The sequence below is a fragment of the Terrapene carolina genome, unplaced genomic scaffold (assembly GCF_002925995.2).
Source record: "Terrapene carolina triunguis isolate 2854851 unplaced genomic scaffold, T_m_triunguis-2.0 Scaffold238, whole genome shotgun sequence".
NCBI lineage: Eukaryota > Metazoa > Chordata > Testudines > Emydidae > Terrapene > Terrapene triunguis.
Window position 1 is genome coordinate 5,693,234 of NW_020664589.1, and position 71,034 is coordinate 5,764,267.

The 71,034-nt window shown below is 46.8% G+C and overlaps 2 protein-coding genes across 3 annotated transcripts in view; both read left to right on the plus strand.

Moving 5' to 3' along the window:
* NAIF1 (nuclear apoptosis inducing factor 1) overlaps nt 1–4,139 on the plus strand; it is a 5,982-nt gene extending 1,843 nt beyond the window's left edge. Inside the window, exons 2-3 of one of the 2 annotated variants that reach the window (XR_002907706.2) lie at nt 1,742–2,283; nt 3,507–4,139. Coding sequence is in view for 1 of the 2 variants with exons in the window: in XM_024192898.2 (XP_024048666.1) it covers nt 1,742–2,214 (473 nt within the window). In the remaining variant the exon portion in view is untranslated. Of the gene's footprint in view, nt 1–1,741 lie in introns of both variants that reach the window. The other variant, XM_024192898.2, reaches the window with a different exon arrangement.
* Nucleotides 4,140–14,569: 10,430 nt separating this feature from the next.
* Nucleotides 14,570–59,006, plus strand: FAM102A (family with sequence similarity 102 member A). Its single transcript, XM_029912731.1, has 11 exons — nt 14,570–15,543; nt 39,829–39,949; nt 40,312–40,341; nt 46,022–46,138; nt 46,719–46,765; nt 49,016–49,170; nt 50,710–50,814; nt 51,138–51,327; nt 51,534–51,655; nt 52,913–52,982; nt 53,911–59,006. Exons 1-11 carry the CDS (start codon nt 15,398–15,400, stop codon nt 53,954–53,956), a joined length of 1,149 nt encoding a protein of 382 aa, XP_029768591.1. The 5' UTR covers nt 14,570–15,397; the 3' UTR covers nt 53,957–59,006.
* Nucleotides 59,007–71,034: the final 12,028 nt, after the last annotated feature.

Sequence of the window (71,034 nt, forward strand, 5' to 3'; positions counted from 1 at the left end):
AAGCTAGTTTATACAAAGCTTCCTTGAGATGTTTAGATGTTCAGAGAGATGCTAGTTGAAACAGCAGCACCTAGCTGTTTTGACACTGTGATGAATAAGTGAAACCTATTTTGTCCTGCAAAGGCTGAGATTAATAGATTTGTCTACTGTGGCTACTCCCAGCTCTTCCTCCATCCCCCACCCTCTTGTGAGTTACGAAAGATGGAAGCACATTTCTCTTCCTTCTGTCTTTAGAAACCTTTTTCTGGGTCTGTGGAGATGTTCTAGTGGATGCTTCAGCAGCCAAAGGCATTCTGACCAATGCCATTTCATCTCTTACTTGTCCTTTGTGTTTATTTATTAATGTTGCTTGGAAAGCTCCTCTTGAATTGGGGATTGAGAAGTGGTGTATCTAGGTATATACTGTAGTATTCCCTACGCTCTTTGACCCTGCACTGTACAGGCCTGGGGACAGATCCAGATCAGGAAAGATCAGTCTTCTGTAGGACTAGCTTTCTTCTTTAGTGTTCTACATGCACAGTCTTTTCAGTTTTCTCCTTACGCAGGCACTAAAGCAGAGGTGGGCAAACTTTTTGGCCTGAGGGCCACATCTGGGTATGGAAATTGTATGGCGGGCCATGAATGCTCACAAAATTGGGGTTGGGGTGTGGGAGGGGGTGAGGGCTGTGGCTGGGGATGCAGGCTCTGGGGTGAGGCCAAAAATGAGGAGTCCACGGTGCGGGAGGGGCCTCCAGGCTGGGGCAGGGGGTTGGGGGTGAGGGGAAGTGAGGGCTCTGGCTGGGGGGGGGGGGGGGGCCTGGGGGGGGGGGGGGGAGGGGGGGGTGGGGGGGGGGGGGGGGGCCCCAGGCGGGGCCGGGGGGGTTCGGGGGGGGGGGGGGGGGTGGGGGGTGGGGCAGAGGGTTAGGGTGCTTAAGGAGGTCCAGGGTGCAGGCTCCAGGCAGTGCTTACCTCAAGCAGCTCCTGGAAGCAGCGGCATGTCCTCCCCCCCTCCCCCCCGGCTCCTACACAGAGGCGCGGCCAGGTGGCTCTGCGTGCTGCCCCGTCCTCAGGCACCACCCCTGCAGCTCCCATTGGCCGTGGTTCCCGGCCAATGGGAGCTGCGGGGGCAGCACTTGGGGCGGGAGCAGTGCGCGGAGCCCCCTGGCTGCCCCTACATGTAGGAGCCAGAGGGGGGACATGCTACTGCTTCCTGGAGCTGCACAGATCAGGGCAAGCCCCAGACCTCACTCCTCAGCAGGAGCTCGAAGGCCGGATTAAAATGTCTGATGGGCTGGACGCGGCCCATGAGCCGTAGTTTGCCCACCCCTGCACTAAACCCCTGGCATGTTCATTTGTTAGTGGTGTCCTATAGACCAGTGGTTCTCAACCAGGGGTCGAAGGCGCCCTGGGGGGCCGCAAACAGGTTTCAGGGGGGCCACCAAGCAGGGCCAGCATTAGAGTCACTGGGGCCCAGGGCAGAAAGCCAAAGCCCTGCTGCGTGGGGTTGAAGCTCGGGCCCTGAGCCCTGCCACCCAAGGCTGAAGCCGAAGCCTGAGCAATGTAGCTTTGTGGGGGCTCGTGTGGCATGAGGCCCCAGGCAGTTGCCCTGTTGCTACCCTGTTATTGTGACACAGGTGGGGCTATGGAGTTTTTATAGCATGTTGGGGGGAGGGGGCTCACAAAGAAAAAGGTTGAGAACCCCTGCTATAGACATTCACCCAAAGAGCTGCAGCCTCTGACTTCTCTTTTTATTTGTGCCTAGTTCCTGCAGAGACAACTTACCATAGTCTGGAGGATGGAGTGGTGGAATACTGCACGACAGAGGCTCCCACAACTGTTACTGCTGAAGCACCCTTGGAGATGATGGCACATCAAGCTGAGGCATCCGTGAAACCCCAGGAGCTGAAAAGCCGAATTGCCCTAAATTCAGCCAAGCTCCTGCAGGAGCAGCGAGTGACCAACCTACATGTGAAGGAGATCGCCCAGCACTTGGAACAGCAAAATGACCTGCTACAGATGATCCGTCGCTCTCAGGAGGTTCAGGCATGTGCACAAGAGCGTCAGGCACAGGCTATGGAAGGGACCCAGGCTGCTCTGAGTGCCCTCATCCAGATCTTACGCCCCATGATCAAGGACTTCCGTCGATTCCTGCAAAGTAATACACCCAATCCTTCGGTAACTGCTGACCCCAGCCATGTGGCCCAGAATGGGCAACAAGATGGCATCATCCAATGAAATAAGGACCGACTGGACTCTTCTCTCAAAAGAGCTACATTTGCTACTGTTGGACGCACTGGGTCAGAGGTAGGAGAGACGAGATCTGCTCTCGTCATTGTGGATTGGTTGAGTTCCCGTCCTCTGGGGTCAAAAGCTGTTCCTGGACAGCATCCTTTTCTGTGATGATCCTGCACTATCTGCTTCTTTTTGACTCAACATTCAGGATGGCAGCCAGGATGTGTGATTAAACTTGGAAGTTAGTGTTGTTGGATTTGGTTTCTTTTTTTAAAAAGAAAAAATATTTTTTCCATATAGATTTCTAAAAAGACAATTCATTATTTTTATTTCTATCTTAAAAAATGACACCTCTTCCCAAGACATACAGCCTTGAACTGGCTTCTAACACGTGGAGGGTCTTGCAGTCAGGGCTCATCTTTGAAGGTGCCCAGATACTCTGTTATACTATAGAGGAGCTAATGCTGTCCAGTCTCTTGCTGGACATTTGTAGAGTAATAATATGGTACCTGAGGTGGTGCAGCCACATCTCTGTGCTGGAGGTTTGTGGATGCTGCTCTTTAAGGGTGAAAGTCACCCCTGTATAGAGGACCAGCACAAGGCCTGTCCACAACCTAAATCCCATAGAAGTCCCACGTTAGCTCTCAAAATAGTGGTGCATAGACCTCATGCTGGCCTTCAGCACAGTGGTAAATTTCATCCGAAGCTAGCAGAGGTGTTTTTACATGTGTATTAAATGTCTCAAAGTAGTACTTAAGGGAATGAATAAATATGAATTTCATTCGGGTAGGTTTACATACAGATGAAACCAGTGGACTAGGTACTGCAGTATAGTTTGAAACCTGTACAGTCTGTTGGCACAACAAGGTGGGGAAAATATGGAGTTTTCAGCAGACCCATAACTCTAAAAGTCTTTGCTTGTGTGAGTTTGTCAACTACTTGCTATTTCAACAGTGTGGGGAGGTTCGTTTTTGTTTACAGTTTGTCATTTGTTTTGTATTTTTAAGGCATTAGAAACAAATTCTGTTGTCTTTAGTCAATATACCATTGACTTCAGCAGGCATTTTGACTGCCTAAGGACTGTGGGATTTGACCCCAAATCTTTTTCTTAAGATTATATTGGGGGAAAAAATGATCCTTTACACCTCCTACCCTTCCTCCTTTTTGAGCTGTTCTGGCTTTTGGGGCCAGGAACTAAGTAAGAGCACTTAGTTTCATGGGAAGTTGACTTGATAGTGTGAATGTGGTTATTATAAATATGCACCAACTTCATAAATGAATTTTTTTTATTTCAGATGAAAAGCTTCACCTGTACATGTGTAGAAGATGATTGATTTCTTTGCAAAAAATAATTTCATTGTTAATGTCTTCCTCTTGCCCCTCCACACTCCACTTGCAGAACCAATGAGTCAAAATTACGGATTAATACTTGCAAATATTACTGTCAAAATGGAACTTTTTTATGCTGAGTTAAATTTGCTGTTGAACTCTCTGTAGGGCTGAGAAGCAGTGAGCTGAAATTCATGATGGAATGAATTTGCACAATGACTATATCTTTCTATAATTGGAAATATTGATGGGGCTCTTAACCAGACCAGTCCATGGGATATTGTTATATTTAATAACCTTTATTGTATTGGTAGTTCAACTGTCTTTTGGAAGGAGGAGAAAGGGATAATGAACAGTGTTGTTTGAAAGCTTTGGCCCATGGAAGATCCTTGACCCATCCATTCAGTCTTCCACTCCGAGTCAGGACAGCACCATCAATGGCTTTCCCACCTTGTTCACCATCTAACCACATCACTACAATTTTCTTGACTTGTTTCTCTCAAACCCTGTGGAACCAAATCAATGACTCAGTTGCAGTTTATTTTTAAAACAGACACTGCATCATATCTGTCTGGTTTTACCTCACTTGTGAATATGAATACCAATATGAATTTTTAATAAAAATGATTTTTTGATAAATCGCTCTCGGTATATCAGTATTTTTCATGGAAAAAAATATGACACAAGGCAGAAAAGGACTCAAAAGACAGGAAATACCAAAGTTAAGGCTGCACATTCCTTTCAGCAACCTTAACTCTGTCCCCTTGGACACATGCTTCATGATATGATATTTAGCTGCACGAATACATTCTGTTTCTCAAATAATATCAATACTTTCTGCAATCTTACCTTGCAATGGTGATTACTACTCTGTTTATGACAGACAACCATGACTCATGAAAATCACATTGTATTCATCTGCCATGAGCTGGATGCAGTATAACATCCTAGAATAATAAAGGACAAAGTGCTGGCATTTATAAGGCTTTAGACTTGATTTACATTAACTTTTTCAATGACTGCAGCCCAAGAAGTGTTTGTAATACATCTTACTGCAAATAGTTACTACATGTAGTTGAATGCCTGGCACTTGGAAACACCAATTTGTATGTCCGGGAGAAATATTGTGCTGACACAAATGAATAGCCTTCAAATGTAAATTGTGTACATAAATTCTCCCTCATGAAAAAACTGTAGCAATATTTTAAATATAATACAAGCTGCCTGCCTGGAGCTCAACCATTGGTCATTAATTGGTTCAGTGGAGCCCTATGAGGAATAAAGAAAAAATAGTGCACTCAAGCTGAAAACTAGATAGTAAAGGGAAGCAGCCCAAGAAGGTATCCCAAACTGTGCTTTGGGGGAGAAGGGGGTGTTATACTGATTGAACACAAAAGTAGTGCCTAATAGGGACAGAAAATAAGCAAAGTATCCAGGATGCTGATCTGTGCCCCAAGTCTGCTGCTCTTTTTTGGAACTGGAGAGTTCGGTAGCCAGCTGCCTGGACTGAGGACAGCCATTCAGGAATGTACCAAGCAAGGATGTTCTTCTCCAACAGGACACAGCAGCTGTGAAAGAGTATAATACAAATGTGATTTGAGGGCCTGTATCAAAAATCACCGAAGCTAAGAAACAATGCTATAGAGTACATGCTACTGGGAATTCTAGTTTCAGTGGTATATAGCACAAATTTCTAGTGTTGGAGGTTCAGGAGATAAACCTTGAAGTGGTCTCTGGTCCATCAGAGGCCATTCCAGAGTGGCCAGGTTGCTTTACGTGTGCCAGTCCACCCCTGGAGCAAATATATAGTTTTAAAGGTGTTCAGCTGGCTGGTGATGTACACTCAGAATTCATTTCAATTCTCTCCTGCAGATGGCACCATATAACAGAATGGAGAAATTGCTGCAGCTGGATCACATGGACAGGCATTCCACTGAGATCTTAGTTCAGCCAGGAGCAATCAGTTATTAATGTATATATTTAAAACCCTGCAGCTGGAAAGTCCTACAGTTGCACTGGCAGGGAGACATACCAAACTGATCTAAAAAGTCTCCCCAATCTCTACCTCCTATGATTCTATTTGCTCCTCTCACAATTCTCTCTCCTTTTTGAGGCTGGCTGACAAGCTGAAAAGAAACTCAGCATAGCACAGGGGAAAAAGAGCCCTGTGTCCAAACAAAAGACAGGTTGGCTGAGAATGCAAAACAACATACCCTTCCAGCAAAAACAGACAAAGAGCTTGAACATTTGGAACTCCCTTTTTTGATGAGCTCAGTAATGAACAGTATTTCTAGTAAACAAGTTTACTACAGAATAAAAGGGACACACAAGATATAAAGACAGATGAGTTATGCATTTACAAGCAAAGGGATGGATAAGCATAGCACATGATATGTGTGTATCTCCTGTATATCTGCTGTGCATTTAAGTTACTTTATAGTTTTGGTAGCTAGTAACTGGCGAAGTGATAAGAAAGGTGCAAAATGATCATGATTTGAATTTTTGTCTAATTTTTTTTCCCCTGCGGTATTTTTTTTAAAGCTTAATTGTCCAGCCTATTTTGGCCAAATTCATCAGTGATGTAACTCCACAGGAAGTGAGATCAAGTCTGAATTTGGCCGGTTGTGTTTAGCTAGGTATGAAAGCCTAAGTATTTCAGGCCCTTCCATTTTTGCATGACACTCTTAAAAGTAACTGGCAGGAGCCTGGTAAATAAATGAGCAATTGCACTTTATGGCTGGCAATAAAAGGAGTTCAGTAAAGGTTTCCCTCGCCTATAACCTCTGAGATCTGGTAGTGGCTGGAGGAAAGGTAGAGAAGAAGAGGGGATCTGGTGACTGCTATGATAGCATCAGCAGGTGAGTGTGATGGATATAGCTCCTACCCCTTGCAGCACATGCACAGCTCCTTGTGCAAGACAGAACCATTTGCAGCACCCACTGGAACAAATAAAAATGTGAATAGATGTTATGTACCATGGTTGTTGTCATGCACCTGCTTGTGTGAGACTCCCAGGAGCAGTGCCAGGAATTGTAGGATGGCTGCAAAACTCCACACCTAGTGTGAATGCACCACACCATTGCAGTGTGCTATAAACATAAGACTGTATTCTATAAACAAGACAAAGGCTTCAGGCACTACAGATGCAAGTTGGAATATGTCAGAAGGAGAAAACTAACTCCATTCTTTTCTGTGGATGTGCATCCCAGAAACAAAGGGAGATTCCTATGAGCTACTTAACATACCAAAGACACTAAGGGAAGATATTGAGACCAGTAAATAAGAAAGGTCAGGCAGCTGGAGATTTGGGTTTGTCCATGGGCTCAGAGAGAGGAATCCACTGATTCCAGATTCTTATGCTCCCTTTTCTCCATGACTAGTCCCAAGTCCCTTCAAACCAGGAGCATACCACTTGGGCTTATCTGTGTTCCCAGTGTGCAACTTTTATGAACTTGGCTGGTATGGTAAGCGTGAAATCAATTCATGGCCCTTTATTATCATAAATACTATTAACATACAGAGCTAATCAAAAATACAAGCAGATCAAAGAGGAGCTCACAGTCTGCTATTAAGTTAAGCTCAGAAGATACAAGCTTAGAGTAACTCAGTAACACAGGATAATCCTACCTAATGAGGATTGGCATACATTTTCCTTTGCACCACTCCCAGTAGCTCTCCAACTCCTGAGCTCTATAAATGGGGTGCATCTCTTTGGAGTAACTTGACACTGAGGCCTCCTCTGCACTAGAGACATTACTCAGTTGCAGCTTGCGCTGGTGATGCAAGGTGCAACAAATGCAGTGTATTCCCACTAGCCATCCTGGTGTGGGGTCACACTCACTACTATCCCACACAGAGCTGGCTGCAGGCATCCTATCCCACAGTATCTGGTATGGGTACCTAAAGCAGGTGCATTGTAGGCATATACAGTATTTGGCAGCAGTATGAAGAATACATTTATACAGCATAATTAATTTTGTGGTAACAGTCATATTCTTTGTACGATAACATTGAAAACTCATTAAAGCTATTATAACTGTATTTATAAGCTGTACTGGAACAGGTCCATTACTATGCTTATATTGTAACAATGACTGTATATAATTTGGTTTCCAAGTCTTCGGTGTTTGGCTGCAAATCCAGTGATGTTTTCCAGAGGAGGAAACTATCTATTTTACAAGGCTTTGTGATATACTGATCGGAGACCTCCAGTCTAAGTAATAGGACTAAATGGATCCCCAAATGCTTTGCACACTTTACTGACCATATCTATCTATCCATCTATCTATCTAATCTCATTTCTTCCAGCCCAGCCCCCTTCAAATTTATCTCACCTCACATTTTCCTTGATTTCTCACTATCTCCCTCAATCCTTTTCCCTCTTCTCCCCCTCCCCCAAAATATATTTCTGTCTCTTAAAATTATTTCCTACTTGTAATCATTGGTAGCCGTTACTTGGCAACTTCACAGCTACTTGTTCTGCTTGAATTCACTCTCCATTTCCTCACTTTTATATCCTGCTACCCAATGCACTCTATCATACACCTCCATAATTATGAACACGTCCATTAGGTCACCTCCAAGCCTCCTGACTAACCGGAACAAGCTGATGTAGCATATTCTTCAGAGCAATAATATTGTCCAAAAGGGATCAGAGCTAGATTCTGTTCACTGGATTAGGTGTAACCAGGGTTCTGTACAAAACCAATCTAATTCCTCTGATATATAATCGTTTTTGAGGAAGAAAGAGGAGCTCAGGTTTTTAAAAAGGATGGAGCAAGGCAATCAGGGACTTAAAAACTATGGGCCAGAGCCTGAGCAGCTGGGGATTCCTTCAGTGTGATGAAATCAAGGAGTGATGTGTAGAAACACCACAGCCAGCTGTACAAACCCCTCTCCTTTGAATAAGGGGCATCTCAGGAAGAGGAACGTGTCCTAAATGTAGTGTGCTCTATGGGGTGGTTAAAAACAAACACAATTTAGGGCATCCTGGAGACTGCTCTAACTTGTGTGCTGGACCAAATCAAACCCTGGCTTTCCTCAGGCCTGGGAGGAGGGAAAGGTCACCTTTACCCCTGGCCTACCCTTTCTTGGGTCCTTAGCTGAACAAAGCATAGACAGACCTGAAGATCTGGCCCTATGGGTCAGTTTAATCTCTGAGAAAACTCCCTTAACCTATATGGATTTACCTTACATATAAATTTGATCCAAAGTGAGCAATTTTGACCTGAATTCTGAAAGTAATGTGCTGTCAGTGAAGCTGAGGATGGGGTGATGTAGCCATGCTGCTCCTGACTTGTGGGAAGGTGTGGAGCAGCATTTTGCACCTGCTTGAGTCTAAAGAGCTAAGGACTTGGAGATGACATATGCTTTCATTATATTCCCTATGATATCTTGATGGAACTAATTAGTCAATTACATCTTCGCTCATCAGTACACCCCAAATCATGCTTTCCTAATTACTGGCCCTTTAAAGATTCTAATTTATCAAGACACAAATGTGCAGTAAAAATACAGAAATACCAACATGGAGAGTTTCAGAATAATAAAGAATCTGTGTCCCAAGAGTTTAATCCCAGTTTCATGACACTTCCTTTGTTAGAGAGACATATATATATATATATATATATATATATATATCCCTGAGAATCCAACTACAGTTGTTATATTGCAGACTGTTCAGCAATTCTCTGGGCTTTTTTCCAAGTTAATTTATTTTTAACGTCAGGCACATTATTCAATTAATTATAAAGCAAACATTGAGGTTTTCAAGAGCTGTTTCTGACAAAGCTGTAGAGTAAATATGCGTGAGAACAGCAGAGCTTAAAATCTCTGTAAATTTTAACATCCAGCCCTGTTGCTATAAACAAAGGGGATAAGTCCTTAGGGGAGTTATTTATTAGAGTGAATCACAATAGATATCCCTAGTGGCCTACTAAAGGGACGATTAATCCTTTCTCTAGCGATGGAAGTGGATACACCATACTTCTGACAGTGGATCTTATAGAAAGCATTCAAAAGGAGAGGTGACCTTGAAACGCTTCCAAAATTCTACAAGGACCTCCATACCTTTCACAGCTTGGCAGATTTAAAATGTCCAGCAGATCTGACTCTTCACCACGGCATTTCTATTAAATCGAGGAATAGGAGGTGGAAAGAGTCAATATCCACCAATGCCTGATTGCTCTTGTAAGCATAAGACATCAATTTACGAAGTGTGGGATACAACCCCTTAATCTTAAAAAGGGTACCCCCCTCCCCCGCTCAGGGCTGTGCTGGCAAGTTAACCCCCTCCATCACACTCACCTCATAGACTCCTGCTAAGAGGCTGGGAGGAAAAAAATAATTCCTGACCCTGAATTTGGAAATCAGTTTAACCCTGTGTGTGTGAGCAAGAATCAGCATGGCAAAGTGTTCATCCTAATCAGACCTGAAGATCTCACTGGGTCCAAGTAAGTTTCCATGTGCTTTTTCTGTCACTGTAAAAAGATTTCATACTGGAGGGAAATAATTTAATAGTTCTTGGTATTGTCAGCATTAGTGATTAGAGGCAGTGATTCCAGACGTTTAATGGGAGCAATGGGAGATTGGCAATAGGAGCCAGGACTCCTGGGTTTTCATCCTGTCTCTGCCAGACATGCTGTATGACACTGGGCAAGTCACCTCCCTTCTCTGGGCCTCAGTTTCTCTATCTCTGCAATGTGGGTAATTGATTCTAGAAGGCCCTTAAGCACATCCCTAACATCAAGCCCATAAGTTCCAATGATGATTGTAAGCCCTTTGGGACCAGGACCATCTTTTTGTTCTGTGTTTGTACTGGTCCTAGCACAATGGGGACCTGGGCCATGACTGGACCGCCTAGGCACTACCACAATACAAATAGATAAAGAAATAGTAATATAACTTATTTACATGCTTAAAGTTAGGAATGTGCTTAAGGACCTTCCTGAATCCAGGCCAATAGTTAATGGGATCAGAGAGCTGTGTGAATTAAGAGCTTGGGGCAGATGTAAAGTGTTACGGAAGGGCTAAGTATAAGTGTTATTGTTATCACCAATAAGTTATCACAAGCCTCATGATATTTGATGGTTTTCTTTAAAGACCTAGGCCCACATCCTCTCAGGTATTTAGGTGAGATCAGTGGGAGTTAGGCACCATCTCCTGAAGTCATGTGATTAGGTGACAGATTTCAGAGTGACTACAAGCTATCAGGAACAGTATCCCCGATAATGTCACAGCTAACCTGGTGGCTGAACTCTGTGACTTTGTCCTCACCCACAACTATTTCACGTTTGGGGACAATATATACCTTCAAGTCAGCGGCACTGCTATGGGTACCCGCATGGCCCCACAGTATGCCAACATTTTTATGGCTGACTTAGAACAACGCTTCCTTAGCTCTCGTCCCCTAACGCCCCTACTCTACTTGCGCTACATTGATGACATCTTCATCATCTGGACCCATGGAAAAGAAGCCCTTGAGGAATTCCACCATGATTTCAATAATTTCCATCCCACCATCAACCTCAGCCTAGATCAATCCACACAAGCGGTCCATTTCCTGGACACTACTGTGTTAATAAGCGATGGTCACATAAATACCACCCTGTACCGGAAACCTACTGACCGCTACACTTACCTACATGCCTCCAGCTTCCATCCAGGACACACCACACGATCCATTGTCTACAGCCAAGCTCTAAGATATAACCGCATTTGCTCCAATCCCTCAGATAGAGACAAGCACCTACAAGATCTCTATCAAGCATTCTTAAAACTACAATACCCACCTGCTGAAGTGAAAAAACAGATTGACAGAGCCAGACGAGTACCCAGAAGTCACCTCCTACAAGACAGGGCCAACAAAGAAAATAACAGAACACCATTAGCTGTCACCTTCAGCCCCGAACTAAAACCTCTCCAGCGCATCATCAGAGATCTACAACCTATCCTGAAAGATGATCCTTTACTCTCACAGATCTTGGGAGACAGAGCTGTCCTCGCTTACAGACAACCCCACAACCTAAAGCAAATACTCACCAGCAACCACACATCACTGAACAAAAACACTGACCCTGGAACCTATCCTTGTAACAAAGCCCGATGCCAACTCTGTCCACATATCTATTCAAGTGACACCATCATAGGGCCTAATCACATCAGCCATACCATCAGGGGCTCGTTCACCTGCACATCTACCAATGTGATATATGCCATCATGTGCCAGCAATGCCCCTCTGCCATGTACATTGGCCAAACCGGACAGTCTCTACGCAAAAGAATTAATGGACACAAATCTGACATCAGGAATCATAATACTCAAAAACCAGTGGGAGAACACTTTAACCTGTCTGGCCATTCTATGACAGACCTGCGGGTGGCTATCTTAAAACAGAAAAACTTCAAAAACAGGCTCCAACGAGAGACTGCTGAGCTGGAATTGATATGCAAACTAGACACAATCAACTCAGGGTTAAACAGGGATTGGGAATGGCTGAGCCATTACAAACATTGAATCTATCTCCTCTTGTAAGTACTCTCACACTTGCTTCTTATCAAACTGTCTGTACTGGGCTATCTTGATTATCACTTCAAAAGTTTTTTTTCTCTTACTTAATTGGCCTCTCAGAGTTGGTAAGAGAACTCCCACCTGTTCATGCTCTCTGTATGTGTGTATATATATCTCCTCAATGTTTCACTCTATATGCATCCGAAGAAGTGGGTTGTAGCCCACGAAAGCTTATGCTCTAATAAATTTGTTAGTCTCTAAGGTGCCACAAGTACTCCTGTTCTTTTTGTGATTAGGTGAGACTCTCAGCTTTCATTTAGAAATAAAAGTAACTTTCTAGCTTTCATGGCTGCACAGAAAAGCTAGAAAACATGACATGAGTGCACCCCCAGAGTATCCAACCCCAACATGCAAACAAAGCCCCTCAAATGTATTATTGCTTTAAAAATCTTGTGCTTTCTAAGCCCATCTCGCGATTTTGGGGGCAGCCTGCCTGGTGATTACTGAAGGCATGGCGACGTTGCCGTGTCCATTTCCTGCATGGTCCTGTCCCCCTCATTTTCCCTGACTTGCTCTCCATTTTAGATCTTTTTATCCCCACCAAACTTTTCTCCCCCTCTTCTTCCGATTCCAGCCCCCTCTCTTCTACCCTTTATCTGCCAGTCAGATTTTCCTCTACCTTTCTTCATCTCTTCCTCTTTTTCTCTCCCCCCTTCCCTTCCATAAGAACATAAGAATGGCCCTACTGGATCACACCAAAGGTCCATCTAGCCCAGTATCCTGTCTTCCGACCGTGGCCAATGCTAGGTGCCCCAGAGGGAACGAACAGGGAATCATCAAGTGATACATCCCCTGTCGCTCATTCCCAGCTTTTTGCAAAGAGAGGCTAGGGACACCATTCCTGCCCAGTCTGGCTAATAGTCATTGATGGACCTATCCTCCATGAATGTATCTAGTTCTTTTTTGAACCCTGTTACGGTCTTGGCCTTCACAACATCCTCTGGCAAGGAGTTCCACAGGTTAACTGTGCGTTGTGTGAAGAAATACTTCCTTTTATTTGTTTTAAACCTGCTGCCTATTAATTTAATTTGGTGACCCCTAGTTCTTGTGTTATGAGAAGTAGTAAACAACACTTCCTTATCTACTTTCTCTAAACCAGTCATGATTTTATAGACCTCTATCCTATCTCTCCTTAGCCATCTCTTTTCCAAGCTGAACAGCCCCAGTCTTATTAATCTCTCCTCATACAGAAGCCGTTCCAGATCCCTAATCATTTTTATTGCCCTTTTCTGAATCTTTTCCAATTCCAATCTATCTGGCGACGACCACATCTGCACGCAGTATTCAAGATGTGGGTGTACCATACTTCCCTTCCCCCCATCCTCTCCCCCTCCCTTGTCTATCTCCTCTTTCCCCCTCCCCCGTCTCTTCCACCTGAATCATGAAGAAAGGGGATGGTTTTTAAGAAGACTGATAGTTACCTCCTCCAATCACTAATCCCATAGCTCGCTCCCTCCTCCCCTAGCCGTGCTGTAGCAGCCAATCCGAATCCAGGGCTAGGAGTCCCGCCCTTTGCCTCTGCCCAATCCGATGGCGCCGCTCTCACCCCTCCCCCCCGCCCGCCGTGGGAAGGAAGAGAGGTGGGGGGGATGTTGTCTGCGCTTTCGTATTCTCGAAGCCTGGTGGGCCCGCTGGGGCCTGCCGCTCTCTACGCCATTAGCGTGGCTGGCGCACTTGGCGTAGGCGCGTTAGCAGGGCTTGCGGTGCAGGCGGGCGGCGGCGGCGGCTCTGCGGGGCGCGGGCAGACGGTGAGAGCGGGGCCGGGGCTGGGTCCCGTCGCCGTTCACCTGCCTGGCGGCGCTTCGCTCCCGGTGCAGGGGCGCGGCCGGCCGAGCGGAACCGGGCCCGGAGCCCGGACCGGGCCGGGGGAGCAGCGCCCGGGCCAGGCGGTTCCGCGGCCGGCGGGCGGGCGGGGGCTGCGGCAGGATCCGGGCTGCTCCCGCCGCTGTGGCCCGTGGCGAGGCCGCCGCCGGCAGCAGAGCCCGGGCTGGGCGGGTTGCACGGGGAGGCGGGCAGAGACCGGACTCGGCTCATCGCATGGATCAGCGAATAACTATCGGGCTTTAGCTGCGCTAGGGAATGGGACCGAGCAAGCCCAGCTCGGGTCTGCTCCGGTGTCAGACCCCTCGTGTAGACAGGCACGTGCAGCCAGCTCCCCTGGTAGCATGCGGTGTTGGTTACATTGGCTTTCAGCGGGTTTACATTGGCGCTGGTGAAAAGGGGTCCGGCCGCATGAACTTTGCTTACGTGAGGACTCGCTCGGGTGCGCCTGACCCAGGGGAAACGCTTTATTGTTACTTCGAGTTGGAAAACACGAAGAAGGAAAAAATGCAAGTTTCGGGGGGGTGAGGGGGAGGGTGGAGAGGGTCAAAATTTTGAAACTTCCCCAAGAGCTCTGACTTCTCTTCCCCCCCCCTCCCCATTTCACCAATATTTCTTCCCACTTTTTCACCAGATCAACTGTTCGACTTGCCTTCCTTTGTACATTGCCTTGAGATCTATGGATAAAAATCGTTCTAGAACAGATTAGGATTAAACACATCTTGCAAAATAGAGAGCAACCCAGGGGCAGTAAAAATGACAGGCATTAAAAAGGGGGAAAGGGATCTCTGAAGCAGGCTAACTGGATTCCTCCTCCTTAGATTGCAATGAGGTTGAACAGAATCTTATCCACCTGAACAGGTTTCAGAGGAGGAGCCCAGGGCTGGCTGGGACTAACTTACTCGTTTCCCTCCCTGCTTGACGTTAGGGACCTGTTGGAGCAGTAGCAACAGACCGCAGAGACCTGTGTAAAGTAGTCGCACAAGGGGAGGAGACTGAAACCGGGAAGCCTTGAATGTGCGGTCTGCAGACCTAAGATTTCTTCTTCAGACAGACTAGTTCAGGATGGCTTCCTCCTATCAGAGATGGTTTCTGAAGGGGGCCTGATGGACACAGAGCATCACCGCCTCTAAACACGAGAACTGCAGCCTGGAGAGCTCCTGCTGGTTCGGAGCTTGGATTTTTCTCTCTCCTTTTCCTCCTTGGAGATGTTCCAGAGGTTTACTCTGTCCTCTTCCTCCTCACCTGAAGCCTGCCAGGGCAATGATTCCACAGCCAGATCCGACCACCAAAGAGAGAAGAGGATTGTGCATTTAAAGCTGGGCCGTCATTGCAATTGAACTGAAACTTATCTTTCACTCCTGAAACAGCTGCCTGTTCCTCTGTTTATCAGTGTGCATTTTGAGAAGCTCCTCTCTGACTCTGATTTTGTTCTGAGTTCCTGGACTTTTCTCGCTGAGCCTGCCCATGGCTTTCCTGATGAAGAAAAAGAAGTTTAAATTTCAGACCAGTTTCACCCTGGAGGAGCTGACTGCTGTTCCCTTTGTGAATGGTGTTCTGTTCTGCAAAATCAGGCTGCTGGATGGAGGGGACTTCGTTAGTTTGTCTTCCAGGTAAGTGGCTCTGTGTTAATTCTCTCTTCTCACCACCCTCATACTCCTCCTTTCCTGGTTAAATTGTGTTGGGCTGAGTTGTTAAGTATGTTGCTAACACTTGCCTGCCTCTTCTATGTGATTTTAATAATCCTGGTGCATGCCATTTCTCTTCTCCCATCTGATCATAGCCCTGAGTCTGGTCATTGTTGGCCAGCTGTATGTGTGTGGCCTCTGATCAGAATTGAACTGAATTCAGCTATGGGGAGGTGATATTTCTGAAAGATATTGGGGTCTGTTGATGAGCACTTTGGATCACAAGTCTCTCTTCCCCCCCACCCCCAAAAAAACCTCATACATACTACATATGAAAGAAATAACCAAACTGTACTTTTGCCTAATGAGAAACTTAACTCAGTAGAAAATTGCACCTAAACTGATCAAATGAACCCTGCTCAACTTTTCTCTCCCTGTTTGCTTCTGAATTACTGTCCTTGGTAAGGGTTGAAATAGCTTGCTTTGCATTGCAAATTGCCATGCAAAGGAAAACGGCTGACTGGAAGTTAATGTTGTTAGTTTCAAAACCATGGTTTATCTTCTGGAATGAGTGCCATTGAACCTCCTGTTTGCTGTAACTTTTTTAAGGAGCAAAACACTGCAGCAATAATGTAATTTGTAACATTTGGACCACTTCTGTAGAATTCTTTTATAAGGCCCCTTTCCCATTGTGGGTTGGCTTGGATTCTCTCTGCCTGCTTGGGGGGTCTTTGTCCCCACTCTCACTACAAACTGCTAATCAGAATCTGTTTTGTTGCCATCTATGCACATTGATTATCACCTCCTGCTATGCAAACACAAATTCCAAAACAGCCCTGGACTTGCTGTCTTACTGCCTCAGTATGGTTAGGACAGCCTTCAGTGGTTTTCAAAATCTGTTTTTATGTTAACCCAAGAGTAATTAATCTTATTTAAAGGTAGCTGTTAGTGTCGCTTGGTCTCCAAAGGCTCTTATGGCACTGTATACTGAGAATGGTGGGAGCTGTTCCATTCTAGGAGGGAGGGTTTTTACTGGCCATCTGTAAACCTTTTCTACCTTGCGAACATGTATATGTGTGTCTGAGCAACCCTGCACCAGAGCACCAAGGCCAGATTTTTGCAGAAGTGCTGAGCACCTCAACTCCAGTTTAAGGTCGTGGGAGCTGCTGCACCTCTGGAAAAGCAGACCCTAAGTGAGTTCCTCCCAGGAAAAATAACTCTTCCTTGCAATTTTCTCCCCTGTTAGATCTGTGGGTTTGGTAGAAGTAGCTTATCTCAGGAATTTTAGCTGTATGTGAGCTCGGGAAAGAATTAACCCCTTTACTTCCTAGATCAGCTCATTCATTTGGAAACTATTCCAGGTGAACTTGGTCTCCCAGACTGGGTTTCAAGATTCTTCCTGTTGTCCTGGAAAGCAGGTTGCAGGAGTGCAAGTTTGGCGCTACCGCCAGCCTTGTGGGTTGGCATTTTGTGTGGATTTTTTTTTTTTAGCTGTTTGAGGTTCAGGAGTTTTCTCAGCATATTCAGGTGCCTGCAGAGATCTGTAATTTAAACCAAATGCATACGTTACTCTGACTCCGCTTGATTGCTCATAAACCAGCAAAAGGGGAAGCTGGATGTTGGGTTTGCTGCCTTTCCCCTAGCCTGTCTTTGGTCTAACTGAAAGCATGTGGGAAACCTGTTCCTATTAGAAAAGTTACTAGGCTCAGTGGTATTAATTCATTTGAGCTCTTCCAAACCTTGGTCTCTTGCAGTCTCTCTAATTATAAGAAATGAGGATCTTCTAGGAATTGCCAGAAGTAGGCTTACCATGTACTGAGGATCCCCAGACTTGCCTTAGTTTACTGCCTTTTCCATTTTACTGTGACCCTTTTGAAACTCTAAAGATTTGGGGAAAGGTTAGGGGGAATTAAGAGAGATTATATCCATGTTGAATTGGAAGTTTGTATATGACTAAGAATTTAGCTAGAGGCTGTGATTGGTTTTTTTGGCACCAGAATGTTTCCAAAAGAGACTGGATTCCAATGTGCTTGCTGGGGCAAACCATTTGGTGTAACGGAGATTCTTGCTGTGTTGATTATGGTGTGGTACACACCCATGTACAACTTCTAAATGCTGACTGTCATTGGCAATAGAAAGTCAGGTATTCCCTTCTACAGAAATTTTTCATGACTGGGCAAGCAGAAGAGCTGCCACTGCTCTCCAACCATGACCTCTCCGAAAGAAGAGAGGTGGAAACAACATCTGGTTAAGGAAGCCTGTGTACCATAGGGAAGACTTATAATGGATTTTAAAATTGGTTTAGCTGAACTGGTTTTAAAACCCGTAAGGGAATTTCCCAGATGAGGCCAGTTTTTGATGTAGAAGGAGCTCTTTTGGGGTTTCTGTGGAAGAATTCCTTCTTTTGGAATCTGACCCACAAGAGAGAGAGACCTCTACCCCGATATAACGCGGTCCTCTGGAGCCAAAAAATCTCACCGCGTTATAGGTGAAACCATGTTATATCCAGAGGTTAAAGTAAGCCGGTACGGTCAGGCTTCCCCGGTGGCGATTTAAAGGGCCCCGGGCTCCCCGCTGCTTTACCGTGTTATATCCAGAGGTTAAAGTAAGCCGGTACGGTCAGGCTTCCCCGGTGGCGATTTAAAGGGCCCGGGGCTCCCCGCTGCTTTACCGTGTTATATCCGAATTCATGTTGTATCCGGTCGCATTAAATCGGGATAGAGGTGTACTTGCCATGGACTTTTAGTTAAGAAACCCATGGACACAAGTGTGAAAGTTTTGGTGAGAGTTCAGGGAGGAGGCATATATGATCTATCACTCAGTAGCATTAACGGGGTCGGATTGACATGAGCAAGCAGTTTAATGACCCAAACTGTGAGTAAAGAGGAAGTTTTATTCCCATATCCCAGCAGCATATCTTTGTTCCAAGACTGTTCCAACCTGAACTGCATATACATGATCCTGTTCCATACTGTAGAGTTGGATGGAGGCCCCTCTGGGTTGTGGGGCATGCCGATTCCAGCCAGAAAATGTTAACGCCCTGAGTCTGGAACCCCCTCCTTTAACTGAAACTGTAGCCAGTAGCTCCTCTGGCTGAGACAGAAACAAAACAGCCTAGCTAAGAGAGGAACCTGTCCAAAATGCATTATGACTTAACGCGTTTAGGAATTCAGAATATCCTGGAAAAGCTCCAAGTCCCGTGAGTGTTTCCAGCTGGTTTGGAGTTCTCATTTTCAGAAGTGTGCCCTCTTATGCACACAAGCTGGCTTGGCGGTCCACATTAGGCCTTGGCGATCTTACAGTATGAACTTGCAAGCTGTAAATTCCTTTTCATTTTCCCCCTTAATCAAGTCCTCTCCTAATACAGCCTGGAAGAGTCCGGTGGGGATAAGATTTATCTTATCAATGTCCATTTACAATGCTCTGGCAGACTTGCAGGCTATTGTTCTGTGTTGGTTTACTGCTGTCTAGTTGGAGTACAGAACCTGGTGTTCATGAAAGCACCGTTTTTTAGAGCCAGGCGTAGGGCAAGCAGGTGCTGTGCAAGTTTTCCTACACAGCTCTACCAATATGCCTCTGTTATATACTAATCAAGGTATTTAAAAATCCCCAATCACCGTTGTATCAGAGTGCCTCCCAAGTGTTCAAAATAGAAGTGAAGAGCGTGGCACCAACATGATGTATTCATGGCCACTGGTCTTTCTAAGCAGATCAACTGCTGCATTTTTCCCCCCCCCCCGCTAAAGCTTTTCCGGGGTGTGTACCTTCCATCTTCAGTGTTGCAGTAACCTAATCTAGGGATCTCAAATGCATACATCACCACAGCCCACTCTCTCTAGATAGGATCAGGCTCAGTCCTCTAGCCACTTTCAGGTGGAAGTGGACCTCCCCTGGGGCTACATGATCAGCCAGTAGCACCAAGAAACCCCAAAGGGACACACAGGCTGGAGACTGACATTAGAAGTTGAGGGCTAATGAGTTATTCAAAATAGAGACCACGTCACCACAGTGTTGTCTTGAGTTGTGTGATAGCCAAATGCCCCTTTTCCAGGTGCTGATGTTGGCTGTCCGTTCAGAAAGCTGGGGGACCGTGCTGTCTACCTCTGATGTAAAAGAGCTGAAGTGCCAGGCGTCCTCCACCTATGGCTGACACTCTAGCCTGTCAAGTATCAGAGGGGTAGCCGTGTTAGTCTGGATCTGTAAAAAGCAACAGAGAGTCCTGTGGCACCTTTAAGACTAACAGATGTATTGGAGCATAAGCTTTCGTGGGTGAATGCCCACTTCTAGCCTGTGTGGTTTCACTGGCTCTCCAGTAGCTTCATATTGGTGTTGAATATTCTAAGGGAGAAGATTGAGATTTGTGGGAGTCTGCAACCGATGAGACTCGAGATGGAATGCTTGTCCATAATCTGGGTTCTGCAGGAACTGAGCCATTTCAGTACACTTCCGTTCCACCCTGGAGGTGGAGAATCTCTTGCACGTAACCATATATCTGTTCCATTCAATTCAGTTGATAATCCTAGTTTCTTAAAGACCATACTCCTTTTGGCTGGCGTAGCATCTTAGTTTGGTTTCCTCTGTGCCTCTAGCACAGTGGTCCCCAAACTGTGGGGCATGCCACCCTAGCGGGGAATGAAGGGACATTCACGGGGCATAGTGGGACCCAGGCCAACCCCCACGGGGGGTGGGGAGGGAGTGCCCCCTAGTTCTGCTCTGCCCCAAGTTTGCTCCAGCCTCAGCCCCCGGCTCCGGACACAGCTCCAGCCACAGCTCTGGCTGCATCTGCAGCTCTGGCTCCTGGACCCAGCCCCATCTGTAGCTCTGGCTCCAGCCTCTGCTCCTGGCCCCAGCGCCTGACCATGGCTCTGGGGGGTGGGGAGTGGACAGAGTCCATTACAGGTTTGGGGGTGTGACCTAAAAGGTTTGGGGACCACTGCTCTAGCACTTGAACTCTGGCTTAGGCCAGGGAACTAATTTTTTCCTCTTTCTTTTTTCCACAAATTAACAGCTGCTCATTGGCAAACTGAAGTGGAGGAGTTGTGATCCAGGAAGAGCTGACCCTGGTAGGGTGGTCTGGCTCATTAGGAGGCTTTTCAGTGCTGTAGGTTGGGCTGAGGAAGTTGCTGATGTGGAGTCTTATGACTTTCAGCTAAGTGCTATAAGAGTGTAAGGCCACTTCCTCTGCTGACTGCAGTGTTCACAAACTTACCCCAGAGAAACTGAAGGCAAAGTAGCCGGCATTTGGAGATGCACTTGGTGCAGCTGATGGTCCCATGTGAGTTAGGGTCTGGCTCTCAGTGTAGCAGTGACTTTGTTTGCTCTTCCGGATGAAGAATCTGTTTGCTTTAGATAACTCCTTCTCCCAGAGGATGCTGAAGCACTTGACAGCTGTACTTGTACGGCACCACTGAAATGCAGCTCCCTCGGGGGTCAAAGGGAGTACAGTGCACAGCAGAGGGAGATGGTGAAGTCTGGGCAAGAACATCAGGGCAAACCTCTGCTTTTATAAAATGTGCCATGAGATTGTTCATGTCCCCACAGAGTAGCCAAGACACCTTTTTATCAAGGTCTTGTCTGAAAGAGCAAAATGTGGTACATTGCTTCCGGTTCTTCAGTGGATGAAGGGCTGACTCAATCCTGCTGGGATTTAAACCTGTTTCCACATAGTCTAGGTATGTCACACTTTAAATTTAGGGAATTACACAATCACCCTCCATCGTTAGTCCCTGCCAGCATGAGCAAAATAATTGTCTATAAGGATGGGACAGGATTGGGGGGGGGGGGGGGGAATTCTGCCATAGGTTATTCTCTTGAGATCCCACTGATTTGAGGTGCAGGTGTCTAACTGAGGGCAGAATTTGGTTCTAGCTGCAGGGGTAGCTGCTTGTGTAGTAGAGCCAGGCTGGCTTCATCCCAGCATCTGCAGGAGCATGCAGCAGGGTGATTTCTGAAGTGCTCTTGCTGCAAGCATAGCTGGAAGTAAAGGCCTTCCCTGTGTAGAGACGAAAAGCTCTTTATACCAGCGAACAACATCACCAGGTACAGGCGTTTAGGACACAGTTGTCAGCTACCAGCTGAGGAATGCCATTGGGAGCCTTAATGAAGGAGGCATTTGAATGTAGCCTGATGGAAACAGCTCTCCTATAAGATACAGCACAACCTAATTCAGGATACTGTCTGCTTAAGAGAGAATACCAATACACACACACACTTTGACAGAGGGTTGTGCTCTCTTCCCCCCGCCACTTCTGTCCATCTCTCACACACACACACACACACACACACACACCAGGCCGGGAGTGGGGCCAAGGCTCGAGGGAAGGGGACGCAGACAGGGCTAAGGGACCGAGGCTGGGGGTGGAGTGGGGACGGAGCTGTGGCCAGGGTTCAAGGCTGGGTATGGGAGCAGAGCTGCAGCCAGACTGCAATGGGGGCCGGCAGCCGAGCCCATGGCCAGGTGAGGCCCAGCCTCAGCCCTGGGCTGGGGATGGGGCCAGGCATGGGGCAGGAAGCTGGGGGCACATCTGTGGGCGGGACTGGAGCAGAGATGGGGGCAGGGAGGGGCTGGGTGGTGCTCCCTTGCCACCCCCTGTGGCTGCTGGCCCGGGTCCCGCCGCACCCTCCTCCCCAAAGGCCCCACAGTTTGGGGGCCTCTGCTTTAAGAGTTAGAAAACAAGATAGAGAGAAACTAGGATGTGTAGACAATGTAGAGAACAACTGTCTTCATCTGAGGTTTTAAACCCAGTGGAGTCAATGAGGTAGGGAAAATCCAGAGAGCAAGACCTACAGAGAAGTCTTTTCCACTGACAGGGGTGATATGGTAGTGACAGAGGAAGCCAGCGCTGGAGAAACCAGGAGGGAGAAATAGAGTAAGACACAATGACAAACCGTTGTGAGCTAACTGCAAACAGTCAGTTGTGGTGCCGTCTCCAAGCTACCTTGGAGCTGCTGTGTGTTTACATCACATTTTCTTCATACTTTCCCAGCCTGTGGTTTTGTATGCCTGTGGCTCGTACACCTGCGGCATCTGACATAGAGAAACTTCATTCTGAGCTGTTGCCTAATGCTGAGCCAGTCTGTTCCTGTTGTAGGTCACGGTTGAAGAATTCTGTTAACCTTTTGCAAAACGATGTTAAAACTTTCCTGCTATGGGGGCTGTATCGTGTTGTGTAAGGATAGTCCTGTAGACTCCATAGCTCTGACTTCCTGTCCTGCCTAGTGCCTCTGAGATAGGGGTTCTATGGCAGAAGATGGCGTGTGACTTTATTCTCTGTAACTGACATGCCGTGGAAAGCTCCAGTAGACCACCTGGGACAGGGATCACATTTTTCTCCCCTCCTTTCTGATCACTGCTCCAGCACCAATGGTTGCTCTGCCAACTAACACTTATAGTCTTTCCCATATGACTTTGAGCAGCCCATATTTAAAAAAAAATTGCCCACTAGAAATAAATGCTCTACACTGGGGGTAGGGAACCTGTGGCTCTGTTTAAAAAGTTGCAGTATCCTTCTGTCCACTCCGTTGTGGATTTAGGTCCAGTGCAGGAGGTGAGAGGGGGGCACAGAAGCCTGAGAGAGAAATCCTCCTTCCCTTGTAACTACCCTCCGAAATAGAGGGGAAGGAATAACCCGCTTTTGGTTCATCTCGCTTTGTGAGTTGTAATCTGTTTGAGCAATACATGTGTGCCTTTGGGACCTTGTGGTTTTGGGGCACATCTGTTGGTATTTTAATAGGCTATAAGTTGCCCATGGCAAACTGTTCTAGTACCAGTTACTAGATAAATACCAGGGAGGCTTATATTTTATTGCAGAAAATTGCATCTGCTGTTTCAGAGTATTCTGGGAAAGAACACCCACTTCTGCTCTTGGCATGTGTGTTTGGAGCACCTCAGGCATCCAGGCTCCCTGCCTGCTTGACTGGAGAGGGTCATGTCTGTGGGAGGATGAAGATGGCATGTCTGGATATGCAATCTCCTGTATCTAACGGGATTTGTTGCTGTATGCCATTAGAAAATTGGGATTTTAAGCTCCTTTCGGGTGGATAAAAATTGTTTTGTAGCTTTGATGGCTCGTCAAATTCTGGCCCATGATCTTATTGGGTCCATGCTGGACTCTTAGTCTGGTAATACTGTTTTCCTTTGGTACGGGCTTAGGACCTCAGACCAGTAATTTAACTCTTCCTGTGAGAGGTGTCAGTGCCTTGTCCCACCCTAGCACACGTGTTTTAGAGAAACTCCCTTTCTTTTCCTGCTGACTTTTGCTCTTTGCCCACGTCTTACTCTGTGCACCTGCTGGAAGGCATAGTATATAATCACTGTTATCACTGTGTCAGGAGTTAATGTCTTCGATACCATACAGCTGGGCTTTGAATTTCGTTTTAGTGCCTTGGTTTGAAAGGCACTTCCCACTAGACAAACAGTTGTACTTGTGTTCCGAGGAGGAACAACGTTGTTGTTGGTTATCTGTAGCCTTTTGATGAGCGAGGAAGGAATTGTTCTGCTGGAGCTGAATTTGCTGATTTCTGTGAAAGTCTTTGTTTTCCTATGCTTCTTGTGGAATCACCCCTTCTAGATGCGTTGATGTGGCTGAGCTGAGAAAAGATGAGGGAAGTGAGATGAGATATGGAAGTGAGGAGGGGGAATGAAAAGGAAGCACAAGGAGACATGAGGTCTGGAAGGAGGCTGCGGTGTTGGGGAGACGGCATGTTCTTGATATGCCATAGCAAAGGCATTCGGTGGCTGGCCTGGATGCTTTCCCTTTCACACAGCAATAGCTGAGCTGGGAAAACATGAGGATCATGCCTTCAGTGTGGCTGAGTTTATCAGTACTCTGAGTGAAGGGAGACCTTGGCAGGGTCCTGTATTTACAGTCTGCAGTGGGAAGGAGTTAGGCCATAAGGAAGAGCCTTTTGCTGGGTTGGGCAGAAGGTGGGACTCTGAACAAAGGAACATCAATTGTAGATTGGTTCTGCAGGGCTGCTGCCCTCAGAGAAGGTTGTGGGATAAAGTATTCTAGCAGAGCTGAAATAAGAGCTGGAGCTTTAAGTGGGATCTCTGAAGCTGAGCTTCTTAAGAGGCAGCCTCACCTTGTATCTCTTGCCCTGAAACTCACTTGAAACCAACATCGGAGGCTAGAAGGCTTCCTTTGAAGAGTCCCTTTTGGTAAAGATGCACGTTAAGAAACATTTTGCCTCTCTTACCCTTCCGTCCTTTACCTCTGAGTAGCACAAATGCAGGCAGCTGAGTTTCTAAAGTGTCTTAAGTGAATGAATGATTCCTTGCCTTCAGTGTCTGTGGGGCCGTAGCAGCTCCGGGACGGACTATCTCAGCCCTGTGTCTGTCTTGCCAGTCCATGGGGGGGAGAGGGGATGACATAGGGATAGCTGTCTCAGGGTCCTGCCACCTTAGCACTTCCCTCTATATCACACCCCGACTGCCCTAGTGGGCTGAGAGGCAAGGGGCTGAAGTCAGATCCTCCATGTGCCAGGAAGCAGAGACTGCCTTGGGCCTTGTCTCCTGGTGCTGAAGCTAATTGGAAGGGTGGTAGCTGTGCTGAGGGTAGGTGTACATTGGCCCTGCTCTAAAATAATCTGGCTCATCTGCAGCCTAAGAGAGAGGCTAGGATTGGCGGTAGCTTTTCTGTAGCTGTTGATTAACAGGAAGTGCCCTCTCTAAATAGAGTGGAAGTGGGTTTGGGGTTTGTGTTGTAGGAAGATTAAACACACTTCTGCCGAAGAAACAAAACACAAATATTTCCGTAGCAGCTCTCTAATGGGAATCTGATCAGTGAATATCTCTGCTTTAGTAGAGACCCCCTAGCCCACATGCTGGGATGAAAGATTCTGTCTAGCATATGCCTAGGTGTGTACTTGTAGGAAGAGGCTTGATGTCTGACACACCCCTCATTTCAGTTCTGTTGCTGGAATGTACTTTGTGGGTAAGACTGCTGCAGGGTTCAGAGGCTACAATGAAGCTTGACAAGCCGCCTAGAATTGCTTTTCAACTAGTTTGTTTTCCCCTTAGCTTTTTAGCACTTGGGTAATGGCTACAGCCACATTACAACAAGAAAGGGTGTTTGTGTCTTTGGGCTTGGAGGGTGGGCAGAAGAATGGAAGAGACTCGTGTCCAGGATTTTCAGAGGGTTCGCTTCAGGATGGATTGATTTAAATCAACTTTAGTCTTGTTTTGCATTTGTACTCTTCGGTTATTTTCTTAGAGATGTTGATTCTCATTGCTTGGTAACTGTTAAAATGTTGATTTGCAACTAAATATAGAGCCTTTGCACTAAATTTGGTGCTGCTTTTTGCTAACCTGAATGCACTATTTACACACTTAAGCGTTTATATAGCTCAGAGGTGGGCAAGCTATGGCCCGCGGGGCCGTCCTGCCTGGCCCCTGAGCTCCCGGCCCCTTCCCTGCTGTCCCCCCTCCCCTGCAGCCTCAGCTCGCTGTGCCGGCAGCGCGGTGGCATGGCTGGCTCCGGCTGGGCGGCGCGGCTCAGGGGCAGATTTGCCAATGAACACAGGGTGCCCTGGCACGGGCCCCCCAACAACAGGGGGACCCAAGGCCAGGCACTCGGGCAGCTCAGCACTGGTGCACCCCCCGCGAGGGGGAAGGGGCTGCACTGCAGGGGCAGGGGAGCAGGCAGGTGGCGGGAGCATGGGGAACGCGGCCAGAGGACTCAGGAAGAGCACCGGGCAGCCGCGCAGCCAGCCGGATAGAAGTGGCACTTCGAAGGGGAAACTGCCGCTTCTCTCTGGCTGCACGGCTGCCCCTGCTCCTCCTGAGTCCTCCGCCCATGTTCGCAGGGCCACATTCCGAAAGGGGCTCCCACAGGGCGGTCAGGGGCGGGGATCCCGGGAGGGGGTGGTCAGGGAACAAGGAGCGGGGGGGGGGGGGGTGGGGCAGGGGGTCTGAGAGGGGGGGTTGGGGGGGGAAGTGGGGGGGGGACGGGGGGCAGGCTGTTTGGGGGGGCACAGCCTCCCCTACCCGGCCCTCCATACCATTTTGCAACCCCGATGTGGCCCTCGGGCCAAAAAGTTTGCCCACACCTGATATAGCTTAACATACATGTATTCAGATTCTTTATATTATGGTAGAAAATGGTGAATGATGGATTTCTTATTTACTGGATAATCTTTTTTTTTATTATTATTTACTTGTGACTTGTGTCAAGGTGCATTTGGATGGAAACTGGAATTCAATTAAATTCACACACACCATGTTTTTTTAGTTAAATAAATCTACCTAAAATGTGCTGGATAATAAGGAAAAAAATATGTTTATCAAAATGTCTGTGTTTAAAACTGATTTATTAAACAAAGGAAGTATCTGTAGTTAATGAATTGAACTGATTTGTTCTGGTGACCATGTTCTTTGAGATTTTAGAACTAGTAGATCTGATTGTCTCAGATTTCATTTTTATTCATAAGATTGGAAGAGGAAAATAAGACTTCCTGCTCTTTAAGCTCCCAGTCCATTTCTGAACTTTGAATGAACTAGTCATTGAACTAAACTAGCTGAATAAACTGAAATGAAGAAAAATAGCCTCTTCTGCAGCTGCAGAAAAGTCTACTGCCGTCAAAAACTGGTTTAGCACTTCAGCAAACTGTGGTAGCTGATGCTTAGCCAGTGACTTCCACCAGTTAATGGTTTGACTCTTTACAAGTTTGCTGCTCAAGTTTTATTGTCTGAATATTTTTTATTTAACTTAAAATGATTTTGATAGATTAAGATTTTAATTTAGTAATTTAAGAATTTTAATAGATTAAGGCCTTAATATAAATTGTCATAATTTCAAATAGAATTTTAACTAAATTTATTTTTAAAAATAAAGGGTTTAAATTAAATTAAAAAAATCTGACAAATCAAGACATTTATTTTTATCCACTCTGCTTCTCCTTGGTGTCTTTTCTTCATCCCTCCAGCCATTCTTCTCCTTATTCTGGCTGTCTTCTTGCTCTCATACTCCTCCTCTGTGTTTTCTTTGTACTTCTCCTGAGTCTTGATCCATCTTTGTGTCATGCTAAATTCAAGGGCAGAATTGAAGGTGCTCGTAGTGCACTGATCTTTCCAGGGTCATTCCTAGTGTTCCTCAGTACTAGAAACAGGCAATAGCTAGGCTTAGGAATGTAGAAATTGCATGTACCAGATCAGACTTGGGTCGGTCTGGTCAGGTATCCTGACTCCAGCAGTGGCTGCTACCAAATGCTTCAAAGGAAGATGCAAGAAATAGAACTCTACTGTAGGCAGTTACGGAATCACCTGTCCATAGGCAAAGATTCTTCCTAATTCCCATGGGTCAGATTGGTTTATGCCCTGAAGCATGTGGGCTTTTATGTTTTTTTTTTCATTTCTACTTCAGTAACATTGGATGGCTTCATGTGTATAAATGTCCAGTCGAACACTACTTAGTCACAGCCTCAGTGCTACCCTGGGTGGTGATGGGTTCCACAGGCTAATGATACATTTGTGTGGACAACATATTTCTGCTTTTTTGGTTTTAGATTTGCAGCCTTCCAACTTGATTCAATGTCCCCTTGCTCTTGTATTCGAGGAGTGAGTGACTAGCTGTGCCCGATACACCTTGTCTATGCTGTTCTCTCCAAAGATCCGCCTCTGAGACAGCAACGTTGAGAGTGACCGTTTTGCCTTATGTGTTTAGGGAGTTGTCAAGTTTACATGGACAGCAGGGGAAAAAATCTGGATGCTGCCTTCCCTCGGGGCAGGGGCTGTCTGTGTACTGTTTGTACACCGCTTAGCACGATGGGGTTTTTGACCTATTATTAAGTCTCCTAGGCACTACAGTAATACAAATAATGCCCAAGTCCATTGTAAACAAGAGACATCCTGGCCCTGATTCTCTACTACATCCTAACATAGTTCAGACACAGAGCAGGGTGGTGGCTCCCTGATCCTCAGTCACTTGGTCCCGGTGGAAGTTACAGCACTAGGAGGCCTATTCTAACATCCGCCACTGGCGTAAGCTCTGTAACAAAGTAGGCATCTTAGCAAACCTGAGAATCCAGCCTTCTGTTTCTGCCTAAGCTGTGGCTCATGTGAGGCTACCCTGATTATTGTTCCAGATACAGCCTGAAAACCATACCTGTGAACCTACAGCATGCTGCCTCCTGGATTGTGTAGAATAAGGCTGTTATCGGAGTAAGCTGCAGGGGACGCTGGATGTGCTTGTTGTGTGTAGCTTCTGTTTGAGTATGCTGAAGTGGCAAGGACACCGTGCAAGCTTGCTGCCCTACAGCCCTTTACATCTTGCAAATGACTTCCACTATGAATCAACAGGAGTAGCCTTTGTGAGGGTAAACTCCCACAGCTAGAGGCAGTAATAAGGATGCCTGAAGATAACATGGTACTAGGAAACCTTCAGTCTAGAAATAGATTTCTGCAGCTTGAGATCTGATACCAGCCAGGAACACAGGTGACTGTTACAGTGCTGTAAATGGGTGTTGGCATGCAATGTGAACAAGCGTCCTGCGGATGGGGTAAAAAGGTGCTGCAAATGGGAGAAGGTTCTCTGTTGTACTGTGGTGTGGACTCTGACGGTGCACTTGAGCACCACCTGAGAGTGACTCAGGATGGAACATGCCCAGGCAGGTCAGGGTGTTCCCTCCGGACTGCTTTTAATAACCCTGGGTTTGATTTTCAGGCTCATTTTGCTGATAGGTCCTGCCTTAAAGACTTGAGCCAAATCAGTGGCTGTTGAAACCCGTTGTGTTGGTGGAATTACAACAGAGGTGAACTTGGCCTTTTTTATGTGTGATTCTTGTTTTTTTCTTAATTTCTGAGGTCTGTTTCTGCACAGAGAGCTTTTTCTTGTATATCTGGTGACGTAATAGCAACATCTTGTACACTGTGTAATAGGAATATGATCAGATTTTTCACACTTCAATGGTAAAAGAGCCGCATGTGGCTCGCAAGCCACTGTTTGGTCACCCCTGTTATAGAGCCTCAGATGAACGGTTTCAAACCCTTTCCCCGGTCTTATCCTACTTAGATCATGATTTTCCCAAAGATAAGTCAGTGACAGAGCTGAGATTAGAACCCAGGAGTTCTGACCCCTAGGGTGTGTCTTCACTGCACAATTAATTTGAGCTTTTACTCAGGTGTTGCCCCAACCCTTCTGTCCATGCCCCAAACTCTTTCACCCAAGTTTGGTGCTTTAAACTCTGGTTAGCTGGCCTGGGTGAGTGTATAGGCTAGAGCTTGTGTGCCCCTTTCACTGAGGCTGGTAACCCCCCAACTTTGCAGTGAGGACCCAGGCTAAGTCACTCAAGTGCTGATAGTCCTCCAGCGCCTTCCCACAATTCCCCCCATGTGTCCAGAAAGACAGACAAATTTAACCATCGTTCAATGGGAAGGTAGCATAGAGCAGCTCAGCTTACCGCAGCACACAAGAACATGGAATGTGCTCCCCAGAAGTCCTAGCAACACACAAGTGTGTGCAGCACCAGTGAGGACACAGTAACACAAGTGTGGCTTTGCAGTGTGGCTGTGACCACCTACGCTAGACTAATCTGAATGATCAGACCTGTGTGCCAGTCACTGGAGTTAACTCTGCAGCAAAGACCCTAATTCCTTGCTCTCACCAACATAGTCCATCTGAATTTGCTTATAGGAGAGCAGTAACTTGGTTTGGGAGCACAGTAGGCAAATTCTTCTTAGGCTGGTTGGAGCTGCTGTGATAGCTATCAGAACAGTGGGAGTGGGAGAAGGGGGTAGTGTTTCAGTAGATGGTGATCAGAATTCAAAAAGGCATATTTACCAGTGTTTAATATACACATCTTTCATAGACTTGTATCTCAGTAACTGAGTGTCACCCACCCAGCATCTCTCATTAGTCATATCTTCTCTGGAACTGCAGTGTGAGCTCGGTTTGACTGACTCTTCTATTCTTGTGATATTTCTCTATTCCTGGCCTCTGACCAAAAGCAGTTCTCGTTGTTTCTGTAGATGTGGCAATAAGACCTTGGGTTTGCATTTTTATTTCATGTCAGTCTTTGGTTCTTCTTTTATATCTAGATCGGTCTTCTGTTACAGCCTTCATCCTCCCCCCCGCCCCATAACCTTTGTCTTTCCCTGCTGTGTTATGTGATATTTTCATTAATGATTTGGATAATGGAGTGGAGACTATGCTTATAAAACGTGTGCATGACACCAGCCTGAGAGGAATTGCAAGCACTATGGAAGACAGGATTAGCATTAAAAATGACCTTGACAAATTAGAGAATTTGTCTGAATCCTTAAGATCTCTCTCTACTGTCTATCTCCCCTTAAATCCTAATCGACGTGTTGTGCCTATAGGGAGGCCTATAAACACCTTTTTCTATAGAGTTTAACTATCAGCTGTAAGGTTTTTTGACTTATAGCAAACGTATCGAAAGTGCTGGCATCTTAACATATTTCACTTCTAAGCCAGGGGTTCTCAAACTTCATTGCACTGCGACTCCCTTCTGACAACAAAAATTACTACATGACCACAGGGGGGGGCTGAAACTTGTCATCCCAGGTGGGGGTCCAAAGCCGGAAGGTGGGAGAGCCAAAGCCCCAAGGGCTTCAGCCCCAAGCAGGGGGCCTGTAACCTGAGCCCTATTGCCCAGGGTTGAAATCCTCTGGCTTCGGCCCCGGGCAGTGGGGCTCGGGCTTTGGCCCCAGACCCCAGCAAGTCCAAGCCAGCCCTGGCGACGCCTTTAACACAGTGTCACAACCCACTTCCGGGGTCCTGACCCACAGTCTGAGAACCGCTGTTCTAAGCTGATGTTCTTTCAGCAGTTTTAGTTCCTAGATGCTATGAGCAGTTGAGGTTATTTTCTTAGTTTGTACCTCTGATTTCAGAGACCTAGAATGTGCTGCAGTGCGTGTTAAGGGTGTTTGGAGCTTGTAGAATGACCATGTGATATCCTATGGAGTGTACTGGAGGCCATTTACTTAAGAAAGGGGAGTTTTGTGTGTGTTGCAGGATTGTGTTAATGTGCCTTTCAGTTAGGCTTCTTGACAGTAGGATTTTTTTTCTCAGTCTGGACAAACAAAATTTAAATTATTTCCCACCAAATAAGCTGCTATCGTACAGTTAGAAACTCTGTATGTATACATGTGTAACTAGGAGTGGTTGCCCTGGAGTTCCCTTTACTATTAATTGTAGCTGCAATCCCAAATCCCATATTAGAAATATCACTCCCCTGACTTGAAACGATCTGCCCCTCCTCAGAACTAATGACCGTTTTAGAGAGTAGTAATTTGCAGTAAAAAGCCATAGTTAAGATTGACTTTTCACACTTAAAATTGAGACAGCAAAGCAACCCCCTTCCTATACAGTAGAATGGCAGAAGTAGGTGCTTCCTTACCTTTCCATGCTCTGTCACCTTCTCTCTGGTTCTGTTGGTTTCTGCTCTAGTCCTTTTCCTTCTCCTCCCTTTCCCAGCCCTGGCACTACTCGCTCCGTCTGGTTCCATAGAAGAGTTTGATCCTGACTGTTCTCCATCTCACTTTCTCAGCTGTCACTTCAGTTCTCTTAGGCCTGGTCTACACTGAGGGAGAGGGGGTGGGGATTGATCTAAGGGCTGGTCTACACTGGGGGGGGGATCGATCCAAGATATGCAACTGAAGTCGAAGTATCTTGGATCGAATTACCTGGGGTCCAGACGGCGCGGGATCGACAGCCGCGGCTCCCCCATCGACTGCGCTACTGCCGCTCGCTCTGGTGGACTTTCGGAGTCGACGGTGAGCGCGTTCGGGGATTGATATATCGCGTCTTAACGAGACGCAATATATCGATCCCGGATAAATCGATTGCTACCCGCCGATACGGCGGGTAGTGAAGACGTACCCTAAGTTACGCAACTTCAGCTACGTGAATAACGTAACTGAAGTCGCTGTACTTAGACCTACTCACCGCGGTGTCTTCACTGCGGTGAGTTGACTGCTACTGCTCCCCCGTCAACTCTGCCTGCGCCTCTTGTGGCGGTGGAGTACAGGAGTCGACGGGAGAGCGCTCAGGGGTCGATTTATCGCATCAATTAGAAGCGATAAATCGACCCCCGCTGGATCGATTGCTCCCCACCGATTCGGCTGGTAGTATAGACATACCCTTAGGTAACTCCTTTCCTATTCAGCTTCCACTAAACCTCATTCCTGCATTCATCCGTTCTCCAGCTAAATGAGCATCACCCAGACCGTTCTGCTTATTTAAACAGCGGTAAATCAAAGCTGGCTTTCTGCTTCAATTTCCTTTTAAATCCCACTGAACAGCAGAAGAAATAAACCATCCCAGGGAATGGGGAGAATTAAGTAACATTCGTAAAACACTTTTGAAAATGTATTTGTCATACTATATAGTTTGCTTTGATCCCAAAAGGGCTGTCGTAGCTTATTGAGCAATCAGGTTTAGCATTTGTGTTGTCTGTGGGTAAGTTGCCTTAAAAGACATTTGTAGCTTGGTATTAATGTGAGTGACTGAATGAACAGGGGTGGGTTTTTAGGGGATGTGAGTAGGCATGTTGTTGTATGGATGTGACTGCAGTTCGTGTACGTATGCAGCAGGAGTAGATGGGTTTGGGAATTCAGGAGAGAGTAAGTTTTGTGAGTAGGTGGATGTGGTGACCCATACGAATGAACTATTTACTTGAAACACTTATTATGGAACGCCCAAATATTACTTGTCTCAAACAATAAACATTTGCTTACTGAGTCTTCTCTGAGTAACAAGGGTTTATTTACCTCATCTGTCTCTGAGCCATTCTTTTTCCACCATATCTGTTAACATCTAGCCCATAACAGCCAGCTCTTGTTAGTCTGAGAATACTGGGGTTTCAGGGAAAGAAGCATGTAGATGTGAACAGCTGACATTCAGCTATTTAGTTTGGCTATTGTTTTAATGAGTGACATAAGCTCAGTCATAACTGAATGACTTCAGTGTGAGTCATGAGTAGCTAGTATCCTTTCTGTCCAAGAAAGACAAGCTCTGGATTTAAATGGCTTTTACCATTTAGACACTTACACATTGCTGTATTCTGGGCTTCATCACCTGAGATTTCTTACCACATCATGTATCCATTGTTTTCCACTAGTCAGTGGCATCTCTCAGACTCCGGGAAAGTTCAATGAAAGTTTGTCCCAAAGCCTTAAAAATTGTTGGCCACACTTTGCTTGCTTCTACTCATCACCTCTTCCCAGACACCGACATTCTCTTGGAGGAAGGCTGCCCCACCAAGTAGTCCTCTTCAAACCATGATCCCCAGAAGTTTCCTTCCCAATTGAGAAACATGTGCAATTGAAAGGAGGGAATTCTTGCCATCCTATACTGCTCAAGGTGTACATGTTAGTTTTCACTCGTAGTTTTCACTTTTCCTTTATTTGGCTCTCCCGTGGGTTGCTGCACAGATATCAATCTGTTTAATGAGTGTCTGTCTCTACAAACTTAATTGATTCAATTTTTATCCAGAAGTTGGAGGCATAATAAATGCTCAGCAAACAGGCAGATGGCAAAGTGATCTGGAGGTAGAGCAGTGAGAATTCAATACATGCACTTGGAAGGTTCTGCACTGAAAAGCATAAATCCTACGTGCAGGGAGAGGAAGCAAACTGCAGAGAGACAGAACAGCAGAATTGGGGTCCGGCATGAGAAACCAATGGGATGGGTGCAGCTACTCAGTTAAAATTCATCTTGTCCTGGTGTTACCATCCTCTTCATACGGTATCAGGTTTGGGGAGGTGGCCATGTGAGGTTGCCGCCACTAGTCCAGTGATTTGAAAAGGTTTGAGAACCCTTGGTCTACAGCTTGGGCTGTTTCTTTTTAATCAACATAAAAAAAAAAAATCTTGGTGCTGTACAGCCTGTGTCTAGGAATCTATTCACTCGCTGTGGCTGCCGTCTGTTGTGCGGCTACCTCTGGGGTTTAATGCAGCAGCCGTTTTACACCGAAAAACTACAGTGTAAGATGTGAACTGTGTGAGTAACAACTTTAGCTGAAACTACGGGGAAATATTACATTCTGCCTACTTATCACCCAGTCTTTGTCAGATCACTAGGGTTAACTGCCAGAATGCATCTAAATGCTGTGTCCTCATTAATGACCACAGGTGGTGGGGACCTCTTTGTATCTCCTCCTAACACTGTGCTCAAATACTGTTGCATACTGAGTCATCAGCATCACTTCTTGTAGTACATGGCTGCTCTTCGAAAGTGTGTAATCCAGCTACTAGCCCTGCTTACTGAGAGCTGAACACCTACGCAGGTATTCCCAGTTTTGGAACACATGTTTATTGGCTTGTTTCTACCTTTTTCCTAAAATCTTAGGATGGATGGGGCAAGAGAAAGACAGGCTAATCCGTGTTAATTGGTGTTCCCTAAGAAATACCTCTGTGCCTACCTCCCTCTTAATCCTTTGGCAAGTTTAGGGACACACCTGAGAGGTTAAACGCTGGGACATGAGTGCTTCTGGGATGGAGAGAGTGTCTGATTACTCTGGAATGTTAATGGCCACTTTCTCCATTTGGTACAGTAGCAGGTCTAGCCATTTAGCTTCTGACAAACAGGGTGGTTGGGATTTTTTGTACATTTTACATAGTTATAACGCACCTTGATCTGAGTACATTGCAGCTGATTCAGGTGTGTGCAGACTGCTCCGCAGTGGGAAAAGGGGCACCAACATCAGCTTGCTGCTGATAGGCTGCCTCCTATCAGTGCACCAGCTACTGATGGTATAGCTTGTTTGCTGCTGACTTTTTTCCATTTCCTTGCACAGAAACCAGAGAGCTGAGCATACAGGGTTTCCTCTCGTAATGGGGATGTCTTTACTACAGTGCAGCCCTGTTGGCACTGTCTGGACACCCTTTGGACCGTAACTCTCAACCTGCCAAGGGCCAGATGTAGGACACCGGCCTTCTTTTACATATTCAGAGACACTTTTTAAAGAACACAATAGTCAAGATAAGTGTGAAATCATCTGGGGCGCATCTATTTTACAAAACTTTCACTACGTTTGTAATGAGGCCTAGGGTTTGATAGCTGTGGGACAGGTGTAAATTCGGATGTCTAGTAAATAGCCTGCCTGTGCATTAAACTACTGCAGACACCATAGTACCATGAGCTCGTTAGCTCCTAAAAATTGTTTCCAGAGCTGCTCATGGGTTACACTACAGCTACAACTGAGTTAGGGAGCAAAAGTTATCACCTGACCAAGTTACGGTGTCATATGCTAGAGCATAAATGGGACCTAACAGTGTCCCTGAAACAGATTAAAACCCTGGACTGTCTGAGGCTTTAGCCTGGTTACTGGGATGCAATTGGATCCCATCTACAGTACAGCTTTTGACAGTGTCTGTAACAGGGTCTTCTGGCTCCGCTTTTAGCCTTAGTGAAATTGTGAAGGATTTAAATGTAGGCATCCGCCTCCAGGAATAGCTCCTGAAACTCATCAAATTTTTCCTTTCACCTCTGGGGAATGCCTTTGTCCAGCTTTCTTGGTCTTGCTGTACCAACTATCTCCACTCCAGAGAAAGAGAAATGGGAGGAGAAACCTGGAAAATGGTACAATGGCTGCTCCAACCAATCAGTCACATTTATTATAGGAATCCAAGATGGGAATTGGCTGGCTGACCTCTTTAAAACAGTGTCACTAGCTTGATCTGACTTGGCACTGGAAGGGTAATGTTTGCAGTGCTATCACTGAATGAAGTGGTGAACCAATAAACAGGGCACAGAGTACCATCTGCTGTGGGCATGCAGGCGGATTAGTGCTGCTCAGAGGAGCTGACACAGATCCACATCTTAGAAAGGGTTTCAAACTGGGAGCCATTGCAAGAGGACACTAATGACTATGAGCATCACGAATAATAAAGCTCTGCTCCTAAATTTGAAAGGTGAGAGAGCTAAATAAGGAACCCTGCTCATAGGGGAAAGATTGGCACACAGTATCTAACTTAACAGTGTGCTAGTTGGTTTTCTGCCATTTCTGCTTTTGAGTGTAAAGTGTCTAGCAATTTAGTGCAAAACGTGTTGCACTATTGAAATGTCTGTCATAAGAAAGCTATCTTTTTCTTAAGTGTTTGTGCAAGGAAAAGAACAGCATTATACTTCCCCAAAAGATCGCAGAATAATAATTGTGGAAAATCAAAGGAGACAACTATTTTCACTAGCAATGTACTTTCTCCTTCAGGATTCAAGTCAATGTGAAACTCAGTTTTTCTTTAATAATCAAAGGTCTGACGGTGAAAATTCTTCTCCTCTGGGTGTGCATGTTGGGATGTGTGGCTGGGCACACTTTGAAGAGACCAGAGTCTGTCTATGGTCTGTTTGGGAGTTTAGGTATTTTTCTGGTTAGCTGTTACTCATATGCAGGACAAGAGACTTCATTGATTCAAAGACAGCATTTATTCCACGCACGGCCTTTTCTGACAGTATTTTCTGAATGTCCTTTTTAGCCATCTTACAGTCATGGTTGGTTTTGTGGCTTGCTAGAATAGTGCTGTTCTGTGCTTGGCAGATGTGCAAGTAAATCGTGCTTGGTAACGATGTGTACTGCTGAATCTGAAACGCTTTCCACCTTCCAACTCTAAGCCCCTAGTTAGGCAAAATCTGTACAAGGCCTGGCCCAAAGAGAACCTTTGAGGTCTCATGATCACCTTGCCCACTTGTATATTCTGACTTGCTGGTGGGATGTCGCTATATATCCTTCCAACCACGGAGCGCTCTAGTGCATTATGGCACCCCCTTTGTCACATTGCGCTATGGCTCTAGATGGGGTAGACCACTGGCTGAAAGGATGCAGAGGTCCATCCTATTGACTATCCAGGGAGTCAGGGGTATGTTAAATGGACAAGTTGGGAATTTGAAGTCCCTAAAGAAGCCCTTTCTTTAGACTCAGGCCTTCCACACATTCTGCAAAGAACTGGCACTTACTCTATGGGCTTGGTTTGGTTTCCATTGTGAGAATGGTATAATTACTCTTCCCAGGCTAAGTATATACATTTTTTTAATAAAACTTACTCTGTTTGGGGTCAGAGCTTAGCTGGCAAGGGCTCAGGTTTCTGGGGATGCAGAACAAAGCAGACTGCAATAGACAGTTACTAATATAAAACCTCTGAAGACCCAGTGGTGAGTCTGCACCTATGTCCAGGCGTTGGTCTGATCTATTTCTGGCTCCTCAAGTATAGAGTAAGGTTTAAAATTGGACGCATCTGTTTTAGGCTCTTAATTTTGCATGACTGTGTGATTAGGGTTGAGAGAGACATCTCCCGCCTCATCTCCTGGCCACACTTCTACCATCTCATTGGTTTTTGTGTGATATTTTCTAATTGTACAGCTGGGAGTGTCCCAGAGCTAAATATGAAACTCTGGGCTTCATTCAAGGCCACCTTTAAAACATGCTCCCTGTAATTATCTGCCCAATGATAACTTGATGCCAGCAGATGGCCAGACAAGGTCTGCCACTTCATCAAACACCAGCCTATCTGAGCTGTTTAAAACTATTTTTTTCCTAGAAGAAGTCGGCTTTAACCATTCACTGTTCCCTTTACTGTCTCCTGTCTAATGATTTTTAAGGACTTTCTAACCTGCCAGCATTGGAAGTGAAGTGATTGCTCTGCATGCAATCCATAAAGCACTTAGATTTGAATGCAAGGATGCTTAATTTGCCCATCTGTAAAATGGAAAAATGCCCACCTACTTAACAGCGGGGCACAAGGATTAATATTTAAAGCACTTTGACTTCCTTGGATGGAGTGTGAGGTGATTATGTACAACATTTTTCTCAGATTCTCTTCTGTGCCAGTTCGGTATGTGACTCTCCTGAGGCAGACAGGATTCCCTTCTTTTGCTCTGTATCTTAATCCCCCAAGTTGTGTCATAGCCTTTCATTCACTGCTTTGAATATGGACATCTCCTTGGCTTGATGTTTGCAGGGCTTCTGCCAATCCCAAATGCCTGCCTTGGATCTGTGAAGCACATATGACATTTTTATATGTATTTTTGGCCTGCCTGGACTCCTTTCTGATCCCATGTCCAGAGAATTTTCCTTTGCTGCCATGCCCCCCGGAGCGGCAGGGGGCATGGCAGGCAGGGAGCCTGCCCTTCCCCCGGTGCGCGTCGGGCTGGAGCCGCTCTAGGTAAACGCTGGGGTGGGGGCCGCGAGGAGCCCGCGGGCCGCAGAAAATAACCCCGCGGGCCGCATGTTTGAGACCCCTGATCTTTCTCTTGGACGGGGCCGGCCTCTGTTGCAGCTGCAGTGCAAACCAGGAGCACAAGATCTTTAGCTGGCATGGTTCCAGTCTGTTGTTTCCCTGCTTTCTGTGCATATGGTGGTCTCCCACTTGCAGTGCATCTGTCCTCTTAAGTGGCTCTCAACCTTTCCAGATTAATGGACCCCTTTCAGGAGTCTGATTTGTCTTGCGTACCCCGAAGTTTCATCTCACTTAAAAACCACTTGCTTACAAAATCAGACATAGAAATACGTGTGTCACAGCCACACTATTACTGAAAAATTGCTTGCTTTGTTATTTTTACCATATAATTATAAAATAAATCAATTGGAATATAAATATTGTATTTCTCTTTCAGTGTATAGTGTATAAAGCAGTATAAACAAGTCATTGTTATGAAATTTTAGTTCGTACTGACTTCACTAGTGCTTTTTATGTAGCTTGTTGTAAAACTAGGCAAGTATCTAGATGAGTTGATGTACCCCTTGGAAGACCTCTGTGTACCCCCAGGGGTATCTGTACCCCTGGCTGAGAATCGCTGCTCTAAGGCTGCTGTGTTGACTGCAACCCAGCACGAGAGCAGAGTTGCCCCATAGAGAGCCCTGTGTAGGCAGAGTGCTTGCCTTGTAAGGCATGTGGCTAAATTTGAGTCCAGGGCTGTGCAGGATGGGCTAGAAACTAGTTCTTAGACTTACTTCTAACAGAGTTTAGCCCTATCCACAATGGACAGCCAACCAACTAAACAGGTCTAGCTTAAACACTGTCCCCAAATTCTGTTTAAAGCTCAGTGTAGAGGAGATGTGTAGTCTAGTGTGAAATTTGGATTGGACCCTGTCTGCTGGTCAGGGGAATTGTCTTTGGCACCTAAATAACCAGAACTGTATGTGATGATTTCTGGCTGACGTTGATTGAAATGTCATGCAAATAGAGCTTTGCAGATCAGGCAGCTCTTCACAATAGAAGGTTTTGCAGCTGGGATTGGCTTGATCTGCTTTGTACCTTCCTTTCAGGCTTCTTTTCCTTGATATTTTTTTTTCTCTTCCCCCCCCCCCCCCCCATAGAGAGGAAGTGCAGGAGAACTGTGTCCGCTGGAAGAAGAAATTCACCTTTGTGTGTAAAATGAGTGCCAATCCTGCCACCGGCCTCCTGGATCCCTGCATCTGCCGAGTGTCTGTGCGTAAGGTGAGTACCCAGCCTCCACCTCTGATGTCGGAGCATCCCCAGCAGCTGGATGTATTGGTAAAGCTCCGTGGCTGCCTTGTCTTGGAGGTGTGAGAGGATGCATGGATATTGAATGGTAATTAGAAGCTTTATGCTTGGGCTAGTTGAATGGAAATAGTCAGCGCCCTTCCCTCACACATCCACACCCCATCCTCCTGCGATGTTGTTTGAAGGGGAGATGAGGGAGGTGGTACCCTGGGTGCCAAGGAGGGGTGAAATCCTGGAGGCCTATACCAGCACTGACAGTATGATGAGTTTCCCTTTGTTCCCACAGTAAAGCTGATGGCTCCTTTTCCTGTTTTTCTTCTTGTTTCACATTATAGGAACTGAAGGGCGGAAAAACCTACTCCAAGGTAAGAGCAAAAGAGCGTGCAAAAGGAGTAGAATGCTGGGCTGTCCTGGGTTCACTCAGCGCCTCTGGCCCATCCGCGCTCTGACAAATGGCCAGCGGTGGAATTTCTCAGGAAGCAGGGCTGTGTTTGCGTAAAGCAGTCTGAGGAAAGAGCCGTTAGTTGTCGTTGGGGATGGAACTAATTTATTTCCCCTAAAACGGCAGGACTGTGACTTGCTGGGACAGAATCCAGATCCCATTGTACATGTGAATTCTAGAGATGGGACTGATCCAAAACCACTGACCTGCACATCCTTAAACTGTGGGGAAGTTCTGAGACAGATGTGAAACTCTACTGCTCGGGGTCATCCCTAATGAACACGCACACAGAGAATGTAGACTGTTACCCTGCATTCCCCAGAATGCAGTAACCAGCTTGGACAGCAGCTAGCTGTGTTAGCTGACCCTTAGAACTGCAGTCTGGAGCTTCGCTGAAGCTCTTGCCGCAACAAGGCGTGTTCATGGAGAGCACTATAGGCTTGGAAGGGAGGAACAGATTGATCAACAGAAGGGTTTTATTGGGGAACTCATTCCTTTTCTCCTATCAGGCATGGCATGCATGAAACCTCATGCACTGCAGTAGAGGCAACGGGCTGTGAGTCTCTTCCCTCTTCAGACTGGGTCCTGCTGCAGGAAGGAGAGGTTGGGCTGGTTTAAGAGTTGCGAATCTACACGGGGCCCAAAGCCAGCTGCTTGCATGTGAAGGCTGGTCTTTGGCCTGTGTGCCAAAGTATCCGTGCCCAGTGGGCAGGTGTTCTTGTTCCATAAAGCCCCATCACCGTTTGCTCCAGTTGGCACCTTTATTGGCAGGGTCCGAGACCAAGGATGGAATCCGCTTTGGAGGCTCAACAAGGCTCTCACCCTTACATGTGGATTGAGGTCTGTGGGTGGAGGAAGCTGTTGCTGCCCACTTTGTTCCTGTTCTGTGGCTAATTATGACCTCAATCTCCAGGGCTGACCATCTGTTTCTCACTCACTAACTTCACATTTTTAAAAAAGTTGTTCTTCCATTTTATAGAGCTGCTTACCCAGCAAGAGAGCCATGCAGCTGGAGGGAGGGACATGCATGCAACACCTGCTTAACTGAGTACATACATGCCTGTTCCCTCTTTAATCTATGTCCTGAATTTTTCCCTACCACTTGGAGGTGTTGGGTTGGATGAGCCTCAGAGGGGATGTCACTGCAGAGTTACCCCAGGCTTTTACTTGGGTATTGCCCTAACTGCCCCCCCCCCTCAAAATGCACGCACAGATGCACACAGACCCCTCTGATCTGAGTTTGGTGGTGCTTTAACTCTGGAGTATCTGGCCCACCTTAGGACATAAGCTAAAGTCCAAGTGCTGCTTTTATTTGGGCTGATAACCTGCCCACTTTGCAGTGAGGGCGTAAGGTAAACCACTCAAGTATAATCCTCCAAAGCAAGTCCTCCCCCAGTTTACTGGGGAAATCATAGAGCACCTTACTACAACACACAAGAACCATAGGTTCTGCCCCCAGAAGTCCTAGCAACACACAGGTGAGTGCAGCACCACTGAACACTGTAACTCTGCTAGAGTTTTGCAATGTGACTGCTCCCACTGGGCTAGGCTAACCCACATGCCAATCACCCAAGCTAACTCTGCAGTGAAAACCTACCCAAAGATAAGCAGTGGTCTTGTGAGGTGCACTAGAAGGAGTGTGTGTGTACGTGTTCTGTGCGTCAGCGGGTTGCATGCAGATGTGTATCCTTCCGAAATTTCAGGGCTTTTCATCTCTTTACAAACTCGTAACTTTGCTCAGTGGAACGAAATCTCTTTGAGCTGTGAGGAGATAGCAACAAAGAGATCGCAGGGCCTCTCCCGCTGCTGAGAATGCTGGGCCCTTGCCAACATTCCCCCCAGTTATGCCGCCAAAGTGGCTATGAGGTACTGAGACTCACTTGCTGATGCTTCCAAGTGGCTTTGTGCAGAGGACAGAAATTGGGTTTCCTGAGACCTTTGGACTCCATATTAAAGTTGCTGTGGGAGCGTGCGGGGACCGGAGGTGTTATGGGTCTGGGCCAGCAGGATGTGCTGTTGAAGTGGAAACTTTTTTTTTTATTATTATTATTTTTTCCCCTCCTGTTGTCCCTGAACCGGATGGAAATGCCGTCAGCTGGCTGGAAAAATGAGGGAAACTGCTCTGAAAGGTTACAGCTGAGAACATCCTTTCATTAAGGGATCCTTCCTCCTACAGCTTCTGCCTTCCAGCAGACACCTCCCTGCACTGGGAGTCTGCTTCCTGGGAAAAAAATTCCTGGCCCCAGCATGCTGTGTAAAGCTTTGCATCAGTTTATACCTCTGCAGTCCATGGGGGCCAGTCACCTGTCTTCTGAGGGAGGGGGTCCAGGGGTTTGTATCTGTGCATTGGATGGTAGGGGTTTGCAGCTGGTCCGTCCCTGAGGGGGGGTGCTGTGTAATGGTATCCTATTGGTGTTGTCATGACTGCGAGCCCAAATCCCCCATTCTGGGGTACGGCAGCATTTTAAACAATCCTGCTAGCTGCTCTCCTCAACCTTATGGTCCCCACTAGTGTTTACTTTGACCAGCAAGGAGCCTGAAGTTTACTCCAACCTACTGACACCTGTCAAAACTACACCGGCCTTGTCCACCCTAAGATTGTATCGCGTATTAGCTAGGAGGTGGTGGTAGGGGCTAACCATGTGTTAGCAAACACAAGGCCTTTGGTCTTGGAGCTACTTGTCATTGGAGCCTTGTTGTTCTCTCGTTCCTGGAGCTACTGCCTGTTCGGCTGGGGGTTGATTCGTAGCCTAGTGTAGTGAGAGCACTGGGAGAATACACTTTACCCTGCAGTCTCTTTTCACCCTGTCCCTGCAGTCCCTTTGGAGGCGGTGGTGGGGAGAAAGGAAGTGTGTCACGATCCTCTTGCCTTCTCTTTAATCTCTTGACCATCAGTTAAGTCCTAGTCTCCCGTCTGGTCCCTTAGGGCTGGTCTACACTGCCGCGCTAGTTCGGCCGCTGGGGATCGAAGTTCCGAGTTCGATTTATCGCGTCTGGTCTGGACGCGATAAATCGAACCAGGAAGTGATCCCCGTCGACTGCGGTACTCCAGCTCAACGAGAGGAGTACCGCGGAGTCGACGGGGAGCCTGCCTGCCGCGTGTGGACCGTGTCTGAACCGCGGTAAGTTCGAAGTAAGGTATGTCGAATTCAGCTACGTTATTCACGTAGCTGAATTTGCGTACCTTACTTCGACTTGAGGGGTAAGTGTAGACCAAGCCTTAGTCATTCTTATGCAGGCACATCCCAGCTGTTTAGAACTTGGCTTCCTCTGTTCCAAATACAAAATTCATACAGTTGTCATGAACTGATTTACAGTGGCACTGTATAATCACCTGTCAGCTTCCAAGAGTGACTGGATGAAACCCCAAACGCCATTGGCATGGTGCTGACCTGGGCCCATAATTCACTGGTCCAAGACATTCTAGTAGGGCATACCTGAATTTTGCTGCCCTGTCCTGGGTTGCAAATGGAACAGTGGTTAAAAAATTCAGGGGAAAAAATACTGATGAACTTGAGTCATCCTTGTGATTCAAACAGCAGAAGGAATAGCATTGTCCCTTTCACGTGTCGAGCTGCTGGCCAGCATGGGAGGGTGGAGTTTCTGCTTGCCAAGAGGTAAGAGTCAGATTAAAAACAAGGGAATTCTAAACTGAGCCCTACTCAACTGTTTTCAGTTCCAGAAAAAACCCACAAGATCAGAAAATGTTACCATGAATGCTGCTAGATAGCGTTCTTTGTAATTCAGGTCTGTGCTCCCTCCTAAGGGAACATCAACTACCCCAGACCTCTTTGCAGTGTATGTTGTAACAACTTCTCCTGCGTTCCCTGTGAGAGAGCGGGGCCTACCCATCGAAGAGTGCCAAGCTTTTCTCTCCTCGCTGTGGGGCTGTGTAACTTGCTCAAATGCAGGGAAAGGGCAGAGACCGCAGCTGGGTCTGATTGATTGGGCTGAATGTGTCAAGGAGAAAACTTACCACCCGAAAGGACAGTTCATGTTCTCTGCACTGTTGGCTTCTTTGATTGACTCCCTCACCTAGACTGTGTTCATAATAAATCTTCAAAGGACCAGGAGTGCAGAGTAACATAACCGCTGCTTTTTGATTCAGGTTCTTGTATGTTCTCCTGTCAACACACTTGTACCGTGTATCTGATTTTGCTTTCCTTCCTATCGGCTCGACTTGTTTTGCATTCTCACTCACCTGTGTCCTTTTCTTCTCTAGTTTATTAAAAGAACTAAGATTTAGAGAGACCATAATTAAAAATCTCCTAAAACATTCCTTTTCCTTCCTGTCTATCAAACTTTCTGTTGGCTGGCTAACCGCTAGGGGTGTGAGGAAACGAGGTTCCAGGTGCACCCCATCACAATGGCCAAGCTCTAGGGCAGAGGTGGGCAAACTACAGCCCACAGGACAGTCCTGCCTGGCCCTTGAACTCCCGGCCAGGGAGGCTAGCCCCCGGCCCCTCCCCTGCGGTCCCCCCTCCCCCGCAGCCATGCCGCCGCACGGGCAGCACTCTGGGTATCAGAGCGGCAGCATGTCTAGCTCCGGCTGGGCGGCACAGCTGCCAGACACGCTGCTCTGAGCGGCATAGTAAGGGGGCCGGGAGGTTGGATAAGTGGCGGGGGGTCCCGGGGGTGAAGTCAGGGGCCAGGGGGTGGTTGGATGGGGCAGAGATTCAGGGGGGAGGGGCGGTCAGGGGCCAGGGAACGGTGGGGGGGTTGGATAAGCGGAGTCCCGGGGGGCCTGTCTGGGGGCAGGGGTGTGGATACAAGTCGGGGCAGGAGGGGTTGGATGGGGGTGGAATTCCAGGGGGGCAGTTGGGGTGGTGGGTCCCAGGAGGGGGTGGTCAGGGGATAAGGAACAGAGGGGGTTGGATGGGTTGGGGGTTCTGTGGGGGGCAGTCAGGGAGCAGGAAGTGGGAGGGGGCGGATAGGGGGCAGGGCCCAGGCTGTTTGGGGAGGCACAGCCTTTCCTACCCAGCCCTCCATACAGTTTCGGAACCCCGATGTGGCCCTCGGGCCAAAAAGTTTGCCCACCCCTGCTCTAGGGCATATACCAGAGGGTGTCTGGGATTTACTGCATGGCCAAAGAGGAGGTTATAACTGGATATCTAGAAGTCAAGTGACTTCTAGCTTGCTTTTCTGATGGTCTCCTTCTTGTTTCTCAGAAACAATGTGTCAGTTTCATCTACAACAATATCCTTTCATCTCTTGGCTTGCAGGCTCCATTGCATTCTGGGATGTCCTAGTACAAAGAGTGCCTTATTATGTTTGTGTATGTGATTCTGTTTTTTCCACATCATTGACCTAGTGCCTTCCACGTCCTTGGTTATGCAACAACCGCAGGCTGGTTAACACTGTCCTCACCAGAACTACCATTGTGTTTCCTTCCTCCATACAGGGGCTGCCTGCAGGCTTAGAAATGTTTGCCTAAAATTGTGACCTTTTCCATCCTCGAGAGTAGATGCTGACGTGTAACCACAGTTGCATAGTGGTCTGCAGAGGCATCGGCCCCCTACACCACAAACACATGCTCTTCCTTTGTTCTGTGTGTGATTCACTGTCTCTCTTGAGCTTTTTTCCCTGTTTTCTCTTGACCACAGCTGGGTTTTGCTGACCTGAATCTGGCAGAATTTGCTGGCTCTGGATTCACTGTCCGATGCTCCTTGCTGGAAGGATATGATACCAAGAACACCCGGCAGGATAACTCCATCCTAAAGGTGCATAGTCAGTGTCCGCACGGGAGGGATCCTACGGTTCAGTGCATTCTTCAAAAATCCCACCTGAATTTGTAGTAAGAATTTTGTTCCCAGCCTTCCCACTTGCGTCCTCGTGGGCAGGGATGTTTAGCAGAGAAGCACCTTCCCAAAGCCAGACTGGAGAGAGAGAGAAACCGTTTCCCACTTCCATAGAGAGCAGTCACTCTGATGTGTACAGAGATGCAGTTAAACAGTAGCATTCCAATAACATCCTGTATCTGCAGATAAAACATGAGCAGGAAGAAAGTCCTGAGTCCACCATTAGAGCTGCTGTAGCATCTTTCTGAGCAGGAGGTGCTGATACATCATGGATATAGTGATATTAGTGGCTTAAAATAATGCTCCACTGTATCCCTCAATCTTACTTCTGTGTTGAATGGAAAGGCAGTCCAGCTGATCCGAAGTACTGTGCAAACTCCTGATTCCGAGATTCCCCCTCCCCCAGTATCGCCGGACCCAATGTGGATATCCCCATAGATGACTGACTAGTTGGGTGGAATTGGCAGTTCCTAATGACCTGTATCATTTCTATCTCCCATAGGTGACAATTGGAATGTCTCTGCTCTCTGGGGACCCCTGCTTCAAAACGTGAGTTGCTGGGTCATCTTCCACTCTTACGGAACCTGCTGCATTTGTTGGGTTTTTGGACACACAGCTGTTCCCTGAAGGGTGGGGCTATCTACCCTGAGCTGGCCTAGATCCCTGGTAGCACCCAGAGACGTACAAGCCTGGTCCTGTGCATCTTATCCATAGATCACCTAGGCAATTTTATAAACCAGTAAACTTCCCCAAAAGTACAGTAGGAAAAAAGCTTATAATTGGGAATCTGGACTCCTGCATTCTATCCCCAGCTCTGCCAAAGACTCTGTGTGACAGGCAGTTCGCTTATTTTCTTTGTGCTTGTTTACCCATCTGTAAAGTGGAGAAAACATTTGGCTTACAGAGGTGCTTGTAAAGCATTTTTAGATATACTGATAGAAGGTGTTATACAAGTACAAGGTCACTTTTTGACTTCTTAGAACTGCCAGTTAGTAGTATCTACTACTTACATTAAAAAAAATTCTGACTGGATTAAGGGATTAATGGTAACATCTACAAATGAACAGGGGAGATGAACCATGAAAGGAGACGTGTGGAGGACTTCCCAAAGTGTGCTTCCATTTTGGCTTCTTTGCTGCTTTGTGGTAGAGAAAAGAAGCATAATTTTTTTTTTAAATCTGTTTTTAACCTTAAAAATATCAAGAATTTAGTCTTGGTTTCTGTCCTCCCCCGCTCCCTGACCGGTTTTGTTGGAGGACTTTTTTTTTTTTTTTTATTATAAGGCAGATGGTGATGGGAAGTGGTCCCAGGTCTGTGCTGTGATCTGTTTGTACACCTTAACTGAAGATCTCCTTTACCCCGGTGCTAAGCATTGGAGAGTGTTAGCAACAAACCCCAGTTGTCAATATGAGCTGTACCGTTCGGTCCTTTTGTGAGCAGTAGTAATCAATCTTGAGGCATTGGAGAGAGATTTCACTATTGAAAACAAGGTCTCTGAGAGCCACAAAATAATTGTGGTATGAGATCCTAACATTGATTTGCAGTATTTGCATAGTGATGTCTTCATACATTGTCATGACAGTGAATCAAAACCACAACGAATGTATTACACTGTAATGTTGAAAAGTCCTGACTGAGCTATATGTGCATCTCTTGGTGACTGTTCAACAAAATAACTTTTTTTTTTTTTTTTTTACTTCTGCTGCATGCTTCTTGGAGTCTACATTTAAAACTTTTGCCTCTGTAGTAATGTCCGTTACAGATGTGACTTTAACAACATATTTATATGGGCAAAAGCCCTAGTGTAGTTGGATTTATGCTTGCAAAAATTTGCTGGTATAGCTTATTTTGTTTGGGGAACTGGTATAAGCTGTACCTGTAAAAGCACTTTTCTCTTGATATAAGCTGTATCTAGACTAGGAGGGTTCACCCCCTTTCCCAAATATGCTTTTTCGATTGGGGGGGGGGCGGTTCCAAAGATTTTAGATTTTAGTCGACCGTTCTGGTGTCCTGTGTTGAAAAATTGGAGAGGACACGGGAGAATCCAAAAAAAAAAAAAACCTTACAGTGAGAGAATAAAGGAGTGCAATCTGTTTAGTTTATCTAAAACATTGAGGAGGTGAATTGATTATAGAGTATAAGTGATCTTGTAGGGAGAAAATGCCAAATACTAAAGGGCTAGTTCAGAAAGGCATAACAAGAACCAGTGGCTTGAAGTTAAAGCCAAATTCAGATTAGAAATAAGGCCCACGCTTTTAATAGTGACGGTGATTAGCCATTGGAAAAAACTTATCAAGGGAAGTGATGGATTCTCCATCTCTGGAACTCTTCAAATCAAGATGCTTTTTGGAAGATATGCTTGAGTCAGTCACAAGTTATTGGACTTAATCCAAGGATAACTGAGTGAAATTTTCTGGCCTGCGTTATGCCGGAGGTCAGACTGAATGGATTTTATGGTTCCTTCTGGCCTTAAAATCTATAAAATAGTCTGATTATTTTTTTTAAAGTGACCAGTTGAGAGGACAAAAGACTTTTTAAATCACTTATCATGTAGTAATTTTGCTAGTGCGCTGGCCACTGTAGTCTTCTAAACTAGTCAAAGACCTGCATTTCTAATGTAAAAAAACTAGCAGAAAAGCAAAGGTTTTGCAGTGTTCCCTGCTTACAAAACTCCTTGCAGGCTTCCATCCTTCCCCACAAGGAAGCAAGAAGGGAATGGTCCCCTTTGTCAGTCACCTCTTCCAGCTGCCAGTTCTGCTTGCGTAATTTGTGTCCCATCCTGTCTTTCGGCTATTGCAGGCCTCCTTCCACAGCCAAATCCATCACCATCCCAGGACAGGACTCCTCCCTGCAGTTGACCTGTAAGGGCGAGGGGACTACCAGTAGCATCAGCAGCTCGGCCACTATTGGAGCAGTGCGTCAGGCCAAGTCGAGACCCACCATTCTCAATCCAGGTACAGGCCCTCTGTGCTCAAGACTGATACAGCTCTTTGTTGTTCCAGGATTCCATTCAGCTTACTCCAGCACTTGGAAGGTTAACGAATCTCTGCATTGCACGCTCTCCCTCGCCAGTCCTAGTGTCTTTGCCCAGCTACATTTAATAGAGAGTCATACAGGTTTCTTAATTAGCAGAGTGAACATGAAAGTGCAGCACATGTATTTCTGTTAACAGAGGAGATGAAGCCATTGCGGGGACTGACTTAATGTGTTTCTTGCAATCCTCTCTAACGGGCCCATCACTGTGGTTCCTCCTGTATTCAGTGACACTTAACACTGTTCACCCCTCTGCTGTTAGGTTTGCTCAGGCTGATGTTTAGAAAAGTCCCTGTGCAGCTTTTAGTGCTTCGGGGTCTGAGGTCTAATGGTCTCATTCCAGCTGCTGAAGCAGAGTTCTTAGACTTCCATTTTTCAAGGACATTGCAGCCTCCCCTGGCTCCCCTCTTTAAAGTGAATGGGCTGCAAATATACTGTGACAGATACATAGTGCACCAAAATCTGGAGCTAACCAGTTCACCTCAATGAGCCCTTAAAAAAAAAAAAAAAAAAAAAACCTGGCTTACATGTTTACCCAGGAGACCAAAAATGCTCCTTACAGCCCTTTCACATGCAGGCGGGGATGGTGAAATCTGGAAATTCAGAAGTAGCACCGACTCTTCAGGCCATATTCAGAGGTGATGTAGTGATGGTGAAACTCGCCCTTATGAGGGTAGAAGAGTGGGGGTTATAGTAGGAAAAGCAGCTAACAGGAAGGAGTACTTCCCCTTTCTTGTTTTATATCGTACATCTGTCTGTCCTGCTTCAGCCTCACCCTTGGGCTGAGTTCCAGTCTGAGGTTTACCTTCATCTCTGACTCAGGCCCCACATCTGACTTGTACCTGTGTATGTGAGGGAAAGATGAATTCAGAGCCTTAACTGGCAATCCACCTCGCTCTTGTCAGCCTGTCACAAACTCAGTGCATTTCCCTACCTGGTGGGATCCTCCCGCATCTTTGTTGGAGCTTTGAGAATCCTGCCCCTTTAGGTTTTTGTACCACCCTCTGTCGCTCTTCACTTGAAAAGTCCTGTATTATGGCCTTCGCAGCTTTCCACTGGCTGCTGTCTGTCTGAGTAGTGAAGAGCCTATAACTAGCACTTGGTCTCTTGCGTGGCATGTACCAAGCTGGCTTAATATTTTTCAAAGGTATCTTTTACTTATGAAATAACTTCAGACGTGACCCATCATCTCCATGGGCTTGAGGGATTGGAGATCCCTGGTAACTCCAGAGTTGGGCGCCCCCGTCAGCCACTGGAATGGGTGACTGCTCTGACACAGCCTCTCACAGCTACTGTCATAAATGGTCCCTGGCAACTTCTAGCTCTGTGCAAGTCAATGTAGAGCAACAAGTGTGCACCCTTCCCTGGCCCTAGTGCAACAACAGTCCTATCCAGTCTTTCTGCAGGAAGTGGCGAACTAGCTGGCTGAGAGATAATGTGAGTGCTTTGTTGTTTGGCAGGTGTTCCAGAGGAACCAGACCAGAATCTGTCCAGTCCAGAGGAAGTATTCCACTCAGGGCATTCACGGAACTCCAGTTATGCCAGCCAGCAGTCCAAAATCTCCGGTAATTGTTGACCTGCTGAACTTTGGTGTCCATGTCCAGGAAGTCGCAGGTCTTCAGATCTCCAAATCTGTTTTCCTTTGGCACTCTCCTCCTTTGCGAGTGATTCACAGCCACGCCTGTGACCTCGAGCCACTCCTGAGCCTGCCTTCTGAACTCCCAGTTTTGTGATGACTGCAGATCTGATCTGTGTAATCCTCTGCCTCTGTGGATTGAGGTTCCTCTCCTCCTCAGTGAAGCTTCCGTGCCCTGACTGGAGACTTGGCTATTTGCACTGTGTTGCTATGGGATGGTAGGTTTGGTTTGTAATGAGTCTCTATCCACAGGTTATAGCACGGAGCACTCTCGCTCCTCCAGTATGTCTGATTTGACCCACCGCCGGAATACGTCCACCAGCAGCAGCGCCTCTGGGGGGCTCAGTTTGACAGTGGAGTGTCCTGAGGGAGAGCGGGACCACAAACTAGACAAGCCACCTCGCCCCCCAAGACCAACCATCCTGTTGGATAGATCGTCCCGGTAGGTACAGTATAAAGATGATATCTCTGTGGATGGGGGAAGGCCTAGAAACAAAGGTTCCTTCGCTCTTCCTTTACCTTTATGGCCTCAGATTTGCTGTTGCTATAATCGGAAAGGAAGAGGCTACAGCTAAGGGACACAGACCGCACTGGCAGCCTGTGACCCGAGGGGCTGAATCTGTTTGTTTTGTTTTTTTCCCCTCCCAGAAGGAAAAAGGATTCAGTGGAGAGTCACCCAACGTGGGTGGACGATACTAGGATTGATGCTGACGACATAGTGGAGAAAATTATGCAGAGTCAGGATTTCACAGACGTCAGCAATACTGAAGGTGAGATTAGTACAAGGCGCAGAGGGGAGACTTGCTGCTCCTCTTCCAGCCTTAGCGATGCTCATCAGCCTCTCTAATCCCGACTCCCGCGTCACCCGATGGTGCCTCCCACTCCCCTGTAATTTGCTGTTAGTACTTGCTGGAAGTTTCAGTGGCAGATATCTTAAAGGGACCCCGCTGATGTGAAAACTGCATTTCCTTCTGAAAACAGTTTGTACCTGCTCCTGTTACAAGTAACTGAAGCTGTGAGGCTGGAGGCAAACAGTCCTTCTCTTTTCCAGGTTTACTTTCGACAGCACTTCATGTGTAGTCAGTTTTGCTGCTCAGTTGCATCACCCTCCTGCATAGCTCTGGGGGCAGCTCCTGGGCACGCTTTTTCCCACGCTGTGCAAGAAAGTGTTTGCCAGTAACAGGAGCAGCAAAGCTAAAGAGGAAGCAGGGTAGGTGTGTGCAAAGAGAGGGGAAGAAGGAGGGGTCTAAACATACTGGCACTCGGGCCTGACCAAAAGACCCTTACGAATAGTGCAGAGGAGGGAAAAAGCCTTATCAATCAAAGGAATTGAAAACAATGTTTTTAAAAATTGGTCAGTTTAGGGAAAATTTCAAATAGTCCTCCTTTTAATAATAATAATAAAAAAGTATTTCATTTAAACTAATTTTCTTACCTATTATACAAACCACAGCTTAGATTTACTAGAACTCTAAACTTTAATCTAATTTGCTGTTCATTACTCACCCCGTTCACTGTTTGCATTTCTGTCAGCTTGGATGATTAAAAACAGGTTATCGTGCTTCATTAACGAATTTGCACTCCGCTCTCTGTGGGAAAACGAGACCGAACAGAACAGGGCACCTCCATAGTGGTGTAATGATGAGACTGCAAATGCTGCCGGGGAATGTTTGTCTCTTTGTTTGAGTTTTTAAAATAATACTAAGAACTCCTTCATTCATGACACGGTTTAGAAGTTTAAAAAAACCCCAACCTAGCCATCAAAACCATATTCATTAAAATGTGTTTTTAAAAGCTGACTCTTCCAAAGTCTGGTTTGCCCCGGGGATCTTCCTAAAGCAAGGAGGAGAGGGAGTTCCACGAAGCGTCACAATCATCAGAGCAAGAGTGTAAACGCACCTGCGCTCACAGAAACGGAATGAAAATGCCCTAGCTAAGCATTGTGTAACATGAACCGTAGGGGACATCTGGGGATTGTCAGGACTGTGGATTTTACTATCTTTTTCTTCCTCTTCTCCTATCCGCAGATAGTAACCTGAGGTTGTTTGTGAGCAGAGATGGCACAACGACATTGAGTGGGATTCAACTGGGAAACAGGTATGGCTCCTGAAAGGTTCGTAGACACGGGAGCTCTGTAAAGATAAGTCAGCTAGTTCTTTCTGCTTAGGAGACTTTCACCTCACCTCAGTAGAGATTTCTGAAGATCGTGCGATACATGATGGCTTTGTTCCCACGTTAATACTCCTGGGATCCCTTTAGTCACAGGATGCAGCTGTGCTTGTGTGTATTCAGAGCTCAGCAGAAGCTTGACTGGGGTATTTGATCTTGGCTGCTAGATTGGAGACAGAGGGAAGGTGTGTAAAAGTACAGAACAATCGGGGTTGGTCTATCTTTCTCTGCTTTCAAAGCCTGTTCAAGGCAGGCAACTTTGCCCCCTGTTGGATTATAGCAAAACTGCAAAGCCTAATTCATTCTCCATTCTCAGCTGCATGCTTTCCTGTGTCCGTTCAGAGCTCATTTAGGAGAGATGCTATTAAATAGTGTTCCCATAATGCTTTGCACTGCCATAGCACCTTTCATCACAGGATCGCAAAGCCTTTTACATTCACTAAACCTCACAAGCTCCAGGATAAGTGGAGTTTGGGGTGAAGTGTCTAATGCAAAGTCACACATCAAGTCAGTGGCAAAGCTGTGACTAGAGCCCTGTAGTGCTAAGGGTTTCGCTGCTCCAATAGACAGCTTCCCCTCTGGAGCCTTTCCAAATGTCCTCTGCCTAGCCTCTTTCATCTGTCTCTCGCAGGAAGGAAAAGTGTGTTGCAGCCAGTTCTCTTTCCAGATTTGGGATGTTGATTGCCATTTGGCTGCCTGGCTTTTGTTATGCAGGCTGGTTTAGCTATTTTCAGTATTTTTTTTTTTTTTTTTTTTTTTAATTATTTTTTTTTTTTTTCTTCTTAGATTCTTTTTTTTTATTTTAAAGGTATGAATACAAGAACTTGTTCTCTTTTCTCCCCCCCCCCCCCCGCAGGGTCTCATCTGGAGTTTATGAGCCAGTGGTGATTGAAACCCGTTAAATGTGAAGAACAGGGTAGACCTGCTGGCAACAGACCCCCTACCCCGTCCTCCGCCACACGGATGCCAGTCTTTACCTCTCTACATGCAACATTCCAGAAGGGATTTCTCCAGACCCCTCCCCTTACGTTTGCACTGCAGAACTCCTCCGAGACCATACCACTCCAGAACATGCACTTTTCCTGACTTGGCATTAACTCCCCGCTCATCCCAGTGCTTCCAAACACCCCTGAATTCCCTGCAGATCCAAGGGGTCTGTCTGGAAGCCTTCTCTTTGCTGGAGGATGTTCCCCCCCTTCCCCAGTCCCTCATTCCACGCATTGCTTCCTTACTAGGGATTTCTTCACTCCTGTATCTGCAAACCATTGGGTTGTACCACTGTGAACTTTTCAAACCACTGAAGGGGAAAACCAGAACTGACAAACCAGGAGAGCAGCTCCTTGTTGAAACAATGAGCTGGCCACTTGCAGGATACTTGATTCCACTGATTCTGCATTGTGGATTGCAAGGAAACTTCACCTCCGATGGCAACGTTTTACTGAGCAATGAATCCAAAAAACCAACCCCCCCCCAGTCCTCTGCTCATAGGAAACATTTCCCAAAAGTGCATTTCAGAAAACTAATGGAACAGACAGAGATGGAACTTGATGTTAAAGGTTAAATGCTATCGCTTGTTAGCATGACTAACTGCAGTACCGCCTTCCACTGCTGGGCATGGGAGGCCATTTTCATCGGTTGGTATTAGCAGGAGCACTTTAGAAATTCCATATGTGCCCAGAACAGGGGGTGTGATTTGGTTGTGATGATCTCTCCCGTCATGGCAAGAGTGGCTAAACGGTTGTCTTTCCCAACCAGAGCCAGTGAGGGAACTGTTTCTGGTTGGCCCTTCATGCCATGTGAGAAGGGAGCCATTGTCAAGTCAGTCCCCTCCTATGCTGGAGAGAAGCTTTGATTAATGCAGAAAGAAATGGCTAAATCTCCGCTACTTTGGTGGAGTGGAGCCCTCCTGCTGCACTAGCTACAGCAGCCATTCTCCTCCGCTCCTGAGGTGTGACCTCTGGGTCTGACAGGCTTAAAACTGTCGTCTTGGTTGATCTTTTCACGATTGAGCTTTTTCTCGTTTGGTTTCTGCAGTTGTCTGAAACATTAACTGCCCTTTTCCCTGGCGCAGTGTGGCAGAAAAGAGGTGAGCCTTTTTCAACTCCCACTTGTAGATTTCTCCCGGCAGCTGAACTACAGGTGAGGATCTATGCAGGCTCCTGCCTTGGGTTGGCTGCAGGCTGCGTTCGCAGCCCTTTCTGTACAGATGCTTTCAGCCTATAAGCTATTTCTGTGTGGTGCCCGTTCCTTTTTTGCTGTTGTCCTGTAGTAGCACTCGGCAGCCATGCACTTTGACTAACAGCACACTCCAGGTCACTGGCTACACACATGTGCGTGCACACACATCCTATTTCTCTCACACACACGCTGTCCCATTTTGCGGGAAGAAGAAATTTGTAATTGATCATTTTTGTTTTTCAAATTCTTAATTATGGCCAAGCTTTTTTTCAGGACTAGAGGTTGTGTCCCGGGGTAACTAGAACGCATGCAGATGAGCTGCTGGCAAAGGCAATTCTACAGAAGATTGCAAGACTGAAGGGGCCTGGATTTCTAGTCTGACTAGCACCGGAGCCCTGGATGGGGAGGATTCTGTGAGCAGCGTAGCAAGGCTGGCTCTAGCTATTTATGTCACAGACCCGCCAGTCCCTCTCTTTGCGTCCTGTAGCTGTGCAGACAGCGTCTTGGGGGCACTTTTTCTTTCGCCCACCTACCTTCCCCTCAGAAAGAATTAACTAATCTTGGCCTAGGCCCGTCAAACCTTCCGGTTGAACGTGGGAAAGAGCTCCGGGTTGGACCAAGTCTGTCCAAAGCCAAGGCCCTTTCGCTCTTGCCTACATTTTAATCATCATCTCCTCTCCGCTCGGGTTGGCACCAGGTAGCAGGTTGGCGAGATGCCGAGCTGGCTTAGGTAGGGCTGGCTTTACACTTTTTAGGATTCCAAAGGTTTGGAGAAGGGGGAGAATTAGTTACTTGCCTCTCCCTCCAGAGCTGCTGCCGGAGAGGCTGGGTTGGCTGGCACAGCGCCCCACCAGCAGTACTTCACACTGCTTTCCCTATGGGCAAAGGCACTCTGTGGTGCGGAGCCCCCTGAAGTTAATGGGAGCGGTGTGTGAACTGTGGGTATGCAGCACTCCTGGAAACCGGCTCCTAAATGCCTGCAGCCTTCCAGCAGCACTTCAAGGACTTGGGAGGAGACGAGTAACACAGGAATGAGTCCAAAGCCAGGCCAGTTTAGCTGCTGGTGTCCATCTTGCTTGTTACTCCAGGAATGGCTGGGAACCAAGAGCCTTTGTTCTGGGCTCCAGCTGGCAAGAGAGGTAACTGGTCTGGGAGGGGCCGTTTGCTGTGACATGTCACAAACCAAAGGGAGAAATTGCTCCTTTGAGGGAGACAAAAGGAGGAGCAGGTTAGCTTTCAAGAAACTGTGTCCTTCCCTGTCACCTGGCTGGCAGGCAACCCTAACCTCTGCTTCTGAGACGTTGGAGAGCTGCGGCCTTTCTGTAGATTGCTGTCTCTGGCTTTGCAGCACTTCAGTGCTCTACTGTTTAAATTCTTGACAGTTTTTGTGCCTGTTGGTCTTGTTCCCTGGCAGTTGTTGAGTTTGTAGACGTTGGTCTGTTAGCAGCTTTTTAGCTCAGACCCCTCCTGTTTTGACTAAGAGAGCAGCCCTAGTCATCTGGAACAAGTGAGTACAGCTAACCTTGGATTGTTCAAAACAGGGCCCAGGCAGGGAGGGAGGAGTTGTTGTCTTTCCGCATACCACACCAAATTCCAGCTTCGCATCCTCCCTCACAAGTGATGCCCAGCAGTCCCGCAGCCTGGTGCTGCATGTGTACTTTGGAGCACAGAGGGAGGCTGAGCAGGCATTGGGATCATCTGGACAGCAGGTCTGCTGCCTGGCTGGAAGCTTTGTATCTTGCAAGCACTTTTTTCCTCATGGCATTGCTGGTATTTGTTGCTAGTTGGGATGCTGAAGAATATTTTGCGAGTTTGTCAAACTTAAACCACTGGTTAGTTTCCAAGTTTTTTTTTTTTTTCCTTGAAGTTTATTGAATTTTTATAAACCCAGCAGGCTGGTGTTCTTTGACTGCATTGTGGTATTGTCGTTGTTTCATTGGTATTTTATTCCGGGGGGGGCTAAGGGAGGTATCTTTTCCTCCCCCAGTTGTCCTCTTCTCAGGGGATCCAGAAGTGAACTAGGCAAGGAAAGGGCCCTCTGGCGAGATTTTTGTGGTGTAGGCCCTGGTCTCTGGTGCAGAAGAGCAGGACGGTTAAACTGGGCTGACCCAGGGGAGCAGAGCTGGATTCCCTGCCCCCCTGCCCTCAGCCCCCAGGGCCAAGTTGGAATGGAATGGATTGGATTTCACACTCCCCATTACAACAGATTAACATTTCAAGACCTTTCTATTTGGACGCCCACCGCAAAGCGTGGGGTCTTCAGCCTAATATCTTTTTTTTTACTAACTTTTTTTTAAAGAAACTATAAACTGAAGAATTATCTGGGGAAGGGCAGACGTAAAGGTCATGACTCGGCATAGCCCCCGAATGAGTCAGGAAGGAGACTGGCTCGGCTCGGCTCTGGGTGGGAATGAGAATGGGGAAAGGATGACCTAATGCCTCCAGTTTCTCTGTGACTGGCACTTTAAATGGGAGCTTTCGTGCTGTCCTGATGAGTTAAGGACAGCCAGTTTCTTAGTGTCTCCCCCACCGTCACCCTCTGGAGGGAAAGTTTAGCCCTTTTAAATGTTTGTTTTGGTTTTTAGAGTGTTTCAAACTGGGCTGAGAGCTGAAGAAAGTTGTTGCATTAAAATGTAATAGGAGGGGTTGGTTTTATTTTATTGCATTGTTGTTTTAAATTCATGGTTGTGCAGCTGGATTCTGCACTCACCACCCTCTGGGAAACCTCACTCCAGGTACGCTTGAGACCAGAGTGCCCAGGTGAAAGGCTCCCCTCCTGGGGAGAGGGAGCTGAGCAAACCTTCCCCACCCTGTTCCCTTGCTGCCTTACCTCAGGAGCTGCTAACTAATTCATTGCTCCTCTCCTCTCCCCCAATCCCAAGCTGAGGGAGTTGCTGCTCCAGTGACTCAGTCCTGTAGACAGGGCTGGTCTCTATGGGCCTGTTCCCACAAACGCTGCGCCCGGTAGCGAGTGTTTGTGGTTCTTACAAGCCGCCACCTCTACCTAATGGGCTGATCCTGCAAAGTCCAGTCCCCACCCTCAAGCTGCATTTTCCATCAGCCCTCCTCGGCAGTCCTAACCCAGTCTCCTCCGCAGCTCCATCGAGCTGTTGCTCCTACCCACTGGGAAGGAGTGAGCATAGAAAACCTGGGAAATCACAGGAACTTGGAAGAAGGTTTGAGCTGGAGGTGCAGCTGATCCTCTTACTTGCCTTGAGAGCATAAGAAAATGTTTGTTAAAGCCCATATTTTTTCATGTGGGGGGGGAAAGGGGAGATCATGTTTTATTCTCTTGAACGTGAATTGAGCTCAGTGATCGTCAGAAGAGAAGCGCACTCGATTTATATTCAGATGCTATAGAGAGAGAGATTACAGATATTTTTGGAAAGGGAATGGGTCTATGCAAATTTCCAAAATGGCTTGAAAGAGAATTTAACTTTTTTTTTACTTTGAAATCTAAAGAAGAGAAAATCTAATTTTTTTTCGCAAAGCAGAAGTGCGTGGAGAGAAAAGCTACGTCCACGGCTCTATTTTGATGATGATTCGCAGAAAGTTTATGGGCTGGAGGGAATGACTATTTTTCACCATTTTTTATCTTGCTCCTCTAGTTTTTTGTTTCTTTTCTAATGGAATGCTGTGCCGTCTTTGATTCAGCAGATCGTGTCTGTATTTTCTGTATCTGGTTCCTAATGTAGAGAAATAACAAATATAAGAGGAAATCACTATAATGTCAAATGTTGTTATGGTTTTGGGGAAAATAAAGGTTTTTTTGGTACTTCACTTATTGATCCTTGGCTTGTTTCCGGCACTCCCCCCACCCCACCCCCAATGCATCCTGGGGTTTCTTTATCTCCTTGCTGATGACAGTGAAGCTGTGCACGTGCAGTACCTGGCACAGTGGGCTCCTACATGTCACTGCTGGAATCCCTCCATGAATTCTGGGACAGCAGCTAAGCTATGAAGGGCTTATTTAGCAGGACTCTCCCTCCCTTGACTTAATTACTGGAAGTGGGTAGGAAGGGAAATCAAGAAGGTTGCAAACAGCACAAGCCCCAACGCGGAGTGGATCACCTGAAATGAGGGTGGGGAGGTTCCCAGTCTCGAAGAGGAATACAAGAAAGATGCAAAGTAGATGTAGCTTTAAGTGCCTGAGCAAGACATGCAAAGGGAGTTTGGTCTGCATTGAGGCAATTGCCCAGCCCAGGAAAAAATAGTGTTCGATCCTGGGCTGGCCAGCTCCACCCTGTGCGCCTGCATTGACTGCTGCTTTCGTCAGGAAAGACGACAGGCAGAGGTTCCCAGACTCCGGTCCGTGGAGCATCTGCTGGCCATCTGCAGCGATCTGGCTGAACACATGGTTCTGGTCCCTCATTTGAACTGCGGAGAAGCCAGGAATCTATTAAACAGCTTCAGAGGGCTACACACGACCCAGGTTTTGGTGATGCAGCTATTCGGGCAGAGCCCCCTAGTGTAAAACTGCCTATGCCGACAGAGCTTTTCTGCTACGTGGTAACACCACCGCCCTGACGACAATAGCTGGGCCCGCGGAAGCTCTCTTATCGGTCAGCGGCGGGGAGGGGAGACTGACAGACCTAGCTATACTGACAAAACTTTGTAGCATAGACCTGGCCCCAGTATTCCCCTTCCATGAAGGTTATGACTGTAGCCACCACAGGATGGTTGTGAGATTGCACATGGGAAGGGAAGTGCCAGTCAGGGAGAGATGAGAACCTTTGCTGTGGTAGAGAGACTCAACCTGCACCCTTTCCAAGATATCTGCTTGGAGCTGCACGCTGGTTAAACTTGGCATCCTGCGTTTTGCTTCATCCTCCCCCCCCAAAAAGTCTCTCTCTGTATCCAGTGCCTGAATCTTTTAAATCCCACCCCATATACTTCCTCGTTTGCCCCGTGGGCTTCCTTCCAGCACTATTCATAACTTTCAGCCGGCTGCTCGTGAGCCATGCAAGACAGATCATTCTTTTCTATTTCTTCCTCACCGGGGTGGACTGATTTTAAATCCAGGTGATTTAAACCACCAAGTGGAAAGCCTTGATTTAAATCACTGATTCTAAACAACTTTTCCATTTGTACTTCAGTGATTTTCTAAAGAATGGTGCATTCTCATTGGATGATAGAACATTAAAATGTTGATTTACAACTACAGGTACATGGCACCTTTACACTTGATTTGGTACATCTTTTTGCTCCCCAGGAGAGTACACTGTAACTCCATCCATTTACTTAAGCAATTATGTAGCTTCATATTTTCAGATTTTTATTAATTATACATGTTTAGTATGTTAGAAAATGGTGACTGAGTGGAATCGTAAATATTCATAATTTGAGAACTAAGCCAATCGGAGCTCAGGTAGGGAGGAGCTATAAACTAGGAATACGAGACCACCCAGGTAGACTCAGCGGATGATCTTCATGCAATACATGATGGTGGCAGAGGCTGGGTCCCAACGCCTGTGATGACTTTGCCAGTCTCTTGCAACCAGTAGCACAGCCCCTGAGCGCCCTCCCCCCACCCAGGATCCCTTAATACCGCACATGAACTATTCTCTCTAAAAATTGACCTCCGAAGTTAATGTTTTTCTCTAGGTTCTTTCTTTACATAGAAAAGCAGCCTTGAACTCAAATTTTTTTATAGAGACTCATGGATTCAGCCTACTTTTTTATTTAAATGTTTAAAGAGATTATAAGAAGTTTAGGCCTTAATAGATTTTGTATTAAATTCAAATTCATTTTAAATTGGTTTATTTTTTAAAAAGTATTATTTAAATAACATTTAAAAATCCAATTTAAATAAAATCTTTATTTAAAAAAAATCAACAATTTTTATCCATCCTGTGGGGTGGGGAATTGCATGCAAAAACTGCATTAATGTGATTTAGGATGCATTCTTCTGGTTACATAGACTACTTAGTGTTGGCAGAATGAGCTGATTTTAATCCAGTCAGTCAGTTAGTTTCAAGATGTTAAAAGGCTCACAAAGACCAGGTGTTTGTGGGTATTGAAATTAGATCAACCTGTTAACTCTAGGCAAATAAAGGCCAGTGCTGGAAGAAGCCTTGGCCCTTTTTTAGATCCTGACTGCTGCATTTTGAGAACTGTTTAGCAAAGGGAAATTCACCGCTGGCCCTCGGGGGGGAGGGGGGTGATCCAAGATTGAGAGGGGAGCAAGGCAAATTCTGCTCCACTTGCTTTCTAGGTCAGGCATTTACCCACATTTCAACAGCAGCACCAGAGTTCTTAACCTAGTCCCTAGAACACTGTGCAAACATGCACTAATGTATCCCCGCCCCTGTGATGGATGCTGTAATCTGTAGATTTGTACTTTAGGTGCCTGTTTAATTTGCACATGATTATTTGTAGTGCAGAAGTACATAGAGACCTGAAGATAAGAATGCCATTGTGCTAGGCACAGCAGGGTAGGACAGAGTGCAGCAATGCACATACACTTCCTAAGTGTCTGCACAAAGGAGGGTACAGTCCAAATAGACAAGACATTTAAAGGGTGGGGGAGAGGAAGGATTATTTCCCTCTTTTGTCATTCTCTTGGACTCTGGCCCAATGAGCTAATGGGATCCTGAGATCCATAAACAGGAATCTCAGGTCGGAGTAGAGGTTATTTTACCTCTATATTTGGTGCTGCTGGAATCCTATGTCCAGTTCTGGTGCCCGCGATTCAAGGATGTTGATAAATCGGAGAGGTTTCAGAGAAGAGCCGGGAGAATGATGAAAGGATTAGAAAGCCTGCCTTAGAGTGATAGACTCAAGTAGCTCAACTTATTTAGCTTAACAAAGAGAAGGTTAAGGGATGACTTGATTATCGTCTAGCAGTACCTATGTGGGGGAACAAATATTTAAATAGGCTCTTCAATCTAGCAGAGAAAGGTCTAACACGATACAATGGCTGGAAGTTGAAACAGGACAAATTCAGACTGGAAATACGTTGTAAATTTTTAACAGAGTAATTAACCACTGAAAAATTTATCAAGGGTCATGGTGGATTCCTCATCACTGGCCATTATTAAATTCAGCCTGGGCGTTTGTTTCTAAAAGATCTGTTCTAGGAATTATTTTGGGGAAACTCTATGGTCTGTCCTACACAGGAGGTCAGACTAGAAGGGTGTGCCTCTCTCCCCATTCATTGTATAGGGCACCTAGGGGCCAAGCTCAGGCTTTATGGATTGCAGAGGGGTTCCTGTGACTTTTTTCTAGGTGCCTCGTGATGGGTTGGATCACAGAAACCCCCTTGGGATCTGCCAACTGATGTGCCAAGACTATTTCTGCCCCTGCTTTCCCTGTCAGCCTGGGACTCCAGCACCCTGTCTTGTTGAGCCAGACACGCCGGTCTGCTCCAACACAGACCCAGGTCTGAACCACGTGCCCCAAAGCTGCAGACTTAACTGAAAGCAACTTACAGAAGTGTTCCTGTCTTTAACACTCAGATGCCCAACTCCCAATGGGGTCCAAACCCCAAATAAATCTGTTTTACCCTGTATAAAGCTTATACAGGGTAAACTCATAAATTGTTCGTCCTCTATAACACTGATAGAGAGATGCACAGCTGTTTGTCCCCCCAGGTATTAATTCATACTCTGGGTTAATTAATAAGTAAAAAAGTGATTTTATTAAATATAGAAAGTAGGATTTAAGTGGTTCCAAGTAGTAGCAAACAGAATAAAGTAAATTACCAAGTAAAATAAAATAGAACACGCAAGTCTAGGTCTAAGAAAACTGAATATAGATAAAACCTCACCAGTTCCAGTAAGCTTCCTTTTACAAACTAGTCTCCTGCTAGTCTGGGTCCAGCAATCACTCACACCCCCTGTAGTTACTGTCCTTTATTCCAGTCTCTTTCAGGTATCCTTGGGGGTGGAGAGGCTCTCTTTTTAGCCAGCTGAAGACAAAATGGAGGGGTCTTCCACCAGTTTAAATAGAATTTCTCTTGTGGGTGGAGACCCCCCTCCTCTCTTCTATGCAAAGTCCAGCTCCAAGATGGTGTTTTGGAGTCACGTGGGCAAGTCACATGTCCCTGCATGACTCCGTTTTTACAGGCAGCAGCCATGGCTTACCTGCTCCCTTGAACATCCTCATGTAGACTTATGTGGATTGGAGCCTCCCAAGATCCATTGTCCCTTACTTGCTTCTTGACGGGGCACTTCATTTGCACATTCCTTCCTCAAGAAGCTGACCAAATGCTTTACAAAGGCTACTTAAAAATCAAGCCAGTGCCCAGCCAATATTAATAACTTTGAATACAAAAATGATACATGTATATAAATAGGATGAATAGATTCAGTCGATCATAGCCTTTACAGAGATATGTTACATGGCCTATGTAGCATAAAACATATTCCAGTTATATATATATTCATAAGCATATTCCCATGACGCCTTATGGGGTGCACTGTCACACCATGTCACTCACTATTGCCACGCCTAAGTGCCTTGCCTTAACCACAAGGCTGACCTTCCTCCTAGGAGGCTGGCCACTGACTTGGGTCTGTGTTCTTGTTGCTGTGCCAGCCTGCCCCCTCTGCTGGGACGTTGCCAGAAGGATTGCTCTATTCTTAGGGCTTGTCTACACTGGCAACTGGCCACGGCAGCGCTTTAACATGGCTTGTGTCGTCATGGCAGTGCTCTAAGAAAACCATCTCCCAGCGCTCTTAAAAACCCCCACTTCCACGAGGGGCGTAGCTACCAGCACTGGGGCACTGTCTATACTGGTGCTTTACAGCGCTGAAACTTGCTGCACTCAGGGGTGTGTTTTTTCACACCCCTGAGCGAGAAAGTTGCAGTGCTGTAAAGTGCCAGTGTAGACAAGCCCTTACTCTTTGTTGACTTTTCAAATCTATGAATGTAGCAAATGGATTTACAGCAGGTGTTTTCAGTCTGAGTCTGCTCTGCATTGTACGGCTGGGGAGATTAACTGAGAGGCTGTTTGTAGCTCACTACGCCAGCCAGAGCTGACAATGGAGCTGAGGCATTTCTGGCTTCCAGCTCCACAGCATCCAATAGCCTGTTCTCCTTCTCTTTGCAGTGTTTACAAATGCCCATCTCTTGGGAGAGGGGAAAGGGTTCTCGGCTTCCCCTGGTCTATCAGAGGCACAATCTGGAGGAGGGCAAAAACCACAAGGAGCAAGTCCTTTCTAGGTCCCATCATTTTAGCTTCTTTTTGGGAAGCCAGGTCCTGGTGCTGCTGTGAATATGTCCTTGTCTATATGGGAGAAACTACCTGGCACAGGTATAGTGGAATAATCTGCTCTAGCTATTCCAGAACAACTGCCCGGGCTGGGGCCACTGCCCCGGAGCAGAGCCATTTGGAAATGAAGTAATTAGTCTGAAATAAAATAACTTTTCTTTTGAAATAGTATCCACCAGGGCAGTTACACCAGAATAGCTAGCGAGGAACAGTTATTCTGTTCTAGCTACACCAGAAAGTTTCCCCCATCTAGACAAGCCCTAAGGCCCAGCAAGAGCAAGCAAGAAGGCATCAGGAATGGAGTCCAATTAGAAACTGGAATGTGCAAACTTAGATTCCTTCCTCAAGTCTTCTGAGCCAAATTGCAATCCAGCCAAATTCCATGGCATTTGTGACTTTCCAGTTCAGGAAGGAAGGGCTTTCAGCATTTAACATTTTTAGGGAGGGAGGTGGCTCGCTTGATTCTTATCTACACCTAAGAGCATTTAATCTGGTTTCTTGCAACAACAGGTAGAGATTTATCCTCAAAGCCCTTTACAAACATTACTTTAAACCCCACTAATCATTGTCAGTTGCCTCCACCCCCACCTCGCTTTTTGTGAGGGGCAGATTTCTCACCTTGGCTAAATGAGCAAGGTTAGGGCCCAGCCAGTGTCCTTGCTGAATTTGGTCTCCTGGCCAGGAGCTGTTCTGAAGTCATAAAACAGACTTCAGAAGGAAATGAAGTAGAGTTCACTGTTAATAAGAGAGGTTTCTGGATTTGAATGAAGTTCTTTTCTCAAGTTGGCAGGATGTTTGAAAAGCAGTCAGTTCATATCCATTAAGCTGATGGCACCTTACCAGTGATAAGTTACTTGTCCTAGAATCTAGACAGACTTGTGATGTACTGTCTGATCACTCATGATAACCTAGTCAGGGAGATTAATTAAATCTCTACACACCTCTGTGCTAAATAGAGCAAACTCTTAAATCAGCATTGGCTGTAAACTCCCTAGATTCTCAGTAGGTCACTTCATGAGTTAACAAACAACGTTAAACAATTAGATTGTGGGTTAAATAGAAATGCATCCTTCATGGCTACAGAGAGTTCAGTGATTGTTATCTAGCTGCTATCTGCTGTTTCAACATGGGGTTTTTTTGGAACTCTCTAACTACATCTCCAGCTGGGTTTTCGTTTCAAGACTATTTTATATTTAAGAAACTCAGGGCCCTAATGGGAGACAGCCCAGGATGAAATATTCAGCTTGTATGCAACAGTGCACAGAGTGATCGTCTGTTCCAGCCAACAGCACAATCTGGTTTCCTTTGGAAGTAAATATTTTCTTCAGGCTTTTCAAACACATTAAATTAATATCCAGTTTGCAAGGCCTGGCGTAGCATTGAAATGAAGTCTTGTGTGGCAGTGAGTAATTCCTCGCCTTCAAGATTCCCTGCCTCTTGCCCGTTGCTGTACGTCAGCAAACAATCTGGAAATGATGATGCTTTTTGCATCTGACTCAGTCCTCCCTGGTTCTTCTCATAAATGTGGAAATCCCCGGAATAATTCCTTGTGTCGGTTAATGCCTTCTGCATTCTCCAACCTCTTACCCAGCTTTGGGCCTTCCTCCTGTTACTGTTTGCAGCTTGTTGGGAAACAGCAGCTAATCAGGGCGTGGGAGGCTGTTTTTTCCACGTTGATGTGCCTTTCAGGGGGAGATTAAGCAAAACAACCCATAGGTCCCATGAGAGTTCAGGCCTCAGGGCCTGTCTCTTTTCAGTGGACGAAAACTCATCCCCATCTCCCAAATAGGACAGGAGGTGTGTGCTACCCAATCTAGCGGAAGGTGTAGGCGTCCCTTCCTACCTCTCCATGCTGCATGGTCACTTGCAGAGGCAGATGGTTCTAGTACTGACGGATAATGGGAATCTGAAATGATTCTCTTCAACACCAGGGAGATCTGAAGGCTTTTACCGTGTGGGGATGCATTGCGTCTTTGTTTGCTGTCATTTGTATTTCAGTAGCACCTAGGAGTACCGGCCATGGACCATGCCCCCATTGTGCTAGGTGCGAACAGAGACAGTCCCTGCTCCCGAGAGCTTACACTCTAAGTATAAGACAGCTGGAGGCAGACAGACAAGGGAGTACAAGGGAAAAATTAGACCATATTGACCTCTGTCACTTCCTTCCCCCCCCCCCCCCTGTCCCCCCCTTCCCCCCACTACTACACAGCTAGAAGATCAACTTCTAGGGGCCATCTGGGATGGTGGTTACTCCCGTCTGCCTGTTCTCTCATGGGGTCCCCCTTCTGCTGAATTCCTTGATTGGGGCCCCCAGGGCGCAGTGCCCTGTCTGTAACCGTGCACTGTCTTGGATTTTCAATGCCTGCGGTGGTTCATCCATCTTGGCAAATACTGTGGGCCTTTTCTCCCCTGCCTGGCACCTGGTGTAGTCACTCTCCAGCGCATCATCAAAGATCTACAACCTATCCTGAAAGATGATCCCTCACTCTCACAGATCTTGGGAGACAGACCTGTCCTTGCTTACAGACAACCCCCCAACCTAAAGCAAATACTCACCAGCAACCACACATCACTGAACAAAAACACGGACTCAGGAACCTATCCTTGTAACAAAGCCCGATGCCAACTCTGTCCACATATCTATTCAAGTGACATCATCATAGGGCCTAATCACATCAGCCATACCATCAGGGGCTCGTTCACCTGCACATCTACCAATGTGATATATGCCATCATGTGCCAGCAATGCCCCTCTGCCATGTACATTGGCCAAACCGGACAGTCTCTACGCAAAAGAATTAATGGACACAAATCTGACATCAGGAATCATAATACTCAAAAACCAGTGGGAGAACACTTTAACCTGTCTGGCCATTCAATGACAGACCTGCGGGTGGCTATCTTACAACAGAAAAACTTCAAAAACAGACTCCAACAAGAGACTGCTGAGCTGGAATTGATATGCAAACTAGATACGATCGATTTAGGATTGAATAAGGACTGGGAATGGCTGAGCCATTACAAACATTGAATCTATCTCCCCTTGTAAGTATTCTCACACTTCTTATCAATCTGTCTGTACTGGGCTATCTTGATTATCACTTCAAAAGTTTTTTTTCACTTACTTAATTGGCCTCTCAGAGTTGGTAAGACAACTCCCACCTGTTCATGCTCTCTGTATGTGTATATATATATCTCCTCAATATATGTTCCACTCTATATGCATCCGAAGAAGTGGGCTGTAGCCCACGAAAGCTTATGCTCTAATAAATTTGTTAGTCTCTAAGGTGCCACAAGTACTCCTGTTCTTTTCACTTCTGTGTAGTCACCGCACCAGTCGGTTGCATTCCCCCGGGTGCTGGCGGCTTGCACCCTTTTCACACAGATTTGAACGACTCCTGGGATGCAAGCAGTGGAGAATAACAACAATACCTCCCTCTTCAGCAGTTGATCTCACAGCACTGTACAAAGGAGGTCAGTACCATCCCTATTGGACAGCTGGGGAAACTGAGGTACAGAGCAGTGAAGTGACTTACCCAGGGTCACGCAGCAGGCCAGAGGCAGAGGCAGGAACAGAACCGAGCACTTCTGAGGCCAGTCTAGTGCTCTGCCTACTAGGCCACATTTCCTTCAGGCCCTTTGTTTTTCCAGCAGCTCTGTGATACCAGCTAATCCCTTTGATTCCTATTTTATAACTTCCTTCTATCACCACCGGCCTCAGCGTGGGTCACTCACATGGCCCCGTGCAGCTTGATACTCGCCTCAACAAAAGCTCATTTGTCTTTCCGAAGACACAAAGGTTCAGTCTGGCAGATTCTGCCTACGCTGACTACCTGAAATCGCCCCAGTGATTTCACTGCTACACAGGGGTTGTTTGTGTTTGTGGCATCAGCAGGTTACAAGGCAGAAACTAAAGCACAGAGTGGCAAAATAAGTTGCCCAAGCCGCAGAGTGACTGGAACCCAGGCATCCTAATCTAAGCACCAGATCATACCAGTCCACTGAAATGGGAGACGCTCCTCACCCTCTGCTGCTCCAGTGCTGGGCTAGACTCTTCCTGGGCGTTATCATCTTCCAGTCCTCAGACCAGTAGCAGAGCCTGCACCAGAGCTGCTCCTCCGGGCTGATCCGGATTCCTCCGGCAGTGCGCATGGGACGGAGGGCCATTCTGAAGAGTCTAACCCTGGGAGTGCAGGCCCCACCACCCTTGTGTTCATCTTTCCTACTCAGTCAAATCCTGATATGACCCCGTCACCCTTCTGGTCCCGCCCAAGGCTGCCATCCATCACTCTAGGAGGAGGAAGTGAGGTGGGGGCATTCTCTGCGGCCTTTTCCCTGACCCTTATCCATGCGCCCATCCAGCCCCAGGAGGCATCCACTGACTCCTTGGAGCAGTGAGAATCCTCTTCTGGATCCTTCACTTTGACCTTGTCCCTGCACTCTGGTCACTTTTTGGCCCCTGAAATTGCTTTTACATGCTGGGTTCTCGGGCCCTTCCTTCATCTGAAGGGGAGGGCCTTTTGGGGGACATCTATACAGCCCACGGCCTCCGGTCAATAGATTTAGGGCATGTCTACACTTGACATGCTACAGCTGCACCTCTGTAGATGCGATCTACGCCGATGGGAGGGGTTCTCCCATTGCTGTAGTTAATCCACCTCCCTGAGAGGCGGCAGCTAGGTCAACAGAAGAGCCCAGCATAGTCTGCAACTAGGGTGACCAGATGTCCCGATTTTATAGGGACAGTCCCGATTTTTGGGTCTTTTTCTTATATAGGCTCCTATTACCCCCCACCCCCGTCCCGATTTTTCACATTTGCTGTCTGGTCACCCTATCTGCAACTGGAGTTAGGTCGGCGTAGCTCCGTCTCTCAGGGGGTTGGATTTTTCACACCCCTGAGGGATGCAGCTATGCCATTGTCCATTTCCAGTGTAGATCAGCCCTGAGTCTGTAGACTCACTGCCAGGGGTGGCCACTGGCTGTGTGGACACATCCTTGTGGTGGTGGTGGGCTCTGCCTACCATCCCAGGATTGAGATAGATAGACTAAGGGCAAGGAATAAGGTAGGCCTATCTCTAAACATTCTTCCTCCTCCTGTGTCATGTTCTTGGTGTCTCTTCCTTTCTCTTTCACTCGATGCCTTTTTTCCTTTATCCCACCCTCCTTCGCACAATGCTGGGTCTCTCCCCCCTCATCCCCTGCCTTGCCAGAATCCAGGCCTCGGTGCTGCTGTAAGGACAGTGAGGAAAAGCAGGGCTCCTGGCCCAAGTCTGGTGAGTAGCCTCTTGCAGCATCATGTGGGCTCAGTGCATAGAGCTCTGCCTGGAGCAGGGCCTCGATTCAGCCTCCAGGTGCATCCATGTGAGGGTAAAAGGCAGCTCAAGGTCTGCTGCAGGTATGGGAGTGGGATGGACAGGTGTATCTGGTGGGGGAATATGGGACCTGGCCTCTTAATGGGGCCCCTGTCAGTTCCACTGTCTCTTTCATTTGATCAGAGGTGGCTGTGTGTGTAAAACTGACCAGGGCCAGCCCTGAAAACAGGAATGTGCCTGGCTTCCCGGGACAGCTGCTCCCCCTAGTGCTGGGCGATCTGTGTAACCAGTCACAGGCGTGTCAAAAATCCAGCTCAGTCCCTCAAACCTTTGATTCCCCTCCCTTCTGCCCCCCTGCACCCACACCCATAACATTACACAGCTAGAATGGGGCTTTGCCTGAGGGTATGCCTCGATGCTGCAGCGACTGTGTGGGTGTAGCGGTGTCTACGTTGAGAGGAGGTGGGCAGAGCTCTGTCAGACCAGGGGTAGTTTTTTCACACCCCGACCGATGTAGTTATGTTGAGGCTTGGTCAACACTACAAACCTACGTCAGTATAACGATGTCGCTCGGGGGGGTGAAAAATCCACACCCCTGAGCGACAGTTATACCGACCGAACCCCCTAGGTGTGTCAACGGGAGGGCTTCTCCCCTCCACAGAGCTACCTCCTCTTGGGGAGGTGGAGACATGCTGATGGGAGCAGCTCTCCCCTCAGTGTAGCTAGTGTCTTCACTAAGCGGTTGCACCCGTAGACAAGCCCTCAGTCTTGGGGCTGAGTAGGAAACACACAACTAATCTGGCTTGGTTAAGGCCCAGTCCTCTAGAGGGCAATCTCCAGAATCAATCCAGGCCTCCTGTGACATGGAAAATCTTCTCCAAAGTCACCTGTCTGTCACTGGCCAATTCTCATATGGTTTCCTGCTCCTTGCCCACTAGTAACCAGACACCCGTCCACACCTGAGTCCTCTTGCTAGGCAAGGGGGGCTCATTTCTCAGGGCTTGCATCCTTTCCTTTTGAGCCTGCTAATCTTGCCCATTTTCCCCCCTCCCTCTGAGTTTGGGGATCCTTTAGCCTCCATACCAATTATTTAAAGTATAACTATACGGTATAATTATGTCAGTAAATTTCCCTGTGTAGACAAGCTCTTAGGTTGAAGTCCTCCGCTTCTTGCACTTAATCTCATTACCATAAGTAACAGTGAGGATGTGCGTAGTGTTGCTGTAATTAAATTCATTGTTGTCATGTTGTCTGTAGCCAATATAGCAGGTGGTTT

What these genes read in the sequence shown, in the direction of transcription:
- FAM102A (XM_029912731.1), top strand. Translation starts at nt 15,398, where the DNA reads ATGGCTTTCCTGATGAAGAAAAAGAAGTTTAAATTTCAGACCAGTTTC. An exon ending in GCCGAGTGTCTGTGCGTAAG is followed by an intron (nt 39,950 to 40,311) that starts GTGAGTACCCAG and finishes TTCACATTATAG; the next exon opens with GAACTGAAGGGCGGAAAAAC. An exon ending in ACCCACCATTCTCAATCCAG is followed by an intron (nt 49,171 to 50,709) that starts GTACAGGCCCTC and finishes GTTGTTTGGCAG; the next exon opens with GTGTTCCAGAGGAACCAGAC.